This window comes from Loxodonta africana, chromosome 18, assembly GCF_030014295.1.
Source record: "Loxodonta africana isolate mLoxAfr1 chromosome 18, mLoxAfr1.hap2, whole genome shotgun sequence".
NCBI lineage: Eukaryota > Metazoa > Chordata > Mammalia > Proboscidea > Elephantidae > Loxodonta > Loxodonta africana.
Window position 1 is genome coordinate 65,551,397 of NC_087359.1, and position 70,193 is coordinate 65,621,589.

A 70,193-nucleotide genomic window follows, 5' to 3' on the forward strand; every position below is an offset into this window, starting at 1 on the left:
CTGGCAGAAGGGACCTTGAGGATGGAGGAGATGATTCTTACATAGGATATAATTATGAGTATGAAAGGGATGACGACAACGAATCGCCCTGTGACAAATATCACCAACTCATTAACCTGAGTGTCAGAGCAGGCCAGCTTCAGTAGAGCAGACATATCACAGAAAAAATGGGGGATCAAGTTGTCTGCACAAAAACACAACCTGGCAGTGAGCAGGGTGTGCAGCATGGCATGGAACGTGGTCAGCACCCAGGACAGTGCCACCAGGGAGAGACAGAACTGGGGGCTCATGATGGTGGTGTAGTGCAAGGGGAAGCAGATGGCCACATAGCGGTCATAGGCCATGGCCACAAGGAGGAAGTTCTCCAGGTCACCAAAAAACAGGAAGAAGTATATCTGGGCCAGGCAGCTTGTGTAGGGGATGGATGAGACTTGGCTCTGCATGTTCTGCAGCAATTTGGGCATTGTGACTGAGGAGAAGCAGAGGTCAGAGAAGGACAACTTGCTGAGAAACAAATACATGGGTGTGTGGAAATGGGAGTCCAGCCGAATGAGGACTATGATGACGAGGTTGCCCAGGACGGTGGTAACGTACATGGCCAGGAACAGGCCATAGAACAGGATTCGCTGCTCTGGATCAATGGGCAGGCCCAGGAGGATGAACTCAGAGATGATGGTTTGATTTTTTCCTGACATGCTCCTTTGCTAATATCTTCAGGAACAAATAATAGTGTTCATTAAAACACTGACTAGAGAAATAAACACATTTCTGTGATATATGGTCTGTTAGATGCTCTGTAATACTTGATTTTTCTCTCATTACAACAAGGACAATTTCTATACTCTGGATCTCTATAATCAAAATCTCAGTAATTAAAAATGACTTTTATTTTTCACTTTTCTTTTACATGTAACACTACTCCCTCCTTCCAAAATCACTCTTAGCTTCTGAGGCACACAATGGTCTAGTTTTCCTGCTACTTGTCTGGTCATTCATTCATTCTCAAAGACATAATGGGCTTCTCCTCTGTCAGTACCTTACATGTTTATGCTCTCAGAGTTATTTATTAAACATAGCTCTCTTATACATATGCCCCAGGAAAATCTCATCTGCTCCTGTGGCATGGGTTTTAATGTAATCCTCAGAACTGTATACCCAATTGCCTACTGATTACCTTCCTTGGTTATATCACAGGCATCTTAAACCCAGCATATGCCAAATTCAACTCATAATCCAACCTGCCCTTCCCCCAAGCTACATCTCTCCCAGTCTCTCATATTTCAGTGAAATGTATTCAGGTGAACAAGTCAAAAATCTATGCACTTTCTTCCATTAATTTCTTTCTCTCATCATCAACATTCCGTCTATTAAACCTACAGATTCTTCCACTTAATTCTCTTTCTAATTCATCGATTCTTTACCCCAACTGCTACTCCCTGAGCCCAGGCTGACGTCAGCACCAGCACCTTGCACAGTGCCTGGCATGTAGACAATGTTTTATAAATGTTTTATTGGCTGTCATTCAGTTGTGACATGCGTTACTCCAGCTTTAAAGGCATCGGACATTCTTTTTAAGTTAGAATAACTGTTCCTACTAAGTTCTCCCAGAACAAGTGCTTACTAGCTTTAACCATTTTGCACTAAATTTTGACACTCTGTTACAAACTTCATGGATACAATTTAATACCCATGAAAAATATCAGGAAACCTCAGAGAAACTGCTATTTCACCAATGCAAATGACTCAGCCTACGCTTAGTCTATGTTTAAATCTACATGATGTCATTTTTATTATTGGGAATAGAAGTCTCATGACGAATTTTAGAAATTATGGGAGAAACAAAAAGAGGGAAAGTAATTTCTTCTCTGAAGCCCTCACTCCAGTTCTTCTCCAGATACCCATACCTCAGTATGCCTCAGAACTGACAGAGAAAACAAAGAAAAGTGTTAAGGGGTATGAGAAACTCCTCACTAAAAAGACAACACTGAGTTCAACTGCTGGGCTTCTCACCCTGCTGATGCTGTTTAATCCAGCAATATTAACAGTTTTCATACTGGCTATTCTGTGCTGACATTATAGTGGGAAGAAACATCTAGGGAAATCACACACCTGGCTTCTCAGAATTTTGCCCCCTGGTAAATGAGTCGCCTCCATCTCTAGTATCAAGAATATGATTAGGGATCACAAACCAGGGAGACATCACTTCCAGATGCGGCCAGCGAGGAGCTATATGAGCTTCTCATCTCCTACACATATTAAATCAGTTAGTTCTCAACCTGGGCTGCACATAAGAATCATCTGGGACAGTGATTCTAAAAATTTAATGTTCATGAAAATACCCTGAGAATTCTGTTAAGGTATTAATGTTCATTCCACAGGCCATACATTTTTAATAAGCACACAGGCGATGCCAATGCTGCTGGTCTACAGGCCACGCTTTGACCCAATGATTAAAAAATATATATATACAGATTTCTGAGCCCCTTCAGATAAATGTAATCAGAATCCCTGGGAGGGAAGGCAGTGGAAGTTTTTTAAGTTCCCTGAATAACGGTGAATACAGACAAGGCTTAAGAACTATATATTAAATGCCTAGCTCTCAGAGCTATCATTATGCTGAGATGATATAATTTTGAGAGAACACATTGCATAGTAAGTAATATTTATGAATTCTAACATTAACAAAGAGATTGTAATTGGTGAACATTTAATTTAAAAAATATTTCTAGAATGTGGGGAAGTCTTGGGAGGCAGAAAAGTGGGAGAGAGAAGGGCTATTCTACCCTGAAGTATATTATAACCGTTTGACCTTGAGTCTATTCCAACTCATGGCAACTCTGTAGCATACAATCTGGGAAATAAAGACCCTCAGGTTGGAAGAACCCCAAGGGATAAGCTTATTCACCCTCCTGCCTAACTTACCTAGTATGTCTGAGGGTGACTCCAGGACCCTGACCCAAAATTCTGCTCCCCTGTATTCACTATAGGTATGTGGAGCAACACCCTCTGTGGTCATCACCTGTGTCTGTCTGCACCATCCCTTCTTGAATCTCCTGTGCTGCATTTCCCTGGGCCCAAAGGGCTCAGGATCCCAGAGGAGTCTAGATCCTGTAGGAACTCATTAAAGGCAAAATAATTACAGGATGTCTCTAGGACAAGTTGTCGAAAAGTCCTGGAGCAGTGACTGATGACATCCACTGATCACAACTGACTATACTTTCAGGAAAAGTAGCATGGATAAAAATTCATGTATAGGTGCTAGATCATTGCCTGTTTAGAGAGTGGACAGTAGTCTTGTGTGCCTAGAGTCTATATTTAGTAAGTGAAGGAAAATGGTTGGAGAATTCATGAAGGTAAACAGAGACCAGACTGTGAATGTCCTAAGTTATCTTAGTAATGTTGGAGTTTAAACTTTATCCTGTGGGCAAAAAAAGTCATCAATGGTCTTTAAGTAGAATATCAACATGAAAAGATACATGTTTTGGAAAGAGTTCCAGGATAGCTGAATCTCTCACTACAACCCAGCTCCACATGTGACAGTATAGAAATTGTAAAAAGAACACTTGTTTACAGCATAACAGCTGAAATAAGAGTCATCTTATTCTGTCTCAGGCTGCACATCAGGTGACTTGAATTTTTCATCACTCTGTGAATGTCTGTAAATGGTTGTGAAAGCACTGCTAGTATAGATTTTGGAGTTACAAATGAATTTTAACAAGTAGCTGAATTCACAAGGATACAGAACCTAAATAATGAAGATCAACTGCACTTTGCAAATGAAATAGAAAAATTATTTTTCAATAACACACTTATCCAAAACTGATATATTAGAAATATCTAATGGTTTTACATCTATTAGAGAAATTAAATATATAATTAAAAACATTTCGTGTCAACTCCACAGGAAAACTACTGGAACTAATAGAAAGATTCAGCTGAGTAGCAGGATAAAAGATAAACACACAAAAATCATTTGGATTCACAAACACCAATAAAGAGAACTATGAAAAGAAAATTAGGAAAGCAATACCATTTATAATAACCCTTAAAAAAAAAAAAAAACTACTTAGGAATAAATCTAACCAGGGACAAAAAAGACCTATACAAAGAAAACTACAAAATACTACTGCAAGAAAAAAAGAGAGACCTAAATAAATGGAAAAACATACCATGTTCAGGGGTAGACTCAACATTGTGAAAATGTCAATTCTGCCCAAAACAATCTACAAATACAATGCAATCCTGATCCAAATACCAAGAGCATTCTTAAATGAGATGGAAAAACTAATCATTAACTTTATATGGAAAGGAAAGAGGCCCTGTATAAATAAAGCATTATTGAAAAAAAAGAACAAAGTTGGAGGCCTCGCACTACCTGACCCTAGAACTTACTATCCAGCTACGTACGATACTCGAAACAGCCTGGTCGTGGTACAACACCAGGCATATTGATCAATAGAACAGAATCAATAACTCAGATGTAAATTCATCTATCTACAGCCACCCAATCTTTGACAAAGGTCCAAAGTCCATTAATTGGGGAAAAGACAGTCTTTTTAACAAATGGCGCTGGCAAAACTGGATGTCCATCTGTAAAAAAAAAATGAAATAGGATCCATACCTCACACCGTACACAAAAACTAATTCAAAGTGCATCAAACACCTAAATATAATACCAATAACTATAAAGATCATGGAAGAAAAATAGAGTCAACACTAGGAGCCATAATACACGGCATAAGCATTATACAAAGCATAAGGAAAATATACAAACACCACAAGGTAAGTTAGATAAATGGGATCTTCTAAAAATTAAGCACTTATGCTCATCAAAGACTTCACCAAAAGAGTAAAAGAAGAACCTACGGACTGGGAAAAAATTTTGACTATTACATATCTGACAAAGGTCTAATCTCTAAATTCTATAGGAAAATCCAACACCTCTACAATTAAAAGACTAATACTCCAGTTAAAAAATGAGCAAAAGATATGAACAGACACTTCACCAAAGAAGACATTCACACGGCTAACAGACACACAAGGAAATGCTCGAGATCACTAGCCATTAGAGAAATGCAAATCAAAACTACATTGAAATACCTCAACATCACTGGTATGAATCAAAAAAACAGAAAATAACGAATGTTGGAGAGACTGTGGGGAGATTAGAACTCTTATGCACTGTGGGTGGGAACGTAAAATGCTACAACCATTTTGAAAAAAAAATTGCACTTCCTTCAAAAGCTAGAAGTACTATACGACCCAGCAATCCCACTCCTAGGAATATATCCTAAAGAAATAAGAGCTGTCACACAGACAGACATATGCACATCCATGTTCACTGCAGCATTATTCAAAATAGCAAAAAGATGGAAACAACCTAAGTGACCATCAACAGATGAATGAATAAACAAACTATGGTACAAACACACAATGGAATACTACGCAAACAAAAAGAACAATGATGAATCTGTGAAACATCACACAACGTGGATGAATCTAGAGGGCATTATGCTGAGTGACATAAGTCAATCACAAAAGGACAAATATTGTATGAGACTACTACTACAAAAACTCATGAAAAGGTTTACACACAAAAAGAAATAATCTTTGAAGGTTACAAGGGAGAGGAGGGGTGGAGAGGAAAAAACACTAAAGAGACAATAGATAAGTGGTAACTTTGGTGAAGGGTAAAACAGTACACAATACTGGCGAAGCCAGTACAACTTGACTAAGGCAAGGTCATGGAAGGTTCATAGATACATCCAAACTCTCTGAGGGACCAAATTACTGGGCCGAGGGCTGGGGATTATGGTCTTGGAGAACATCTAGCTCAATTGAAATAACACAGTTTATAAAGAAAATCTTTTGCATCCTACTTTGGTGAGCAGTATCTGGGGTCTTAAAAGCTTGTGAGTGGCCATCTAAGATACTCCACGGGTCTCACCAAGTCTGGAGCAAGGAAGAATGAAGAACATCAAAGATACAAGGGAAAGATTAGTCCAAAGGACTAATGCACCACAACTACCATTTCAGGAGGTAGCATATGATCAGGAATCAATGGTACTGAAGGAAGAAGTCCAAGCTGCACTGAAGGCATTGGCAAAAAACAAGGCTCCAGGAATTGAAGGAATATCAATTGAGATGTTTCAACAAATGGATGCAGGGCTGGAAGTGCTCACTTGTCTATGCCAAGAAATTCTGAAGACAGCTACCTGGCCAACTGACTGGAAGAGATCCATATTTATGCCAATTCCCAAGAAAGGTGATCCCACCAAATGTGGAAATATCATTAATACCACACGCAAGCAAAATTTTGCTGAAGATCACTCAAAAGCAGCTGCAGCAATATATCAGCAGGGAACTGTCAGAAATTCAGGCTGGATTCAGAAGAGGACGTGGAACCAGGGATATCATTGCTGATGTCAGATGGATCCTGGCTGAAAGCAGAGAATACCAGTAGGATGTTTACCTGTGTTTTATTGACTATGCAAAATCATTCAAATGCGTGGATCATAACAAATTATGGATAACATTGAGAAGAATGGGAATTCCAGAACACTTAATGGTACTCAGGAGGAACCTGTACTTAGATCAAGAGGCAATTGTTTGGAGAGAACAAGGGGATACTGATTGGTTTAAAATCAGGAAAGGTGTGTGTCAGGGTTCTATCTTTCACCATACCTATTCAATCTGTATGCTGAGCAAATAATCCGAGAAGCTGGATTATATGAAGAAGAACAGGCATCAGGATTGGAGGAAGACTCATTAACAACTTGCGTTATGCAGATGACATAACCTTGCTTGCTGAAAGTGAAGAGGACTTCAAGCACTTAATAATGAAGATCAAACACCACAGCCTTCAGTATGGCTTACACCTCAACATAAAGAAAACAAGAATCATCACAACTGGATCAATAAGCAACATCGTGATAAATGGAGAAAAGGTTGAAGTTGTCAAGGATTTCATTTTACTTGAATCCACAATCAACAGCCATGGAAGCAGCAGTCAAGAAATCAAAAGATGCATTGCGTTGGACAAATCTGCTGCAAAAGACCTTATTAAGTGTTGAAAAGCAAAGATGTCACCTTGAACATTAAGGTGAACCTGACCCAACCCATAGTATTTTCAATTGCATCATATGCATGTGAAAGTTGGACAGTGAAGAAGGAAGACCAAAGAAGAATTGGCGCCTTTGAATTGTGGTGTTGGTGAAGAATATTGAATATACCTTACTTGAACTGCCAAAAGAACAAACAAATCCATCTTGGAAGAAGTACAACCAGAATACTCCTTAGAAGCAAGGATGGCAAGACTGTGTCTTACATACTTTGGACATGTTGTCAGGAGGGATCAGTCCCCGGAGAAGGACATTATGCTTGGTAAAGTACAGGGTCAGCGGAAGAGCAGAAGACCCTCAACGAGATGGATTGACACAGTGGCTGCAACAATGGGCTCAAGCATAAAGATTGAAATAATTGTACGTGACCAGGCAATGTTTTGTTCTGTTGTACATAGAGTCGCTATGAGTCAGAACCAACTCAATGGCACCTAACAAAAACAACAACAACATATGCCAACAATACCACAGGTGAGGGACATGCTTCATAGTTGAATCATGTATACCAGACTAGTGGGCACAGCAGCCCAAAAACAAAGACAAGAAGACAGGAAGGAATAGGAAAACTGAATGAATGGAAACAGGGAACCTGGGGTGGAGAATGGGAGAGCGTTGACTCATTGGGGGGCTGGCAACCAATGTCACAAAACAATTTGGGTATTAACTGTTTAATGAGAAATTAATTTGCTCTGTAGGATTTCACTTAAATAGCAATAAAAATTGTTTCTGTCTATGTTCATGAGGGGTATTAATCCATAATGTCTTTGGTCTTCGTATAAGGATAATGCTGGCCTCATAAAATGAGTAGAGAAGTGTTTCCTCCTCTTCCATATTCTAGAAGAGTTTGTAGAGAATTACCATTTTCTTCCATAAGTGTTTGATATAAGTAGCTAGTAAAGTCTGGAGTTTTATTGGTCACAAGGGTTTTAACTACAAATTCAATTTCTTTAATAGATAGGACTATTCAGGTTATCTATTTCTTTGTGAGTGAGCTTTGGCAGGTTGGGTTTTTCAACAAAATTTAGCCATTTCATCTAGTTTGTAAAATTTATGGACATAGAATTTTTCATAATATTCCATTATTATCATTTTAATGTCTGTAGGAATCTGTAGTGGTGTCCTTTCTTTCCTGATATTTTTATTTTGTATATTTTCTTTCGCTTATGAGTCAGAATCGACGACACTGGGTATATTTTCTTTTCTTTTTTTTCCCTTGATCATTCTCACTAAAGGTTTATATATTTTTGTACAGTTTTTCAAAGAACCAGCTTTCCTTTTCAATGATTTTCTGTTTCATTTTTCTGCTCTCAATGTCATTTATGTTTGTTCTTACCTTTGTTGTTTCCTTCCTTCTGCTTGATTCAAGTTTAATTTAGTTTGCACTTCCTTTTCTACGTCCTTAAGTTGTAAGCTTAGATCATTGATTTGAGACATTTATTCTTTTACAATTCAGACCCCCACCCCATAGGAATTATTCTTGGGTGGTTGATCTTGATTCTCCTTTCCCCTTGTGAAGTTAGAGGAGATCAGACAGTGCCTCCACTCCTGTTTCACAGTTGGTGTCAGAAGCAGGATTCTTTGCAATGGATTCATGGTAGCATGGAACTTTGTAAGAGAAAGAATGAAGGGGTTTGGGAAATTAAACTTTTGATTCTTAGATAGTTACTTTGATGGTTGTTACCTGTAATGGCTGAGACGAATGTTACGCTGCATCTGGAGAGGTCTGGAACCAAAGCCAGGGCAGATAAACAGAACGATTGACAGGAAATCAAGATCTACTGGTTCCACCTAGGCAGAGGCCCAAGGCCATATGCATATGAATGGGAAGATAGTCAAGCGGTGAAGAAAAAATATAACTGGAATGTCTTTAAAAAGGTTATATGTTTAGGATTGTATATTTATCTGAATTTACTATGGACAGTGAATATTTCTCCTACCTAGTGTTGTAAACTCCATTGCCATGGAGTCGATTCTGACTGTTGTAGTTTGGGTTCTCTAGAGAGGCAAAACCAGTAAAGTGTATAAATTTATAGAGAGAGAGATTTATATCAAGGAAACGGCTCACATGATTATAGAGCCTGGAACGTCCCAAGTCCGTGGATCAGGCTAAATGCTTCTCTTGATTCATGTAGCCACAGGGGCTGGTGAACCCAAGATAAGCAGATCGCAGAGAGCGGGGCCCTTGCTCACAGGCTGTGAAGATTGACGAATCCCAAGGTCGGCAGATAAGCTGATAGCTCAAGTCCCAAGAGCCACAGGTCAGATGACCAGGAGGTAGCCACAGGATCCAAAGCAAGCCAAAAAGCCAGAATGTCTGCTTTTATTTGAATGCAGGCCACACCCCCAAGGAAACTCCTTTTCAACTGTTTGGCTACTCACAGCAGGTTCCATCATGAGAATGATCACATATAAACACTGAGAATCATAGCCCAGCCAAGTTGGCACACAATCTTAACCATCACACTGACTCATAGTGACCCTATAGGACAGAGTAGCACTGCTCCATAGGGTTTCCAAGGAACAGCTGATGGAATTGAACTGCCAGCCATTTGGTTAGGAGCCAAACACTTAACCACTGTGCCACCAGTGTTGTATAGCAGACCTAAATGTGCAGTAGAAATGAATATTGAATATTACAGATTATAAAAAAATTATAGACAGCATGTAAACCTAGCTTTAGCCAATACTTGATTGGATATGCTAAAAGGGGAACTAGGATTTGCCTGACGGAAACATAGGTTATTGGCTTGACTGCAGTAACCCTGTGTATACAGTGAGGGCTTAGGTTGAAAGCCTGAGCCCCCAACCAGATTTGCATTTGAAAAGATGTGCAGAACCAGCCGGAACTGCTGAAAGAACAGAAGATTTGCATTTGAAGGAAGGACCAAAGGCAAAAAAGTAACTTTTGTTTTCGGAATTTCAAGCAACCAGTTTGCTGTTGGATGCATCAAGGCAGGAAAAGTCACTGTTCATAGATGGAGCTCCATTCCAGGACTGGAAGTTAAAGGGAGCCCACGAGTGAACAGCTTGACCTGCTCACTTGCAGTGACCATCTGGGTCCCCTCCATGAGTAAAAGTGGGGGAAGTGCAGCAATAAAGAGACAGTTTAGTTTGGACCTGTTCCATTGGCACTCATTGACCCAGTCCACAGGGGCTAGGGATGAGAGAGTGAGAGGAAGGACTGGCTGGTTGGAAGTAAAAGGAGTTGTGTGAACTTCTAAGTTTACAGGTGGAACCCATTGACTTAGCCCAAGGGGGGGCTAGGGATGAGAGAGTGTGAAGAACCTGTCTGAAGTGCCGGGAGGTGTGTGTGAACTAGAAAGCCTGAGGCTGCTACCCATTGTGTCCTAGCTTTGATGGCTAGAGATGAGCTGACCAGAACCCGACCAAATGAAGAGAAAGATGTTTGACACCATGAGGTGTCTACACCATGAGGTGTCTACACCGTGAGGTGTCTACACCATGAGGTGGCATAGATTGTTGTAATTTGACACTTCCTCTGGACTACACTTTGCTTATGGATGCAGATGTTACAAGTTCCAACCAAAACAGAAAACTCCACCACCACCAAGGAAGGAGAGACCAGCAAGAGAGACCTGCAGGTGACAGTGCAGTGGGCTTCCTGTACCATGGAGTGAGAAAGCTGAGTGCCTTTGGGCAGAAACTGAGGGCCAAGGAGAGGCGTGCCTGTGAGCACAGCTGTAAGAGGCTGTCCTGATGGAAGAACTACATCCTTGAGTGTTCCTGAGCATGAATTGTAACCTGTTACTTCCCTACTAAACTCAATATTTGTGAGTATCATCTGTGAGTTCTGTGTGGCCATTGCAATGAATTATCAAATCCAGCAGAGAAGTACAGAGTGCTGTGAGAGAGATGGCTGGTGTCAGAATTGGTAAAGGTGGTGAAGAGAGGAGGTATATCTGACCCCTGCCTCATAGGAATCAGCCTTAGGCTGCTGATCTTGATTCTCCTTCCACATTGTGATGTTAGAGGAGGTCAGAAACTGCCTCTACTTTTTACAGCAATATAAGATTTTAATGCTATAAATTTACCTTTAAGCACTGCTTTAGCTGCATACCACTAATCTTGATATATTGTCTTTCCATTTTCATGTAATTCAAAATGTTTTCTATTTTTTCTAGTGATTTCCAATTTGACCCATGAGTTATTTAAGAGTTTTTGTTTATTTTCCAAATATTTGGGTTATGCTTTCTTCATGCCAAATACAAAAAACATTCCCAGGAACATTACAGATCTATATAGGAAATAATTTCACAGCAGAAAAGAAAAATAAATTTTGTAGAAAATGCCCCATGTGTGTCAAAGCAGAACTGTGCTTCATAGGGTTTTTAATGACTGATTTCTCAAAGTAGATGACTAGGCCTTTCTTTTAAGGCACCTCTGCGTGGGCTCCAGCCTCTTGGTTAGCGGCCAAGCATGTTAACTATTTGCACCATTCAGGACTCTTCCAGAAGACAACATAGAACGATATTGTCAGAACCTTGGGGTAAAGAATGATGTCATTAAAAAATAATACGAAGCACTAACTGTAAAAAGGACTACTTTAAAATATAAAACATCTGTCATAAAAGACCCCATTAAGAGTGAAAAGGCAAGTCACAAAGTGCAAGAAGATATTGCACCACATAACATAAAGACTAGCCCAAAATAAGCATCTATTGTATCCAGAATATCTAAAGAACTCCTATAAATCAATAAGAAAAAGGTGAAAAATTTAACAGAAAATGAACAAGAGGAATGAGCAGACATTTTGCTAAAAAGAGTAATATCTAAATGGCCAGTAAACATATGATAAGATACTCAAACTCATTAGTCACCACAGAAGTTCAGAGAATGGCTAAAATCAAAAGACTACCACTATTAAGCCTTGGTAGAAATGGGAAGAAACTAAAACTCTCACAGTGCCTATGGGTATATAAATTATGTGTTTTCAAAATCTTTTTGGTAATATCTACTATATTAGAATATAGGCATTCCCTGCGAGTCAACGAATTTACTCCTAGGTATTATACTTAACAGAAGTGTATATACATATGCAACAAAGGACAGATACAAAAATAAATAAATTAAAAAGTTCATAGTGGCATTATTTGTAATGTTGTTTTTGTTAGGTACCATTGAGTTGGTTCTGACACATAATGACAACAGAATGAAACACTGCCCGATGCTGCGCCATCTTCACGCTTGTTATGCTTAAGCCCATTGTTGCAGCCACTGTGTCAGTCCGCCTCATTGAGGGTCTTCCTCTTCTTCACTGACTCTTGGCTTTACCAAGCATTGATGTCCTTCTCCAGGGACTGATCTCTCCTGATAATATGTCCAAAGTATGTGAGACATCGTCTCGCCATTCTTGCTTCCAAGGAGCACTCTGGTTGTACTTCTTCCAAGACAGATTTGTTCATTATTTTGGCAATCCATGGCATATTCAGTATTCTTCACCAACACCAAATTCAAAGGTGTCAGCTCCTCTTCAGTCTTCCTTATTCAGTGTCCAGCTTTCACATACACATGAGGCTATTGAAAACACCCTGGCTTGGGTCAGGCGCACTTTAGTCTTCAAGGTGACATCTTTGCTTTTCAACACTTTAAAGAGCTCTTTTGCAGCAGATTTGCCCAATGCAAAGTGTCTTTTGATTCTTACTGCCACTTCTGTGGTTGTTCATTGTGGATCCAAGTAAAATGAAATCTTCAACAACTTCAATCTTTCCTCTGTTTGTCATGATGTTGTCTATCGGTCCAGTTGTAAGGATTTTTGTTTTCTTTATGTTGAGGTGTAACCCATACTGAAGGCTGTGATCTTTGATCTTCATCAGTAAGTGCTTCAAGTCCTCTTCACTTTCAGCAAGCAAAGTTGTGTCATCTGCATATCTTAGGTTATTAGTCTTCCTCCAATCCTGATGCCTCATTCTTCTTCATACAGTCCAGTTTCTCAGATTATTTTCTCAGCATACAGATTGAATAGGTATAGTGAAAGAATACAACCCTGATGCACACTTTTCCTGACTTTAAACCACGCAGTATCCCTTTGTTCTGTCTGAACAGCTGCCTCTTGATCTAGGTACGGGTTCCTTAGGAACACAGTTAAGTGTTCTAGAACTCCCATTTACTTGTAATAGCCACTCAGAAATAAAAAGGAACAAACTACCAATACACACAACTACATGGATGAATTTCAAAAACATTATGCTGAGCAAAAGACACAATAGATTAAATGCCATAAATTCCCATTTATATGAAATTCAGAAATAGGCAACTTAATCTGTAGTGATATTAATCAGATCAGAGGCTGCCTGGGGAAATGATGAAGGTTTGATTGCAAAGGGTCACAGGGAACTGTAATATGGTGGAAACATTCTACACTTAGATTGTGGATGAGGTTACATGGGTGTTTACATTTTTCAAAACACATTGAATTACACACTTAAAAGGGATTCATTTTATTGTATATAAATTATATTTAAATAAAAATTCTTTTAAAAATATATAAGGATAGGTCGAGCAAGATGGCAGTAAAACAGCTGCATGCTCCATCCCCCCCACCCCCCCAAAAAATCAATTAAAACCAAGCAGAAAACGGTGGAATCAACTCTGGAAATCAAAGCGTTACAGCATCCAAGCAAATGCCAGATTGAGAAGAGGCTATAAAAGATAGTTTAGATTAACTAGTAAAGAATGTCTGCCTTGAGCTCTGTGCATTTTTAAGATCTATCTACTATAAATGGGATCAAATTGACTACAGCGACTCAAAAGATTAGAAAGGAAACTTAGGGGGCAGTGGGGATAAACAGAAGCCCTGGTGGTGTAGAGGTTAAGAGCCCAGCTGCTAACCAAAAGGCTGGCAGTCCAAATCCACCAGCTGCTCCTTGGAAACCATATGGGGCAGTTCTATTCCATCCTACAGGATCGCTATGAGTTGGAATCAACATGACGGCAACAGGTTTTTGGGGGATAAACAGCTCAGAAAAAGAGGGTGAGAATGGTTGCACAACTGGAAGAATGTAATCAATGTCACTGAATTGTGCATACAGAAATTGTTGAATTGGTGTATGTCCTGCTGTGTACACTCTCAACATCAACAACAATAAAATATTTGTAGAAAGATACCAACTATGTGATAAACAAAAAGGCTACATATAAATGGTAGGAAAGTATTGATTCTATATCTGCAGGTGGACACTTTGTTTAGAGCACTGTACTGCCTCATCATAATGGTTTTTATCGCCACTTCAAGGATAGGTGTTGCATCACTACGACAGCCACCCCAGTCACAGGAATAAAGTGGTGAATGAGTCAAACATACATTTGTTATGTCAGCTTTAACAGACTCTAGCCTCAATATAGACAAGGGAACACTTTGTACAATGCCACAACTTCTCATAGGCTGAGCATGTCCCCATTCCCTCCCCTCTTATGTCTTAACAAGCTTTCCCAACTCTCATCCCACTTACATTAGAAACCTACTGCCCACTCTTATTAACAGTTTATTTAACCTACATATACAAAGTCTTTTTATACCCTGTGGGAAGAAGTGTGTGAAGGGGAAGGAGAACACTGGGAGAGCAAAAGACTGGGCCCATGTCTTGAAGCAACCAGCCAGGCTATAATAGACTGGAGTTATAGACTAGCCGTGGTTTAGGCTTAGAAGTCAGCATACTAGGTAAAAACTTCATATATTCAAAATTACCTTCTCTTCCTTTATGATATTCGGGAAGTTTTCTATCAGCAAATCTTCAAAGATCTTCTCTGTGTTTTCCATTTTCTCTTCTGTTCTGGAATTCCGATCACACGCAAATTTTTGTTCTGGATTGTATCCCACAACATAGTTCTTAGGTTTTCTTCATTCTTTTTCTGATTTTTCCTCAAACAAAGTGGCATCCATAGATTTGTCTTCAATTTTGCTGGTTTTGTCTTCCATTGTTTCAAATTTGGTCCTAAGACCTTCTTTTGTGTTGTCCATTTCTGAAATTTTGTTGTTTATCTTTTGGATTCTAATTACTGTTTTTGTATGATTTCTTATTATTTATTTTGACATTTTGCTCCTGTATTATTTTCCTGAATTCTTCTATTGCTTTTTCTGTGTTTTCCTTGATTTTGTCTTTTTTTTTGGGGGGGGGGGTTGTCTGTCTTTTTCATGAGCTTGTCTGCATTTTCCTTGATCTCTTTCAGAATGTCTTGGAGAGCCCTGAGTATTAGACTTTTGAATTCCCTATCAGGTAGTTCCAATGCTTTTTCTTCTGCTGGAAGGTCAACTGGTGCTTTATTCTCTTTGATTTCTAGAACTGTCTTGTTCTGTTTTTTCATGTTTTGATATTGTCTGCCGTTTCCGAGACATTCAGGTATTATTTCTTTACTGATTGTGGGTTTGTTTGTTTCATCCTGCTTTTTTGTTTTGTTTGGTTATGTCTGGGTAGGTAAGCTGGGCATGCTTTGTTGCTTGCTCATCTGTGGGCATGACAGTTCTCACCACCTGTCCTGGTGTGTAGAGCTGGTCTCTCAGCTACGATGCAGCAGGGCAGGTCCAGCGGAAAGGGAATAGGTAGAGATGGGATATTTGTCTGCGGCATGGACTATGCTGGGGGCTGGATTGGGGATGCTGCGGTCTGCGGGGGGGAGGGTCTTGAGCCAGTGGGAAGAGGCCTGAGGTCTGGGCCAGGTTCCCTAAGGGCTGCAGTGGGCACAGGTGTGGTCCAGAGCTGGCAAGAAGGGCCTGGTGCCCAAGCTGGGTCCCCTCAGGGCTGCAGACAGTGGCAGGAGGGGTCTGGAGCTGGTGGGAAGGGACCTACAGTGTGGGCCGGGTCCCCTACTTGCCTCAGTGGGCAGTGGGAGGCATCCAGAGCCAGTAGGAAAGGGCCTGAGATCTCAGCCCGGTACATGGATGCCACAGTGGGTGGTGGGGGATATGGAGCCAATGGGAAGGGGACCAGGGTCTGGCTGGATCCCCTCAGGGGCACGGGTGGTGGAGCAGAGAAAGAGATGGGGGAGGGGGCAAAAGCAGGGGCAAGGGGCCTAGATGGAGGGGGCAATAGGGTTAGTTGGTACTCTTGCTCCCAGCAATCAGGGTGGCTGTGATGGGATGGTTATAACCACTGTTCACCAGAAGGGTAGAGGTTGTAGGAGCATGCTTCTGTGGTTACCAGGTGAGTCTGGGCTTCTCCTTGAGTTGCAGCCAGTAAACATGGTCTTACTTAACACCAGGCCTTCATCTACTATTGGAAATTCCATGGGAGTACCTTTCTGTGTGCAATGATGAGTCATTGTGTTTTGTCAGGAACCTCCAGTCTGTATCTCTATTCCTTCCCCATTTTCCATCAGTTTCTTTTTCTCCCCAGTGACTTGCAATCTAATACTTTATCTCTCCATTTAAGGATCAGGGTTCTAGGACTGACATTTGTATCTGTTTTACTTGGTTTCTGGGGTCTTTGATGCAGTGGGATGGTTTAGTGCATCTGACTAGTCTGCCGTCTTGGTTCCACCTCTTATTGGTTTTCGAGCATGTACAATTACATTTATGTAAGGTAAATTCAAGATGACCATATATACCAGTTTGCCCAGGACAGTTCTAGTGTATTGCTGTTCTGTGCCCCTTTCACTCTCAAAACATATTCTAGTTTGGACTACAAAGGGGTAAAACTAGAGAGTCCCTTTGCGGTGATGGAACAATTCTGTATCTTGATTGTGGTGGTGGTTATACAAATCTATACATGTGATGTCATAAACCGTACACAAAGACATATAAAAAAGAATTGGTGCATGCAAAAACTGGTAGAATCCAAGTAAATTTGTAGTCTAATTAATTGTATTGTGCCAATATCAATTTCCTAGTTTTGATAAAGTATTATAGTTATATAAAATGTTACATTGGGGGAAGCTGTGTGATAGATACAAAAAACCTGTCTGTACTGCTATTTTTGAAACTTCTAGTGAGTCTATAATTCTTTCAAAATAAAAATTTTAATTATATAAAATTGAATGGAACCATATAATTTATAATATGTCTGAACAATGAATTAATAAATTTTATGGTCCCTCCTTTCTGGACTTTGCAGTTGCTTTATGAATAATGTGGCCAATACAGCTAAGTGCACATCAGAAGTTCATGGTCCTGACTCCCTGAGACTATCTCCCTGACATGCTCTTTAAACTTGAACCAAAACTATCCCCTGAGGTCACCTTTTAGTGAAAACAACAGATTGGCACACACAAAAAAAGGGTATTATCCATGAGTACGATGCCCCAGTGAAAACCTTCTATTATGGATTGAATTGTGTCCCCCAATAAACATGTCAATTGGCCAGTTCATGATTCCCAGTATTGTGTGATGTCCACCATTTTGTCATCTGATCTAATTTTCCTATGTGTTGCAAATCCTACCTCTGTGATACTAATGAGGGGGAATTAGAAGCAGTAATGCTAGGGAGGCAGTACTCAACCTACAAGATTAGGTTGTGTCTTTGGTCAATCTCTTTTGAGATATAAAAGAGAGAAGTGAGGAGAGACAGAGGGACTTCATACCACCAAGAAACAAGAGCCAGGAAAATAGCACTTCTTTTGGACCCAGGTTCCCTGCACTGAGAAGCTCTTTGACCAGAGAATATTGATGACAAGGACTTCCCCCAGAGCCGACGGAAAGAGAAAGCTTTCCCCTGCAGCCGGCACTCTGAATTCAGACTTCTAGCCTCTTAGACTGTGAGAGACTAAATTTCTGTTTGTTGAAGCCATCCACTTGTGCTATTTCTGTTTTAGCAGCACTAGAAAATTAAGACACCATGTATATGAGAACAAAAAGTCAACAATTATTCTAAAGTAAAGATGAGAAGATAAGGGGCCAGAGAAACTAGAGCACTGAAAACAGAACAACCGAAACACAATTAAAGAGAATGCTGACACATTGTAAAAAATGTAACTAATGTCACTGAACAATTTGTATAGAAATTATCAATTAGGGACCTTATTTGCTGTGTAAAATTTCTCCAAAAACATAAGAAAACACTGTATAAAAAACTCATGATTCTATTCTGTAGCATAGATTTGAATATAACAATTTATTAACAAATACTTTCGCAGCCCCTTCCCCTTGCAACTACATTGAGTCATGTGATCCTGCTCTGGAGAATGAAGTGAAGGTCAAGGTGATATATATCAGTTCAAGGCCTGGTCCATAAAAACTTTCCATGTGATCCTCTACTCTCTGTGTTCTTACACCTGAATGTCAACACCTGAGGCAACCTTGGCAACCACATTTTGAAGAACTCAGAGCCTCCTTTAGCCTGACAGCATGAAACATAGTGCCTCTCACACCCAATGCCAAATGGATTTTACATAAGAAAAAATTTTTGTTGTATTACATTTGAGTTTATTCATCATACTAACTAATGTACCTTACATAACACGTGGAGAATATTAAAATAAATCAGAAAACAATGTTAAATAAAAAAAGAAAAACTATATGAAAAATAATCTGGTTTTGTAATTACAGAGAGAGAGAGTTACTTGGGTAACCAAGTGGAAAGTAACATCATGAATCAAGATATGGAATATAGAAAAAAGAGAAGGCTTGAGAGGAAATGTAAAATGTTCAATTTTGTGCATGTTAAGATAGAAGGGCTTATAGATCAGCAAGTAGAGGTGTCCACTGGACAGATGAGAATAAAAATTGGGATCTGGAGAAAGGTCTGGGCTGCAGATGGAGGTTTGGATGCAACAAAATATACAAAAGAATTGAAATGATGGATTTGGAGGCATCAAATAAGGAAAAAAATGAGGACACAGATGGAGCAAGACTGGAAACCTAGACCACGTCATAAGCGGAACTAAGATTTTTAAATGAATTACCCTTCTCCTTATTTGCAAGGTGGGGGGAAATGAGCAGAAGAGACTCCTGAGTCAGATAGTCTGGGATCTTAAGTAGGCACAATACTGGCCCACTCTAGGGCCTTGACAAGTCATCAAATTCCAATTTTTCAATCTGTAAAGTAGTGATTTTTGTTTGTTTGTTTTGGTTTGGTTTAAAAAAGTGATAAGATTTCCTTTTATGCAATCTTCACAAGGGTAGAATACGTTATGGATGTAAACTTTGTTGATAAATCACAAAATATCGACAGAGAGACATCCTTAAAGACTGAGGTTGTTTACCAACTTCTGGCTTCCTTCCTCATACCTGGGGAAGTAATTTTTAGGATCCCTAGGTATTAGTAATTTTTAGGACCCCTAGGTATTAGCTCCCAGATAAAGACAAAATAAACTCTTCTAACAAAGGAGATAGAAACTTTCTTCCAGGTTCATATCACAGCAGAAAGATGATGTAGACATAAAAATAAATCAGGGGCAAAAAGGTTAAGAGACAGAATGAAGTGAAAACTTGTACAGGAAAGGACATTAACAGAATTTGGAAGAGCGGTGCTGAGAGGCTGAGATGTTTGGGTTTTAGTCAGTATTGATTCGGAGGGACAGCGTATTATTTTGAGTAGAGTTTTGGTTAAAAAAAATAACAACATATAACACCACCAAGAAACAAGAGCCAGGAAAATAGCGTGTCTTTTCTGGGGGCAATAAGATCATTTAAAACTATGCTTCTCCAGGATCATCTCGGAATGACAAAAAAGGAAGACTTTGCCAGTATGTCACCGAGAACTACTTCTTAGTTCAACAAGACAGCTCCACTTCATCTCTCCTACTTACTAGATGATTCTGCAATATTTCATTTTAAACAAACATTCCATTCTTCTAAAATAAGAAGTCCGAAATAACATTGCAATATCAGAGTCTCTACTGGGTAAGATTACATAAAAATTTCATAGAGAAAAGGGAAATGTCCTTTTATGAAAGACCCTTCCCAGGGCTCCCTTTATGTCTCTGTTTCTCAGGCTGTAGATGAAGGGGTTCAGCATTGGGGTCACCACAGTGTACATCATAGCCATGACAGTCTCCTTAAGAGTAGAATTTTTATCTGATGGGCATAAGTAGAGACCAATAACAGTCCCATAGAACAGTGACACCATGAAGAGGTGGGAGCCACACGTGGAAAAAGCCTTACCGATGCCCCTGACAGAAGGGACCTTGAGGATGGAGGAGATGATTCTTACTTAGGACATAACGATGAGTAAGAATGGGACGACAAGAATGAGTCCTCCCATGATAAATATCACCAATTCATTAACTTGAGTGTCAGAGCAGGCCAGCTTCAGCAGAGCAGACATATCACAGAAAAAGTGGGGAATAAGTTGTCTGCACAAAAACACAACCTGGCCATGAGCAGGGTGTGCAGCATGGCATGGAATGTGGTCAGCACCCAGGACAGTGCCACCAGGGAAAGACAGAGCTGGGGGCTCATGATGGTGGTGTAGTGCAAGGGGAAGCAGATGGCTACATAGCGGTCATAGGCCATGGCCACAAGCAGGAAGCTCTCCAGGTCTGCAAAAAACAGGAAGAAGTATATCTGGGCCAGGCAGCCTGTGTAGGGGATGGATGGGACGTGGCTCTGCATGTTCTGCAGCAATATGGGCATTGTGACAGAGGAGAAGCAAATATCGGAGAAGGACAAGTTACTGAGAAACAAATACATGGGTGTATGGAGGTGGAGGTCCAGGCGAATGAGGACAATGATGAGCATGTTCCCCAAGACGGTGGTAAGATACATGGCCAGGAACAGGGCATAGAACAGGTTTTGCTTCTCTGGCTCAATAGGCAGGCCCAGCAGGAGGAAGTCTGAGACTCCAGTTTGATTCCTTCCTGTCATGACCTGTCTCTTGTAGCTTTAGGAAGAAATAAGAGCATCCATTAAGAACCTGAGTATAAAGAAACATGTTAGCTGTTCTGCAACAACACTTACTTCACCCTCATCACCCACAACAATAACAATTTCTGTAATCAGAAATGTGCCATATCATTCAATCTGATGCACTATTCAGACTTATTTTCTTCATTTCTCCTTAGCATGAACAATATTAATTCTTCCCTCTCTTCTAAAACACTCTCATTTCTTAGCTTCTGTGTGATCACACTGGTTTTCCTGCTACCTTCCTGGCCATTTATTCTCAATAACCATAATTGGCTTCTCCCCTAACAGTACCTTATATGTTGGTGTATCATGGAGCTTTTTCCTAAAATCTGTTTTCTTATAATTCTACATCTATTCCTATGGCATGGATTACAGTCTAACTCTCTTGGGTAGATCTCTCTATCGCCTTCAGAACTGCATTACCAGTTTCTCAGTCATTATGTCTTCATGGATATATCACAAGCATCTTAAGCTCAACTATCCCAAACTAAACTCACGATCTCACTCTGCCTCTCTCTAATCTGCGTGTCCTCCAGTATTGCGTATCTCAGTAAAAGGTATCCGGGTGATCAAGTAGAAACTTGAGGGTTGTCTTTCATTCTTTCCTTTCTCTTACTATCAACATCCAATGTATCATCAAGCCCTGCAGATTCTGCCACTTAATTCTCTTTCTAATTTATCCACTCCTTACCCTAATTCCCACTACCCTAGACCAGGCTGACATCATACCTTGTCTGGATATTGAGACAGTATCTGCAAGAACATGTCCCAGTGCCCAAGCTCACTCCCCCTCAATCCCTTCATTCATGCTGTGGCATTCTAAGATGAAAAACTAATCATCTCTCTCACCTGCTCAAACTCTTTAGTAGCTTCCATGGCCCTTAAGATTAAGGCAAAATTCCTCTGAGGGCACAAAAGGTGCTTCACGACCTGACCCTTGCCTACTTGCACAGACTCATCTGGCTGCAAAATCACACTTACACACCACTGTTCAGAAATACCGGACTTAAAAGTCATCATTTCTTGCCTCTAGCCTTTTACACTTGCTGTTCCTCCTGCCTAGCATCCTCTTCCCTCTCTCCCTCTTCCCTTGGCTGAATCCTACTTGTCCTTCAGATATGAAATTACATGCCCTTACTCAGCTAAACCTTCCCTGTCTCCCAGGCTAGGTCAGAACCCACTGCTATGTTTCCACAGCATCTTGTACTTGTGCCCATAGCACTCCATGCACTTGGGGTTACTATAGCTTTTTCCTTTTCAGATTGTAAACTCTATGCAGGAAAGGCCATGTCTGCCTTCTTGACTGTTGCAGCACCAGCACCTGGCATGGTGCCTGACATGTAGCCAATGTTTCATAAATGTTTATTCGCTGTCGTGAGACATGCATTCCTCCAACTTTGAAGATATCAAAAACTTCTGTTGTTATAATAACCACTACTAAATCCTCCCAGAATAAGAACTCACTAACCTTAACCACTTAGCACTTGTTTTTGACACTTTTATTATCTAATTCCTGGATGCAGCTTAAAACCCTGTTGATGTCGAGTTGATCCTGACTCACAGCAACCCTACAGGACAGAGTAGAACTGCCCCATAGGGTTTCCAAGGAGCAGCTGATGGACTTGAAATGCCGACCTTTTGGTTAGCAGCCACGCTTTTAACCACTGAGTCACCAGAGCTCCGTGTTGCCTGAGACCCATGGGAAATATTATCCTACTTCACCACACCATTCTCTATCCTAAAACAGACAATCTAGTACACACATCCGTGCTGTCATGTCACTCCTGTGTTGATATCCACATGATTCAGTGGTATCGATGTGAAAAAATAAACCTGACAGAGAGAAGGAATAAAGACATTTTCTACCCATGGGACCTATTTCCAGTTCTTCCCCAGATATCCATACCCCAGTATGCCTCCAAACTAAGAGAACTGAAGAGGATCATTAAGGGATATGGAAAGTTCCTTCCCTAAAGAGACATAAATGAATCCAACTTCTGGAATTTTCACTCACCAATGCTATTTAATCCAGCAACACTAACAGATTTTTTACACTTGGACATATGTGCGGGTATTGCAGTGGTGGGGAGGGGGAGCATCTGATTTCTCAGAATTTTGCTTCCTTGGGAAACAAGTGAATCCACCTCTGGTTTCCAGACAGTTATTAAGAATCACAAACCAGAAAGATGCTGCCACTGATACAGCATATTAGCCTCAGCTACTCCATTAATGATACCTCTCATCTTCTTCTTTTCAAGACCCTCAGTTAGGAAGGACCCTAAGGGGCCAGTTTATTCACCCTCCTGCCCAACTTACCTAGTGTGTCTGAGGGTGACTCTCGGACCCGGACCCAAGATTTCGTTCCCCTTTATTCACTATAGGCATGTGAAGCAACACCCTCTGTAATCATCACCTATGTCTGCCTGCACCATCCTTTCTTGCGTCTCCTGTTCTACATTTCCCTAGGCCTATGGGACCCTAGACCCAGAGGAGTCTAGATCCTGGAGGAATTCATTAAAGACAAAGCACTTACCCAGGACTTCGCTAGGACAAATTGTCTCAGAGAACTACAGCAGCAACTGATTATACATTTAGTATACTTCGAAGCAGCGTGGGGTTAGGAAAAGCTCATCTATGCATGCTATATCATTGCCCGTTTAGGGAATAGACAGTAGTTCTGTATGGTAGAGTGCACATTTTGGAAGGTGAAGGAGAATAGTTAGAGAGCCATAAAGGTAAGCAGGGACCAGAATATTAATGTCCTAAAATATCTTAGTAGTGTTGAAGCTTAAGCTTTATCCTGTGGGCAACAAGAAGCTATCAGTCGTCTTTGAGCAGAGTACCACCATGAAAAGATAGATGTTTTGTAAAGATTCTCACTATAGAAGGATCTCTCATTGCAATCTAATCCCCAGGAAACAAACCCCAGAAGAGATAACTCTGAAGCTAACAAAGATCAGACTTCTATGACCCAACCAAATGCAGATATGTAGAAGGCTGGTGTCAGAGAAATAATGAATCCTCCCATATCATGTTCGATTCCTCTTCAGACCAGGATAGAAATGGTAACCCAAATTCCCATTTCACTGAGTTACTTCTAGCTCTTTACCTCTCTAGGAAAACCTTAATGGCACCCCACCAGCTCCATCATCCCTACCACTCTGCATATATGCCTCCTAATGCTTAGTGAGCTGCTGTAGTTCTCTGTTGAGTTTTATTTTGGACATTGAAGTACTAAGTGGCATCCCCCAAAGAATCTCTCGGATATCAGACATAGTCCTTCTTTTCCTCATTGTGTAGAGAAACCCAATATCTCCTTGTTGATTTGGATCGAATTACCCCAGGCAGTACGGTAACCCCCCCTCTTTTGCCTTTTGTTTTGGTGACATGAAGAACCAGGAAGTCTACAGTCCATGAGTCACACCTTTTGTGACATTTGTATGTACTCTTAAATATGAGGGTAAGTCAAAAAGTACTGATACAAAATCAAAGAAACCTTTATTAAACAAAAATATCAAAATTTGAAGCTATTGTTCCTCGACATATCCTGCATCTAGGTCTATACACTTCTGAAGGTGGTGTTTCCATGTCTCTAACCCTCCCCTGAAGAATTCTATGCTCTTCGGTTTATACTGCATCAAAACAGCAGTTTTGACATCTTCAAGGGACTCAAGTCATGTTCCTTTTAAATGTTCTTTGAGTTTTGGGAACAAAAGGAAGTCTGAAGGGGCAAAATCAGGGCTGTAGGATGGATGAGATAAGGTTTCTCAATGAAATTCTAGTAGGACAGCCATTGCAACCCTCGAAGAATGAGCAGGTGCATTGTCATGATGGAAAAAAATTCCTCGGCATAGCTTTCCTTGCCTTTTTCTCAAATGCAGTTTTCAATTTCCTTAAAATGTCTTCAGAATAAGCCGCCACTAGACATTACAACAGACCCAACTGAAACAAAAAGAATCATAACAGAATACTGTGAAAAACTAAACTTCCACAAATTTGAAATCCTAGAAGAAATGGACAAATTTCTAGAAACACACTACCTACCCAAACTAACACAAACTGATGTTGAAAATCTGAACAGACCCATAACAAGAGATTGAAAAGGTAGTTAAAAAAAAAACTCCCAACAAAAAAGAGCCCTGGCCCAGGCGGCTTCACCAGAGAATTCTACCAAACATTCAGAGAAGAGCTTACACCAGTGCTATTCAAACTATTTCAGAACATAGAAAACGAAGGGATATTTCCAAATTCATTCTATGAAGCCAGCAAAACCCTGATACCAAAACCAGGCAAAGACACCACAAAAAAAGAAAATTACAGACCAATATCTCTCATGAATATAGATGCAAATTTTTTCAACAAAATTCTAGCCAATAGAATTCAGCATCATATCAAAAAAATAATACACCATGACCAAGTGGAATTTATGCCAGGTATGCAAGGATGGTTCAACATTAAAAAATCAATCAATGTAATCCAACACATAAATAAAAGAATCACATGATCATCTCAATTGATGCAGAAAAGGCATTCGACAATGTGCAACACCCATTCCTGATAAAAATTCTCAATAAAATAGGTATAAAAGGGAAATTCCTCAACACAATAAAGGGCACCTATACAAAACCAACAGCCAACATCATTCTTAATGGAGAGAGCCTGGAAACATTCCCCTTGAGAACAGGAACAAGACAAGGATGTCCTTTATCACCACTACTATTTAACTTTGTGCTGGAAGTCCTAGCTACAGCAATAAGGCAAGAAAAAAAATAATAAATAAAGAGCATCCAAATTGTAATGAGGAAGTAAAGCTGTTCCTATTTGTGGATGATATGATACTATACATAGAAAACCTAAGAGACTTCACCAGAAAACTCCTGGGACTAATAGAAAGATTCAGCAGAGAAGCAGGATATAAGATAAACATACAAAAACCAGTTGGATCCCTATATACCAATACAGAGAAAGATGGAAAGGAGATCAGGAAAACAATGCCATTTATAATAACCCGTAAAAAAATAAAATACTTAGGCATAATAAGCCCCCACGACCATCCTGTGTCCTTCAAAAAAATCTATCAAGAATACCCCTTTGGAATCCCCAAAAAACAGCTACCAAACCTTATGAGTGGTCTTCCCTCTCTTTGCTCATCTTTGAGGTCTTCCTGACCTGTCTTAAAAATGCCTGCTCCGTCTAAAAACTGCTGTTTTATATGAGTAGCATTCCAATAAACTTGTTGCAAAGCTTCAATGATTTGGGAAGATCTCCACTTGAATTTTGTTACCCCTGACCTCAAAATTGTTTTTTTTTCTCATGGCACAAAAAGTATCCTTTTTTTTTCTTTAAGGCACCGTAACAAAACTAAGATAAGTGTACTACTGAGAGAACTTGTCTGCCACCATCCACTGATTGCAGAGACATATTTAAAGACATTTTGTTTGGAATAAACTCGTGCATGTATGAACTAGAACTCTAGTAGCAATACTTTCTGACTTGCCCTTATATATATATGTGTATATATGTTTATATATATATATCATACGCATCACTGGTGTTGCAGGGGTGTGTCTGACCTCTGTCTCATAGGAATCAGCTGTTGATCTTGATTCTTTTTTCCATTTGTGAAGTTCCAGGAGGTCAGATGAAAGCCCCACGCCATTCTCACACAGGTACTAATGTTTTTACTGGGGAGGGTGGCTAAGCAGACAAATATGGTGTAATCTCTTCAGATGGAAGTGAAAGGGCTGTTCCTGTTGGGAGGAGTTATTCAACAGAATTTAGGGGCTCTGTGTCCCCAAGCTTCCTGATTATCTGCCCATAACTTCCCCATCCCAAGTTTCAGGATCCCATTTCTTCCCAATCAATGGCCTCTCTTTAACTTCAGACACTATTCAAGGTTGGAAGTTCAATTGGCATTGTAATTCAGCCACTTTTATAAGACTCTGGGTTTTGTTTTTGGTAATATCAGCTCTGTTACTATAAGAAATAAGGCTTTCTTTCAGGGCACAAGTGGCAACTTTGATGTAGTTTATGTGGCGCTTGAACTCAGGAGGAGTTATGCTATTCCAAAAGAACTGCTTGACTTTTCTAATATGTACAAACAGAAACCTAGGAAATATGTGTGGGGATGGCTGTTGAAGACATGATATAATGGTGCAAGGAACATGAAGTTCAATCAGTCTGAGTTTACTCATATAGGCCCACTAAGCACAGATTCTACAATCAATGTTTCAGCTTGAGAGGTTAGGAAAGGATCTGATAGTTTATTTTTTTGGTTCAATGAACTATGGATTACACGGTGGCCTACACTAAAGCAAGATGAAGTGCCAGACCTGCCTTGGTATACTGTAGAAGATGCCCAAAGGCTTAGGGAAATTGAGATGTTAGAGTGCATTGATCAGATTAGGCCCACACACCCAAACATGGACTGCCCAGAGGACACGCCTTTTACCACACAGTGAGGAATAAATTTGTGAAGGGAGCCCCAGCATCCTTAAAGACTGCTATGATTGCCATTTTATGTAAGTCAGATTTGATGTGGGAACTGCCCTAACTGAATTGACACACCTTATAGGGTTGCTATGAGTCAGAATCGACTCGACTGCACTGGGTTAACTACAATGGGTCTGATTGGACCCCTGGGTGGTAGGAGCCAAGTGGCTGCACTCAATCAACAAAGACAAGATGGGTGTGGTTACATTAATGGACAGTGAAGTCAAAGCTATAATCAGAATTGTCTGACTAGTATGGACTTATGGCATTGGCTACTCAGTCACTATGTCCCTAGAACTAAAATAGATAGGAAATCTACTAAATATTTACTTGGCCTGTACACACAAAAGAATTCTAGGTCAAGTGAATGGCAGTCTAAGTTGAATTGGCACAAGAGAGTCACAGCCCCTCTATCAATTTCCAGACTTGAGCCAGTTTAAATACTCACAACCTCTTGAATGAAGGTGAGGTCGGGTTCCCTTGAGGAAGGACCCTACTGCACTTCCAAAAATTTATACCGTTAATCTTTCTCCAAGACTTTCCCAAAGGCATCTACAGCCTTTTGCGAGACTGACTATTCATTGAAACAAAAGAAATAATCAGACTTCTCAGGAATTATTAAACACTGGCTCTGAACAGACACTAATTCTGGGAGACCCAAAACATCACCTTGGCCCACAAGTCAGAGTGGGGGCATATGGAGGTCAGGTTATTAATGGAGTCTTAACTCAGTTTCTTCTCACAGTGAATCCAGTGGGTCCCCAAACCCATCCGGTAGTGATTTTCCAAGTTCCAGAATGCATGATTGGAATAGACATACTCAACAACTGGCAGAATTCCCATGTCTTAGGTGTCTAGTGCTCCTATAACAGAAATACCAAGAGTGGATGGCTTTAACAAAATAAAGTTTATTTTTTCACAGTGTAGGAGGCTAGTAGTCTGAATTCAGGGCGCCAACTCCTGGGGAGAGCTTTCTGTCTCTGTTGGCTCTGGAGAAGATCCTTGTCATCAATCTTCCCCTGGCCTAAGGCTGACTTGACTACAGCCACTGCTGAGTGCCCATCTGCCAGCAGCCAAGACCAATGCTGAGTCTCCAATAACATAGCATTCCTAGAGGTGATCGGCCAGCAACCTGGTGGCAGGCTGATTACATTGGACTGCTTCCATCATGGAAAGGGCAGTGTTTTGTTCTTACTGGAATAGACGCTTATTCTGGATATGGATTTGTCTTCCCTGTCTGCAAAGCGTCTTCCAAAACTACCATCCATGGACTTACAGAATACTTTATTCACTGTCATGGTATCCCACAACAAGTTGCCTCGAATCAAGGAACTCATTTCACAGCTAATTAAGTTTTACAATGGGCCTATGCTCATGGAATTCACTGGCCTTACCATGTTCCCCATCATCCTGAAGCAGCTGGTTTGACGGAGCAATGGAATGGCCTTCTAAAGACACAATTACACATCAGCTAGGTGACAATACCTTGCTGAGTTGGGGCAATGTTCTCCAGGAAGCTGTATATGCTCTAAACCAGCATCCATAAGCATATGGTGCTGTTTCTCCCATAGCCAAGATTCACAGGTCCAGGAATCAAGGGGTGGAAATGAGAGTGGCACCACTCACTACCTTTAGTGATCCACTCATAAATGTTTTGCTTTCTGTGTCCTTGACCCTATGCTCTGTGGGTCTTGAGGTCTTAGTTCCAAAGACAGGAATGCTTCCACCTGGAGATACATCACTCATTCCATTGAACTGAAGGAGCCGCTTTGGGCTTCTCATGCCTCTGTATCAACAGGGAAAGAAGGGAGTTACTCTATCGGCTGGTGTGATTGATCCTGCCTACCAAGGGGAAATAAGATTGGTGTTGCATAATGGAGGTAAAGCAGAGTATGTCTGGGAGATAGGAGATCCCTTAGGGTGTCTCTTAGTACTACCATGCCCTGTGATTAAAGTCAACAGAAAACTACAGCAACCCAATTCCAACATGACTACTAATGGCCTAGACCACTCAGTAATGAAAGTTTGGGTCACCCCACCTGGCAAAGAAGCATGACCAGCTGCTTGCTGAGGTAAAAATACAGAATGGGTGGTGGAAGAACGTAATTCTAAATACCAGCTACAACCACGTGATCAGTTGCAGAACGAGGACTGTAATTGTTATATTTCTTCCTTTTATGTATGCATCAAATATTTTATTTTCTTCACTCATAAAATGTAAGATGTAAATGGAGCTTGTGCATTTTCAGTTGTATTCATGTTAGTTGTATCGTGTTATGTGCAAGTATGACTTTATAATTGTTTCTATTTAGAGATTAAGTATGGTTTAAGAAGATGTGTACAGGTGTAAGTTGACATGGGGTAGACGGTGATGGTTGCGTGTCAACTTGGCTGGGCCATGATTCTCAGTACTCTGGCAGTTATGTAATGATGTAATCAAGTCCATGATAAGATCTGTAATGTTCAGCCAATCAGTTGAAAGGGAGTTTCCTTGGGGATATGACCTGCCTCCAGTATATAAATGTATGTTCCAACAGGACTCTACCTCTGGATCCTGCATCTGGCTCATCATAATCTGACCTTCAGTTCCTGGGACTTGAGCTAGTGGCTTACCTGCCCATCCTGGGAGTCATCATCCTCCGTAGCCTATGAGCCAGCGGTCTGATCGGCAGATCTTGGTTTTGTCAGCCCCTACAGCTACCTGAGACAGGAGAAGCCTCCAGCCTGATGCCTAGCCCATGGACTTAGGGCTTGCCAGCCTCTACAATCACATGAGTCATTCTTCAAGATAAATCTCTTTCTGTCTCTCTCTCTCTACACACACACATATATATGTATATATATATATATGTATGTATATGTATATATATACACACACACACACATATAGGAAACCCTGGTGGTGTAGTGATTAAGAGCTATGACTATTAACCACAAGGTCAGCAATTTGAATTCACCAGGCGTTCCTTGGAAACTCTATGAGGCAGTTCTACTCTGTCCTATAGGGTCGCTATGAGTTGGAATAGACTCCACAGCAACGGGGTTTTTGGTTTATGTATGTATATGTATATATATATATATACACACACACACACACATATACGGTTCACTGGTTTTGCTTCTCTAGAGAACCCAACCTAAGACAAACCCCTAATGTGCAATAAGATTGAATCTGATTTTTGCTATTATGGATAATGCCACAAAGAATATCTTCAAGCATATTATCTTTTCTTTACTTTGGAATTTATTACACCAAGGATTTCATGTTACTAGGATCTGCAATCAACACCAAAGGAAGCAGCAGTCAAGAAATCAAATGATGCATTGCATTGGGAAAATGTGCTGCAAAAGACGTTCTTAAAGCATTAAAATGCAAAGATGTCACTTTAAGGACTAAGGTATGCCTGACCCAAGCCACAGTGTTTTCAGTCACCTCATATGCATGCGAAAGCTGGGCAATAAATAAGACCAAAGAAGAACTGACACCTTTGAACTACAGTGTTGGTGAAGAATAGTGGATATACTATGGACTGCCAGAAGAACAAACAAATCTGTCTTGGAAGTACAGCCAGAATACCCCTTAGAAGCAAGGGTGGCAAGACTTCATCTCACATACTTTGGACATGTTATCAGGAGGGATCAGTCCCCGGAGAAGGACATTAAAGGACATTATGCTCGGTAAAGTAGAGGGTTAGCAAAAAAGGGGAAGACCCTCAAGGAGATGGATTGACATAGTGGCTGCAACAATGGACTCAAGCGTAACAATGATTGTGAGGATGGCACTAGACTGGGCAGTGTTTCATTCTGTTGTACAGAAGATCACTAGGATTCTGAAACCACTCAACTGCCCCTAACAACAAAGTAATGTCCTAAAAATGGGGTGGGGTGAAATGATCACTAGTGTGGCTTTTCTTAAATATTACCTATATCATGTCTTCCAAAAGCACTGTACAGATGATATACCATAAATGAATATGCCAGTTTTAATATATTATCTTCAGCAGTGGCTTAAAAAAGTAATCTGAAAGAGCTTTATAAATACATTTACAAAACTTCACTGAAAGATACTTCTTAAATACCTAAATAAACAGGCATGCCATATTTCTTAATGGGAAGGTTTACTACTATAAATATGTCCAAACCAAAAAAACCAAACCTGTTGCTGTTGACTCAATTTCAATTCATAGTGACCTTATACAACAGAGTAGAACTGCCCCATTGGGTTTCCAAGGAGCAGCTGGTGGATTCAAACTGCCAACCTTTTGGTTAGCAGCCTGAGCTCTCAACCAGTGCGCCACCAAGGCTCCATAAATACATCGCCTCCCTCAAATTAATTTATAAATTTGGTACAATCCCAATCAAAATTCCAACAGGATGTTTTTGAAAAAAACCTTGACAGGTTATCTATAATAGCTAAAAATCAGTGAAGAGTTCAAAAACTGGCCCATGTTTGTATCACATTTTATGATTAAAATAGTATTTCAAAGCATTCTATTCAAGAGATGATGTTAGAATAATGAGCCACCTACTTGGGGAACAAAAATAATGTTAAACCTCTATACCTCATATCCTACACAAAAATAACTTCCAAATAGATAAAAAGCTAAATATATAAAACAAAATTACAAAAGAATAAGAAAAAATACGTAAAAAGCTTAAAGTTTAACTCCAACTTTTTTCCCAGACGTTTGTCAGTGGTCCCAACACCATTTATTAAAGAAATCAATCTCTTCCCCACTAATTCAAGATGCTACCTTTATCACATACCAAATTCTCTATATACTTGAGTCTATTTTTGTACTTTAAATTCTGTTCTATTGGTCTTTCTATTCATAAGCCAGTACCATATTTTGCATGAATAAATGTCTTTATGTGTTAGTTTTAAAACACGTCCACAAATTCTTTGACACTTTTTCCTGCAAATGATGGAGCTTAATTCCCCTTCCCCTAAATATGGGCCAGACTTAGTGGCTCACTTCTAGCAAACAGAATGTGGTGGAAGTGATGTTATGTGACTTCCAAAGGTAGATCACAGAAAGGTAGCTTCTACCTAATTCACTATTAGATTACTCACTCTGGGGGAAGCCAGCTGCCATGTTGTGAGGATACTCAAGCACTACTGTGGAGAGGCCCACATGGAGAGAAACTGGGGCCTCCTACCAACAGCCAGCAACAACTTGCCAGCCATCTGAGCGAAACACTCTAGAAGTGGATCTTCCTAACAGACTCCAAGCCAGAGCTGCCTTTCCTGAAATCTTGACCCACTGAAATTATGAAAGGCAATGTTTGTTGTCATTTTAAACCACAAAGATTTCGAGTAAGTGATTATACAGCAAGAGATAACTAGTATGTTTAAAGCTTTATAATCTCTGGTAAGACTATCTTCTTTTCCTCATGTTTTTCTTTTTCAGAGTTTCCTATTCTTTCTTTTTTTATATATAACCTTTAGTATCAGTTACATACAGAGAGAGAGGGAATTACATAACTAGAAATTTACTGAATTACAAATTAATCTGAGGAAAATCAGTATCTTTGTATTGAGTCTTCCTCTCCAAGAAAATGATTTATCTTTCCATTTGTCCAAGTTTCCTTCTGTACCCTTCAGTAGCATTTTAAAGTTCATTCATATACTTTCCACATTCATTATTTAGTCTTGCTTAAGTCTTGGATTTTTTTTTTCTATTTTAAATGGTATTTTTTTCCATTTTACACAAAAATGATTGTGGCTCATATATAAATAATACTCACTGGTGATTTTGGCTTACTAAGTTTTCTATTCCACTGACTTACCAAATTGTCTCATTTTTGTAGTAGTTTCTCAGTTGAGTCTCTTAGGTTTTCCATATATGCAGTTATATCTTCTGCAAATAGTAATTATTATACTCAAGTTTTTCTCTTTTGTCTAGTGAATTTTCCCAGAATATAAATTCCATAAATTCAGAGATTTTTGTTACTTTAACTGCTTTGTCTGTCTTCAGCACTTAAAACAGTGGCTTGGCACAGAGTAGATACTCATTAAATATTTGAAGTAATTAAATTAATTGCATAGACTAAAAGCTCCAGTACAATGTTTAATAACAGTACTTGATAGTGGGCACTCTTGTTTTGTTCCTGAGTTGAGCAGAGATACCTCCAGTATTCTTCCATTAAGCCTGAAGCTGGCTTTTCAGATGACTCAGATGTACTATCATGTATCCCTACTATATTGAGTGTTTTTAACTGAAATGGTTGGATTTTAGTAAATGTTATACAAACAGTAAAATTACTTTTAAAAATCTTCACACATTTAAAGGGATTTAAATATTTTAATTCAACAAGTAAAATACAGAAAATGGTAGCTATAAAACCATGAAAACCATAATTCAAACAATAACAGAGGAAAATGCTTTAACTTTTGCTATTTAAACTCCTTCACTATTGTTTAAATTTCACTCATTACATTAGTATAATACTGCATCTCAGCATCTGCAATTTTAACAAACTCTTGGAAAGTCTTTTGTTCAGAAACAGTTGCTGGTCTGACAGAAACACATTTGAAAATGTTCTTTTTCTTGTCATAGTTTCCCACAAACCTATGAACTCGGCCTCTAATCAGTCTTGGAAGTTCACGATCCTGTTTATTGAAAAAACAAAAACTTCATTACTTCATCTGCATTTCAATTTTTTTAATTAATATGATCAATAAGATCTGAATCATCCCCAAAGCTGTAACTCCCGCGTCTGATTCAGGGTCCCACTGCTAACACGACCAGGATAGCTAGGCATATATGGGCATCCTGTCAGGGTAAAAACCCTCATTTCATTAGGGCTTCTTACATACTAGTTAGCTGCTACTAAGCTGTGCAGCTAGCTGTATCTCCCTGAGAAAACCACATCTGGAACACTATTGCAAGCCCTGCCACGGTTGGGCCAGGGAATGGCGCCTAAGAGTTTCTGGTGACTCAGGTCCGGTTCTGAACCATCTCTTCCTCCCCCTGCTGCTTAATCTGTTTTCTAACTTTGCCTTTGATGTTCAGGGCTCCTAGCTTGTCATATATATAATTGTTTCACTTGTTTTTTCAGGTCTTTGTTGTAAGAGGGATCACCTGAAGGATCTAACTACTCTGCCATCTTGGTCCCCCTCTCAAATTTTTAATGTAATGGGCTTTACAGGGGATTGGTTCTACATAACTTTGACATTTATAACCTGGTGACTGTCTGTATGTAGTATGGTGTTTGAACAACATCCAAATCACATGAAGTTCTATTTCACAGTACATAGAGTGGACATTAACCAATGCATGACTGTACTTTGCATTGCTAAACAACAGGAACACATCAAATAGGGCCACATATTACCACATGGAGGCCTGGTAGCACAGGGGTTAAGAGTTCGGCTGCTAACCAAAAGTTTGGCAGTTTGAATCCACCAGCCACTCCTTGGAAACCCTATGGGGCAGTTCTACTCTGTCCTACAGGGTCGCTATGAGTCAGGGTCAACTCAACCGCAACAGTTTTGGGTCTTTTTGTTTTTCTTTTTCGTTTTAACCACATACTGTAACAACAATGATATTCTTAGGATATTATCCAGTATTCTCAACTCTACTTGAAACAGCTACTAGCAACTTGAAGATAATGTCTCTTTACAGTTGACCAAAGGTCATTTCATGCTTTCCTGGAGAATGGAGAGATTAAAAATAGCTTCTTCTTTTAAAAAGTTTTTTTTTTTTAAATCCATGTCAGGAGAGTGAATGCGTTGCCATCGAGTCAATTCCGACTTATAGTGACCCTAGAGCAAAACCTAAAACTCAGCACACAGTAGGCACTGCTGAGAGACAATAATGGTAATAGCCAACCTGTAACTAGTACTTGCTGTATGCCAGGCAGTATTCTAAGGGCTTTACATTCATTAACGCATCTGGTCTTCATATCATCTCTATGAAGCAGATTCTACTATTCTCCCATTTTACAGGTGAGACACCAAAGTGTAGAAAATTTGAGTAACTTCCTCAAGATTAGCTAGTAGGGGCACAGAGGTGTCAGAGTCTCAGGAAGCTGACTCTTAGATGTTTTCCTCTACTAAAAACTCACACAGGCAGCTTTTTCCTTCTTTTGTATTTCCCTAAGTCCCCTCTGCATCAAGTGTGGTTACTGATACCTTGTCTTCACCCACACTACCCTCCCACACACCCAAATCCACCTTATTCTTCAGTTTAAACTCCATCTCCTTCCAGAAGTATCCCCTGACATCCGAGCCACAGGCACTGTTTCTTATTCTAAGTCCCCAGGGCCCTTACTGCCCAGCATTGTAACTCTCTGTGCCAGAGTTTCCTTTCTCCAACCTGAATATAAACTATTAAGGGCACATCCACAGAATTTTATGCCTGTGGACATGAAACAGGTCCTCAAAGTCCATCAGTTTCACCCCCTCTCAATTTATCGATGAGGAAGCTGAGACCCAGGGAGAGGGAGTGACTTGCCTGGAGTTCTGTAGGTGGTTGGTAGCCAAACTAGGACTCGAATATATTGTTTTTCTCAATACTTCTCTGACACTTGTCAGAGCCCAACAAAGCTGGGCACCCCAAAGAGGCTGAATAAATGTTTTCAAATGAATGAATAGTTGAGCTGGAGAAGTACATACTCTGGGGTGTGACTATCAGTTCTGCACCCCAGGTGGAGGAAGGGCAGATGAGAGACAGGCTTCCCTCAGGAGAAATCAGTTCAGCCTGGAAAATTAGGTCAACCCCTCAGATCGAGAAGGGCGGCTTTGCTGAAGTCCATGAGGCAGAAAGGACAGTCAAGAGGCTTTGAAACAAGAAGCAGAAATCATCTTGCTCTGGCACCAGCTTTCCCGTAAGCTGGGCAGGGCTGAGGTCCCACTATCTCCAGCCTGGCTGTGGAGTGATAGAGAGCAGCTACCCTCAAGTCCATCAACAGCAGCTCTGTGCAGGGTGTGAGACTCAGCTGCCCTGAAGCCAGAGGCTGCTAACAACTCCAGCACTCCCCTTTGCCCCTCTCAGTCCTGGGTTAGGTGGGACTCTTGGGGCTGAAGTGGGCCTGGAGTTCTGAGAAGTGCTTCCGGGGCCTGTGCTGGGAGTCTGGGCATCTAGGTCCCCAGATCCACTTCACTGCTCTTCTCACAGTGGGCCAGAAGGCAGAGCTATCCCAGAGCAGAGGAATCACATAGTGAGGTCACAGCTTTAAGGGTGGTGGTCACAGCTCAGCATGGGGACAGCCAGGGAAAAGAGGCCAGGGTCCCCTGGCTGTGTGATCTTTGACAACCCTGTCCCTCTCAGCCTATGGTGTCCCTTGGTAGGGGGCAGAGGAGTGACAGCATTTTCACAGCACATTTGGCCAGTGGGGGTGGTCACCACACTGAGACGCTTCCATCCCAATTCTTGGGTGCCAGACTCCTTCGTTCCATTTCTTCCATTGTCTCTCCAGCAGAGTAGGAAAGGGAAGCAGTGCTGGCTGAGGGCTGAGGGGTTCTCATGGGGCCAGCGGTTGCAGCAGGCCATCACAGCTCTCCATGGAGTTTCCTGGTTAATTAATTAGTATGTGACCCCCTTTGCTCCCAGCCTGAGTGCCACTCCTCCTGCCTTGGCCTATTGAGGTAAATCTTCTCTCCTGGGCCCACACACCTTCCTTCTACCTCTGCTGGACGTGGATCCGCCTCTGAGTGTAGAGCGCAGAGGCAGAGGCTATTTGTGCTCACAGGTGAGTCGTCAGACAGGGAGGCAGGGAGAGGAATAATCAATGGAAAAAAAGGCCAGGTGGGTAAAACAAGCTTCTGAGAGAGAGGAATAAATGAGAAGTAACCACCAAAATGTGGCAGACAACGTGTGGAAGTGGAAGAGGCCATAGGCGGGATTCAGAAGACTGAATAAGAATCCTGACTCTGTCCCCAGATTGCTGAATGACTTCAGGCACAGTGTTCTCTGGGCCTTGCTTCCCCTGTTTGTGACATGGGTGCTGGGTGAGGTGATATCTAAGAATCATTGCCAGATATCAAGATAGGAAAGTGAGCTTTTTGTCTTATCCATCTCTAAATGCTCTCCCTGCCTCATCCTCAAGTCAGTACCTGCCTGGCATAGAGTAGATACAGCAGTTAAGATTGTTAAATAAATTACTGAAGAGAGATGCATGACACATTGGAAGAATAGAGGAGGGGGACTGTGTCTTTGGAATAGCAAATGGAGATAAGAGGGCTCATATTGAGTTAAAAACTGTGGTTAAAGTGGAAGCTATTTGGGGCACCATTGAGAAAAGAATCTGGGGTGACCAGGAAGAAACTGGAATGAAGAAATTGGATAGAGACCCAGGACCAAAGTTTTCCCCTGCCTGGCACTGCCCACTCCCCACTCTGTGTAGGCAGCCAGAGACCAGAGGCAAGAGGGAGCCAGAGCGAGGAAGGAGTTGGCATTCAGTGGCGTTGGTGTGTAGACTCGTGCCTGGGTCTGTGTGCCTGCAAGAATCTGTGAATGTCTCTTTATGTCTCTGCACCTGTTTGCATTTGTGGGTCTGTGTTTGGGTTTTCATGTGTATGTGACTTCTGGGCACGAGTGTGTACATTTTCTCTAAGTGCATGGATCTGCATACATGTGTATGCCTGTGTACAAATGACTGCAAGTGGGAGTCCGTGAGTGCCCACATGCGTATGTTCCTGTCCAAGTGGGTGTGAGTGTATGTCTGGGCATGTCTGTGTGTCTGGATGCACCAGGATATGTCTGTGTCTATGAGAAAGCACGCATCCCTGTGTATTTTTGTGTCTTGGTGCATCTGAGTGTTTGCTACCAAAGGTGACCCTTTCCTCATAGAGTTTAGGGTCACAAGCTGCCTGGGAGATAGGGTTTCTGGTTCTAGATCTTAAGTGTCCCTGACCCATTTTGTAAACTTAAATAAGTCCTTCCTATCTGTTTCAAGGAAACCCTGGTTGCACAGTGGTTAAGAGCTATGGCTGCTAACCAAAAGGTCGGCAGTTTGAATCTATCAGGTGCTCCGTGGAAACCCTGTGGGAATCAACTCGATGGCAGCGGGTTTGGTTTTTTTGGTTTCACCTGTTTCGAAGCAAACACCTTCCATACCTGGGCCTATGGAAAGGACTCTGAGTCAACAAGAGCAGCTCAGCAAACAGGGAAACTGGCCCTGTGCCAGGTGTCTCTGCAAGAACCAGCATAAATCACTCACCATATCTCCCCATCACCAAAAGTACTTAGGGCCTGGGGTAGGTGAGGAAATCGACTTTTACTAGGTGCCTACTATTTGCCAAGTGCTTTTGTATATATATTACCTTGTTTAATCTTCACAGCCAACTACAAGGATGCTATTATTATCCAACTTTTAGAAGGGGAAAAGAAAAATGAAGCTCAAAGAGGTTAAGTAACTTCCCTGAAGTTTCCCTTGTAACTTCCTTTGCACATGGTTTTCCCTTTGTCTGCTCAGTGAATGCCTTGTCCTTTAAGCTGGCCCTGTTCAAATGCCACCTCCTTTGTGGAGCCTTTCCTGGCTTTGCCAGGTCTGTTCCAGGCCTAAGGTCAGATGGGAAAAGACAACTAAATATTTGCCCTCAGAAGGTTCACCATCTAGTAAGGAAGGTGAGCATCCCAGAAGAAAAAGTCACTTTGATAATGGGCAAATGAGGGCTAAGTTTCACGGAAGGGTTATGTTTGGGCTGGAGAAGTCAGGAAAGGAGATGGCGCCCCTTGGAAGAGGAGGAGCCAAAGCTGGATATTGAAATAAGGCAGGGAGAGCATTTCAGGCAGGGATGGGATGGCATGTGAGAAAGATGAAACCAAGAGACAGAAACAAGGCCAAACTGGCTGGGGTTGGGGGGGAGGGCAACGTACGGAAGTAGTTGGAGGTAAGGTTGGACAAGAGCACTGGGAGCCATGTTGGAAGGCTTTGAATACTTATGCACTGTACTTAATGGGCAGTGAAGAGAGGCAGTAAAGTTAAGTGAGCGCAGCATGGATAAGGAATTCCCTGGGTCCACACAGCTCTGGCTTTCTCTCTCTCTAGGGCTGCTGCCCTAGCCAGCAAGAAACAGGCTAAGGTCTCCAGGCTGAGATGGCTGACAATGGATCTGCCTTCAGGACTGGTAATCTCTGGCCAAGAGGAAGAACAGCCCAGAGGCTCTGCAGACAGTGCTGAGGTCTGGCACGCAGCCCTTCAGGTGAGAGGACCCAACGCTGCTCAGCTATCTTCCTGCCTTGTGTCCTACCTTCTTCCCCACCCCCCTTCATTCTGCCTTACAGCATTAGCGAGGAAGAGGTCATATTTTAGCTCCACTCTACCAGCAAAATATTGTCCTGTGCCTTCACATTCTCTTCCAACTGCATGAAAGGTGTTTCCCACTCCCATGCCTCTGTCAACCTGATAATTTCCCACTCATTCTTCCAGACCTAGTTCAAACTTCAACTCTTCTTTGGAACCTTCCCTGAATCAGGCATGGAGTCTCTGATGGGTGCAAATGGTTAAGTGCCTGACTACTAACCGAAAGGTTGGTGATTCAAACCCACTCAGATGTGCCTTGGAACAAAGGCCTAGTGATCTGCTTCTGAACGGTCACAGCTTTGAAAACCCTATGGAGTGCAGTTCTACTCTGCAACACATGGGGTTGCCATGAGTCAGAATTGACTCGATAGTAACCAGTTGGTCTGAAACAGGCAGGCAGAGAAAGTCACTCCCACTTTGTTCATACAGATAGCGTGGTGCTTGTTACATTGTGCATGGCTGAAGATCAAGGATGTGGTTGATGTACCTCTATAGCCCCAGAGCCCAAAACGATACCTTGCGCAAACCTGGCACTCAATAAACAGACATGAAGTGTACGGTGAGCTGTTATACTGCCCCAGGGAATTCTGCCCACTCCAACTCCAGCTGGAGCACTGCATCCCATTTCCATTAAGAAAAATATTGGCAAAGCAGTGGGTGTCTAGAATGGCAAAGGATCTGAAAATTAAGTCTATAAGGAAGAGTCTAAGGTACCAGGGTGTTTGGCTGGGGCAAAGAAGACTCACTACACACAAAATAGATTTCTTCAACCACCATGTGAAAAGCTGCAGAGAAAGCAGACTTGGATGTGTAACCTCAGAGGCCAAAACTGGGCTTGTGAGTAGAAGCTACAGAGAAGGTTTCAGCTGAGATTAAAGAAAAGCATACTTAAATAACTACAGCCCTCCAGAAGTGGACTGGAATGCCTCAAGGAGCCATCAAGGAGCAGGGTGAACCATCAGAGTTTTGGCGGAAGGAAACTAGTATCTATTGAGCACCACTTCTGTGCTAAGTGCTTATACATACATAACCTCATTAAATCCTGTCATCAACCATGTGAGATAGGAATCAATTTCCCCATTTCATAGGTGAGAAGGATGGGGATGACATGAAGGTGGGTCTATGTTTACATGGCCAATCAGAATTAAAACCAAAGCAGCTCTGACTCCAAAGCCAGTGCTCTCTCCATGACATCCCGTACCCTCCCACATGCAGGTTGGGAGGGAAGGTCAGTGGCTTTGCGGAGGAGAATCCTATACTCAAAAGAGGATGGATTGGAGAGGGCTAAGGTCCTAGCTCTGAGACTGAGTGGGGGACTTTGATTCTATATTGGGGGAAGTGAAGGGGGTTGGCATGAACACAAGCAGATTATTTCCCTGGTACAACCAAACCCAGTAAGCCCAGTGCTGTCAACCAATAGGTGACAATAACAGAGAAGCAGAAAAATGAAAAAAGATGATATATCTGGAGCCTCTCGCAGGAAGTGACAGAAGTGATCACTGTAGTTTGCCCATCATCTCCTCTTCTTCACTCTCCCTTTGTCTTTGTTTTCCTTCATTCCTCTTAAAAAAGCTTTATTCAACAAGTATTTATTAGACAAATTATGTGTACAGATCACTGGACAAGGCTGTAAGATGGCGGCCCCTGCCCACAATGAGTCTCCCTGCTAAGAGATGACTTTCCTGGCAAAAGGTGAATGGGCTAGATTAGTAACAGAACATTTCTAGAAACCTAGGAGCAAAGGGAGAAAAGAATATGTTTAAGGAAGAGATTGAGTGGCGATGACACCAGTGCATTGTTGCTCAGATAAGTGAAATCACTTGGTTAACTTATCAACTCTGCAAAGTTTTCTGCCCAACTGATTTTGTGCACTCTTTGGTCAGAGCAAGGAAAAACTTTGTGTCTGGGTTATATGCCGATGTCTCACTCTCTTCGCTCCATGCCTTCTCTGCCAACAACCCCAATCTCTTCCACCTGCCTGGAATGCCCCCCGCCTTTCCCCACCATATCATGTCTTTTTCCTGAACCCGTATTCATTCTCCAAGACCTGGCTCAAATCCCACGCCTTCTTTGGATTCTTCCCAAACTCCTCCAGAAAGAATAATTTATACTCACTTAGTTCATAAAATTAATAAAGTACATAACACTCTGCAAGCTGCTACAGGTCAAACTGTTTGAGGGCAGGAGCTAAGACTTGTTCATCACTCTGTCCGTCGTGGTATTCAGTACAGGTGTCAGCAAAGTACAGTCTGCAGGCCAAATCTAGCTCCCACCTATTTTTGTAAATAAAGTTTAACTGGAGCACAGCCATGGTCATTTGTTTATGTATTGTCATCTATGGCTGCTTTCATGCTACTAGGGCAGAGTTAAGTCATTGCAACAGAGACTGTCTGGCCCCGGAGCTTAAAATATTTACTATCTGGCCCTTTATAGAAAAAGTTGGCCAACTCCTGAGCTAGCATACAGTATGTGCTGAATAATTGAATGGTAAATTCACAAGGTATTTTGTGAAGAAAATTTGACTGATATTCAGAAGGCCTGGGTCCCAGTCCCAGCTCTGCCCCTAACTAATTGTTTGGCTATTAAACAAGCAAATAACGATGATAGATAAATAATAGTTTTGAGTGCTTATTAGGTGTGAGGTTTTAGCGGCTGAGTGTTTAAACTTTTTATCCACTTTATCCTCACAACCAACATCAGGAGTAACTACTAAGGAAACTGAGGCTCAGAGAGTTCACACCATCTGAGTGGCAGCATCAGGACTCAAAGCTAGGTCTGACCTACTCCAAAGCCTGAGCCCTTGCCTGCTAACTTAGAACACTCTTCTGAGACTCAGTTTCTTCAGCAATAAAATTAGGATTGTTGCATGAGCACTGTAGTTTTCAAATCATTTTAGCAAGGAGAAAAAAAAATTTTTAAACATTGTTTACATAGAGCCCCAATATCTCAGGAAGTCTACCTAGAGCTCCCAGCATTTAGGCCTGCTGCCTCATTTCCGCCCTCTGCACTCCCACCCGTCTGGGCATTCCAAGGCTCTGGCCAACCTCACATCCGCCCCAGGGTTCCTCCTCCTCGGCCTGATGAATGGGCCAGACGCCCAACCGCTGCTATTCCTGCTCTTCCTTGGCGTCTACCTGCTCAATGCCCTGGGCAACCTGAGCATGGTGGTGGTGAGCTCCGATGCGGCTCTCCACTATCCCATGTACTACTTCTTGGGTCACCTGAGCCTCGTGGCCGTCTGCTTTACCACCGTCACGGTCCCCAGACTGCTGATCAGCCTGCTCCACCCGGGCCAGGCCATCTCCTTCCAGGAATGCTTTGCCCAGATGTACTTCTTCGTGGCCCTGGGCATCACTGAGAGCTACCTGCTGGCAGCCATGTCCTACGACCGCGCGGTGGCGGTGTGCCGCCCGCTGCACTATGGCGCCCTCATGACGCCCGGGCGCTGCGCGGCGCTGGTGGGGGCGTCCTGGGCGGTGGCCCACCTCCACTCACTGCTCCACACGCTGGTCATCTCCGCGCTCTCCTTCCCGGCCTGCGCCCCTGTGCGCCACTTCTTCTGCGATATGACGGTGATGCTGAGCTTGGCAACCTCGGATATATCCGCCGCGGAGACTGCCATCTTCTCTGAGGGCCTGACCGTGGTGCTGACCCCGCTGCTCCTCGTGTCCCTCTCCTATGTCTGCATCCTTGTCGCGGTGCTCGGAGTGCGGTCCGCTGGGGGGCGGCGCCGTGCCTTCTCCACCTGCGGGGCCCACCTGGTGGTGGTGTCGCTCTTCTTCGGGTCTGTCCTCTCCGTCTATTTCCGACCGTTGTCGGCCTACTCAGCCCACTACGACCGCCTGGCCAGCATAGTCTACGCCGTGGTCACGCCGACCTTAAACCCTTTCATCTACAGCCTTCGCAACAAAGAGGTCAAGGCCGCCCTAAAAAAGGGGTTCAGATGCCGGGCTGCACCCCAAGAGTTGTGAGGGCAGGTCTGAATTCACTAGCATTTCATTGATAAAGAACCTTTTTTCTTTCTTTTCAACGTACTATCAGTTTTGTCCAACAGTGTCTTATTTCCTGTTAAATAAAAACTAGATCAGAAACAACAAAGTGTCTGTCCTTGGTGATGTGTACATCCAAACCAAAACCAAACCCTTTGCCTTCCAGTTGATTCCGATTCATAGTCACCCTACAGGACAGAGTAGAAGTGCCCTATAGAGTTTCCAAGGAGCTCCCGATAGATTCGAACTGCCGAGCTTATGGTCAGCACCCATAGCACTTACCCACTACGCCATTACGGTTTCTGGTGTGTACAGACCAGTCGGTTAAATTAGTTTTATATTGCCTGAATGTTTGCAGTAGATTATACTTTTAAATTTTGGAAACTATAAAAGTGAACAAGGGGGCATAGAGAGGAGTCTTGTAGTTTGGCGAGAAGAAAAAAGTACAACCAACAGCAACCAAGTGGAGAGAAACCAGTAGAATCCTAAAGGGAGTTTTTCAGAGGTTTGCTAGGTGTGCTGTAGTGTAACAAACCTTCTTGTAGGTTCCTCCTCAGGTGGAATCCCTGTATTTCTAAGGTCCGTCCATCTATTTCTTCCACAAAAATATCACCAAACTTCATTAATCTTGCTTTATCCAATCCTGGAACACCTGGACAAATATCATTAATATCACCCACAAGTAAAATTTTGCTGAAGATCATTCAAAAACAGTTGCAGCAGTACATCAACAGGGAACTGACAGAAATTCAAGCCTGATTCAGAAGAGAATGTGGAACAAAGGATATCATTGTTGATGTTGGAAGGGTCTTGACTGAAGGCCGAGAATGTCAGAAAGATGTCTACCTGTGTTTTATTGACTATGCAAAGGCATTCAACTATGTGGATCATAACAAATAACGGATAACATTGTGAAGAATGGGAATACCAGAACACTTAATTGTGCTCACGAGGAACCTATACATAGACCAAGAGGCAATCATTCGAGCACAACAAGGAGATGCTGGGTGGTTGAAAAATCGGAAAAGTTGTACCTTATAGTTGTATTGTTTCACCATACTTATTCGTTCTGTATGCTGAGCAAATAATCAGAGAAACTGAACTATATGAAAAAAATGTGGCATCAGGATTGAGGAAGACTCATTAACAACCTGCACTACGCAGATGACACAACCTTGCTTGCTGAAAGTGAAGAGGACTTCAGGCACTTACTGATGAAGATCAAAGACCACAGCCTTCAGAATGGATTGCACCTCAATATAAAACAAAAATCCTCAAAACTGGACAAATAAGTAACATTATGATAAACAGAGAAAAGATTGAAGTTGTCAAGGATTTCATTTTACTTGGATCCACAATCAATGCCCATGGAAGTAGCAGTCAATAAATCAAATGATGTATTGCATTGGGCAAATTTGCTTCAAAAGGCCAGTTTAAAGTGTTGAAAAGCAAAGATGTCACTTTAGGTGTGCATGACCCAAGCCATGGTATTTTCAATCACCTCCTAGGCGTGGAAAAGCTGAACAATGAATAAGGAAGACCAAAGAATTGACGCCTTTGAATTATGGTGTTGGCGAAGAATATTGAATATACCATGGACTGCCAGAAGAATGAACAAATCTGTCTTGGAAAAAGTACAGCCAAAATGCTCCTTAGAAGCCAGGGTGGTGCGACTTCATCTCACATACTTTGGACATGTTATCAGGAAGGACCAATGCCTAGAGAAGGACATGATGCTTTGTGAAGTAGAAAGAGGGTCAGCAAAAAAAGAGGAAGACCCTCAATGAAATGAATTGACACAGTGGCTGCAACAATGGGCTCAAACACAGCAGTGTTTGTGAGGATGACACAGGACCAAGCAGTGTTTCACTCTGTTGTACATAAGGTCACTGAGTTGGAACTGACTCAGCGCACCTAACAAAACAACAAATAATTCTTTGCCTCAGGGCATCTCTCTTTCCAGGGAAGATGAATGGAGAGATACATCTCTCAGCGCTCTGCTTCCTAGGTGGGTTTCTCTGCTCCACAGACCTCCAGGGCCACTTTTGAGTGGGCCTGTAATACAGAGGTTCACTTCTGGCTGTTGCCAACAAAATGTACAAAATCATCTGTACACTGGGTTTATTTTTTCCTTCTCAAATAATCATGGAGAATCCCCCATGAGACAACATATGTAGGTTTGGGAAGAGACCACTGCAACAGGCATGTTGGTAGGTGAGGCTACGGCTCACACAGCTTCCTGTGCCTTCATGATTTGCTTGGGAGTGTTGCTAGAAGAATCACACAACACCCAATTTCTGATGGGTCACCAGGCATCCCATTGTCAGGCATCCCATCCTTACCAGGACTCAGAACCAAGGGTTGTTTTTCAACAGGAGAATATTCCCTTGCCAAAAAGGACAAGGCTTTTCTCCAAAAGAGCCTCTGGCTATGTTTCTCTTGTCAGCAAGGGCCACAGGCTTCATGTAACATCCTTGTCTGATAGACACTTCGAGAATAATCAGATTCATCTCTTGCTCTGAGCTTTCCTCAAAGGTTTCTGTTCCTTCTTTTATCTCCCATAATAATTTTATACATTTATTCTATAGTTTCTTTTGGATTGTCTCTTATTGCCAGTTCTTGGAGTGATGTTTTTCCTGTTTGCCTACTGGTTTATTGCTTTCTAAATTTTTACAACCAAATTTTAGAGGAAATCTTGTGGAACCTGAGGAGTACTTTTGCTTCTCCCTAAAAGTTTCAAAATTTCTGGATTAAGTGTTGATTTCTCTGCTTGGTCTCTTGTGTGCCAAGCAAGGGAGTGACAGAAACACCACAAATAACCCATAGGGCAGGCTCCAGGCAGATTTAAATTCACAGGCACAGACTAGCAGGATGCTCCAAGCGGAGGGACCCCATATCTCTCCACACTTGGACCATTTACAGAAGTCTTGGAAGAGGGGAAGAATAACCCAACAAGCTGGATGACCTTGAGCTTTGCAATTTGCAAGTAAGATTTCAGTCTTCTTGACAAGAGAAACAGCCTGTTCACAGAAGTCATTTGCATGGGAAGTTTACATAATCAGCACTGGGTTAGCAGAGTTCCTGCTGAGTCATATTGTTGCTAGGCTTCGTGAGGAGAGACCCTGGAATCAGCCAGTGGGAAAATTGATTTATTTTTTTCATATTCCACTACATAGGTAGGTTAATTTGGACCTTTCACCTGTGCATTTGTTGTTGTTGTTGTTTGGTGCCATGCGTAACAGAAATCTTTCCTGGTCCTCTGGCATCCTCACAATCGTTGCTATGTTTGAGCTTATCGTTCCAACCACTGTGCCAGTCTATCTCATTGAAGCTCTCCTTCTTTTTACTGACACTTGACTTTACCAAGCATGATGTATTTCTCCAGCAATTGGTCCCTCCTGATGACATGTCTACAGGAAAAGAAGGAAGTATCTCCATCCTCGTTTTTAAGGAGCACAGGGGTTCGATTTCTTATCAGAAATCGTATATCTAGTCAGAGCCCAGGGTGAACAACAAGTTTTCTTGCTGCTTTTTGCAAAAGGAGCAGAGCCTCTGTGTTCTAGGCTTATTCAAAGACCTCAGTTCCAGCTTCTTGCCTCTCACGAACCAAGGCCACGTCTTCAATTCCTGTATGAATGTTGAAGGCCCAGCATACAACTTATATCAGAATCTGAAGCCCTCTCAGGCCACTATGGCATCAGCTCCTACTAAGTATTCTTTTTTCCATCTCAACTATGACTTCAGAATTTTTTTTAATTTCATTTCAGACAAAACTTTCCATACATTTATAAATGCTAGAGGGCATCCATGTTCACTCAGTCCACCATGCTGCTAGAAGTCAAAGCCTATGTCATTCTTAATGCCTTTTTGGTATCAGATTTGCTTTTCTTTTAAATACACCACTGTTCTGAGTAGATTAGCACAAAGGAGCCCCAGCACATTTGGAATAAAAGTACACGCATTTGTGTGCTTGCATATAAGAAGGTCTAGAAAGATAAAGTGTGGGCCTTTCAGTACCATTTGAGTTTTGTTTAAATAAACACATTAGTTTTATAAATATAATAAACAAAACACAAAGCAAGAGTATCAACATCATCAAAGTAGGGTTCACGGTAATAAAGGCATTAAATTAGAAATACATATGTGTATGTGTGTGTATATACATATATATAGTAATAATAAAAACATAATTCAGTAAGATAAAATAATCAGAAATTTAATTAATGCCTTAAACAATATGGTATTGGCATAAAACAAAATATTAAAAATACATGGCGAATGTGTAGAACCATAATCACAATACCCATTGCTGTGGAGTCGATCCTGACTCATAGCAACCCTATAGGACAGAGTAGAACTGTCCCATAGGGTTTCCAAGGAGCGGCTGGTAGATTCCAACTGTGAACTGTTTGGTTGGCAGCCATAGCTCTTAACCACTGCACCACTGTTGTTGCTGTTGTTAGGTGCCGTCAAGTCATTTCCAACTCACAGCGACCCTATGTACAAAAGAACAAAACACTGCCCCATCCTGCACCATGCCCACAATCATTTTTATGCTTTGAGCCCATTGTTCCAACCACTGTGTCAATCCCTCTTGTTGAGGGTCTTCCTCTTTTTCTTTGACCCTGTACTTCACCAAGCATGATGTCCTTCTCCACAGGCTGATCTCTCCTGAGAACATGTCCAAAGTGTGTAAGACATAGTCTTGCCATCCTTGCTTCTAAGGAGCATTCTGGTTGTACTTCATCTAAGACAGAGTTGTCCATTCTTTTGGCAGCACATGATATATTCAATATTCTTCACCAACACTGCAATTCAAAGGCCCTAACTCTTCATCAGTTTTCCTTACTCATTGTTCAGCTTTCAGATGCATATGATGCAATTGAAAATACCTCGGCTTGGGTCAGGCTCACCTTAGTCTTCAAGGTAACATCTTTGCCTTTCAACACTTTAAAGAGGTCTTTTGCAGCAGATTTGCCCAATGCAATGTGTCTTTTGATTTCTTGACTGCTGCTTCCATGGCTGTTGATTGTGGATCCAAGTAAAATGAAATCCTTGACAACTTCAACCTTTTCTCCATTTATCATGATACTCCTCATTTGTCCAGTTGTGAGGAATTTTGTTTTCTTTATGTTGAAGTGCAATCCATATTTGAGTGTGTGGATCATACCAAATTATGGATAACATTTCGAAGAATGGAATTTCAGAACATTTAATTGTGCTCATGAGAAACTTGCACATAGATCAAGAGGCAGTTGTTTGGATGGAACAAGGGGACACTGAGTGGTTTAAAGTCAGGAAAAGTGTGCATCAGGGTTGTATTCTTTCACCATACCAACTCAATCTGTATGGTGAGCAAATAATCTGAGAAGCTGGAATATATGAAGAAGAATGGGCCATCAGGATTGGCAGAAGACTCATTAACAACCTGCATTATGCAGATGATACAACCTTGCTTGCTGAAAGTAAAGAGGACTTGAAGCACTTACTGATGAAGATCAAAGACCACAGCCTTCAGTATGGATTGCACTGCACCGCTAGGGCTCCATAACCATAATATACCAAAAAGTCAATTCCAACTCATAGTGACCCTACAGGACAGAGTAGAACTACCTCATACGGTTTCTAAGGAGTGCCTGGTGGATTTGAACTGCTGACCTTTCAGTTAGCAGCTGTAGCTGTTAACCAGTATGTCACCAGAGTTTCCAATAATCATAATGTGTAGCTTTAAATGAAAACTTCCAGAAATTAAAAGATCAAGCAGGTAAAAAATTAAGTAATGACATAGAGGACTTGAATGATACAGTTAAATAGCCTGATTCAATATACTTCATTATTTATTATAATATTTATAAAATTCTATATAAGCTTATGTCAAACAAATATAAGATATAAGTTCTTTTCAAACACTCACCCGTCATGTACTAAGCCAAAAAAATTAGTCAAATAGAAAATCAATCAAAAATGTAGAAATAATATAGAAAATATCTTGTAATTAGAAATTAACAACAAAATGATAGCCAAAATCAATCTCTCCTCTTCAAAATTTAAAGAGAAAAATACTTCAAAATATTTCTTGAGGAAAAAGAGAAAACATTCAAATTACACATTATAAAGAAATAATCAGCTATGCATATTCTCAACAAGGTAAATAAAAGTGAAAAAATAATAATAAAAAGAAATAAACAACAATGAAAATTCTCTGTATCAATAATACTTAGAGAAAAATGTAGTTGTTAAAAGTATTTAATAGAGAAAAAGACATTTGAAGAATACATAAAGGATTTAACTCAAAGTCTATGAAAATAAAACAACAAAAACACTAAAGAAAATTAGTAAAGAGAAAATCAATAACTGATGAACTAGAAATACAACATAACAGTAGCTTAGTCAGTGAAACTAAAACCTGATTGGTTAAAGAAAAACAAACAATAATGTAAGTGTCTTAGTCATCTAGTGCTGCTATAACAGAAATGCCACAAGTGGATGACTTCAACAAACAGAAGTTTATTCTCTCACAGTCTGGTAGACTAGAAGTCCAAATTCAGGGTGTCAGCTCCAGGGGAAGCCTTTCTCTGTCCGCTCTGGAGGAAGGTCCTCGTCACCAATAAGCTGACAGCCAACACAAACGAACAGCAAGCACAATGCTTAATGGTAAAACATGGAAATCATTCTCCTAAAGTAAGGAACAACACAAGAGTGTCCTTTACAAACACTATTATTTTACATTATTCCTTTTTTCATTTTATTGTGCTTTAGATGGAAGTTTACAGAGCAAATTAGTTTCTGTTTCAACAATTTATACACAAATCATTTTGTGACATTGGTTGCAATCCCCACAATATGTCAACATTTTCCCCTTCTCCACCCCAGTTTCTTCATTTCCATTAGTACCATTTTCCTGTCCCTTCCTGCCTTCTTGTCTTTGCTTTTAGGTAGGTCTTGCTCAGTTGGTCACATATACAGGATTGAGCTAAGAAACACATTTCTCACATGTGTTATTGTTTGTTTTATAGACCTGTCTAGTCTTTGACTAAAAGGTGAACTTCGGGAGTGATCTCAATTCGGAGTTAAAAGGGTGTCCAGGGGCCATAGTCTTAGGGTTCCTCCAGTCTCTGTCAGACCAGTAAGTCTGGTCTTTTTTTTGTGTGTGTGTGAATTTGAATTTTTCCTACATTTTTCTCCCACTCTGTTCGGGACTGTCTAAATGTAATCGTTGTCAGAGCAATTGATGGTGGTAGCAGGGCACCATCTATTTCTTCTGGGCTCAGGCTGGTGGAGGCTTGGTACTTGTGGTCCATTGGTCCTTTGGACTAACATTTCCTTTGTGTCTTTCATTCTCCTTTGCTCCAAAAGGGATGAAACAAGTAGATGTATCTTAGATGGCCACTTGCAAGCTTTTAAGACCCCAAATACTACTCACTGAAGTAGAATGGAGAACATTTTCCCTATGAACTATGCTACACCAATTGAGCTAGATGTCCCCGAAGACCATGGTCCCCAGCCCTCAGCCCAGTAACTTGGTCCCCCAGGGAATTTGGATGTGTCTATGAAACGTCTGTGACTTTGCCTTGGTCAAGTTGTACTTACTTCCCTATACTTTGTACTGTCCTTCCCTTCACCAAAGCTATCACTTATTTACTGTCTAATGATTTCCCCTCCCCTCTCCTTCCCTCCCTCGTAACCATCAAAGATTTTTTCTTTCTATGTGTAAACCTTTTCTTGAGTTTTTATAATAGTGGTCTCATCCAGTATTTGTCCTTTGTGGCAGACTTATTTCACTCTGCATAATGCCCTCCAGATTCATCCATGTTGTGAGATGTTTTGCAGATTCATCACTGTTCTTTATCGTTTCATAGTATTCCATTGTATGTACCATAATTTGTTTATTCATTCATTTGTTGATGGCCACTTAGGCTGTTTCCATCTTTTTGCTATTGTGAATAATGCTGCAATGAACATACGTGTCCATGTCTATTCGTGTGACGGCTCTTATATCTCTAAAAAAAAAAACGGCTCTTATATCTCTAGGATATATATATTCCTAGGACTAGTATTGCTGGGCCATATGGTATTTCTATTTCTAGCTTTTTGAGGAAGCACCATATTGTTTTCCATAGTGGTTGTACCATTTTACATTCCCACCAGCAGTGTATAAGAGTTCCAATCTCTCCACAACCTCTCCAACATTTGTTATTTCTGCTTTTTTATTTTACTTTATTCTTGAAGTAGTATCCAATGCAATTAGATAAGAGAAAGAAATAATAAAACTAAGCATTGGAAATGAATATGCATACTTACCAATATTTATGTTAGCTCTGACGCAATACTCAATAAATTTAACAGAAAATCTTTATTAGAAACAAGAGAATTTAATAAGGTGAACAGCTGCAAAGTAATATGTAAAACAATAAATTTTCTATGTACAAACAATAACCTGTAAGGAAACATAATAGTGAACCCCTAAACATCTTTTTTAAGTGTAAAATACCTAGGATTAAACATAGAAAGTAATGTACAGATTCAAAGTTAAGAAATCAACAAAATTCAGTTAAGGAAAGAAAGCTGTAATAAATGGAATGGTGTTCTTTATAGTTTCTAAGACAATCATATAAAATAAATCTGAAGTGTATTTGAAAGAATAAATGTGCTGGGAAAATTTTGGAAGAGAAGATTATTGATAACTTGTCGCCCAAGATATTTAAAAATGTTATTATGCAACTATGCCTTATTTAGTACTAATACAAAATAACAGAACTCTTGGAAGTAATTTGGCAATTTTTATCCAATTTAAAAATGTTCATATCTTTTGATCTAATATACCCATTTCTAAGAACATATCTATAGAAATACAAAACAAAACCACAAAACTATATATAGGCCACCCTAACTGAAGCCTTTTTCAAAATGATAAAAAATTGAAAACGACCCAAGTGTCCACCAATAACAGATTATTTAAATAAATTATGGTAAATATATCCAGTCAACAAAATACTATCTAGCTTCTTAAAGTAATAAGGAAGAGTCACATGTCCTCATATAGAATGATGTTCACATTATATTTTTAAGGAAAACATTGAGTAAATAGCACATAGCTCTATTTAGTTATTATACATAATGCTAACTTGTACATGGAAAATATCTGGAATAATATTTCCCAACTTTTAACTGCCTTCACTGGGACCAGAACTATGGCGACCCTCACATTCTACTTTATTCATTTATTTATACTTTGAGTAATTTCCAGTAAGCATGTATCATTTTAGTAATCAGTAAAAAAAAAAAAAAATTTAAGAAGAAATGAAGTCAAAGTCAAAGCTAACCTGACTAGGAACGCTCTGTTTAAAAGGTGGGATTTTTAAGACATAAATCCATTTCAAGAGATAGATGAAAATGCATTCAAATCAAATCAATCAGTGTTTATTCTACATATAACACATGTCAGGCAGTAAACTAGGCATTATAGAGATTAGAGAGCACATGTGTTTAAAATGCTTATATTTTGTAAGAAAATAAAGAAAGAGTTAAATAATTTCTACACAATATTCCAGAAAGAAAGGCACCTACCTGAGAGTCATAAATAGATTCTAGACCTTCTCTCACTATTTGTGTTACCTTAGGCTATCCTCTGGGCCACTATTTTATTGCCTATAAATTTAACAATCTACAGCAGAATTCTATAATACATTCTATACTATACAATTTTAATGCAAAAGGAGAATTCTCATCCAAAATATAGTTATTATCAAAAGAAGTAATTTGTTAATAATTGACAAATGATTAGTAAATTCAGAAAGGGAAAAAAATAATTATAAAATGTGATCATTAAATAAAATTAATTCACACTGTAAAAGAAAATTAAGAACTGAAGAGGTTAGCAAGAGGAGAAATGATGATACCAGAGAGTAAAAAATTACAAGAGCATGCACAAAATTCTAACTTTTTCTAAATAAAATATTAGAAGGTACTCTACTGAAATGGTGAGGAATCTGGATTTTATTTCTTAGGGAATTAGGGACCACTGTATATTCTTTGGTAGGAGCCATGGTGGCACAGTGGTTAAAGCCCTGTGGTTAAAGACCAAAAGATCGGCAGTTCAAACCCACCAGCCGCTCTGTGAGAGAAAGTTGTGGTAGCCCACTTCCGTAAAGATTTACAGCCTTAGAAACCCTATGGAGCAGTTCTTCTCTGTCCTATAGGGTCACTATGAGATGAAATTGATTTGACAGCAGTGGGTCTGGCTTTTGGGGGGATGTATTCTTTGAGTATATTTAATAGTCTTCGCTAACACTGCAATTCAAAGGCACTGATTTTTCTTCAGGTTTCCTTATCCATTTTTCAGCTTTCACATGCATAAGATACAATTGAAAATACTACAGCTTGGGTCAGGTGAACCTTGGTCTTCAAGGTGACATCTTCGCTTTTCAACACTTTAAAGAGGTCTTTTGCAGCAGATTTGCCCAATGCAATGTTTTTCTTGATTTCTTGACTACTGCTTCCATGGGTGTTGATCGTGGATTCAAATAAAATGAAATCCTTGACAACTTCAATCCTTTCTCCATTTATCATGATGTTGCTTATCGGTCCAGTTGTGAGAATTTTTTTTTTTTAAGTTGAGGTGTAATCCATATTGAAGATTGTGGTCTTTGATCTTCATCAGTAAGTGCTTCAAGTCCTTGTCACTTTGGCAAGCAAGATTGTGTCATCTGCATATGGCAAGTTGTTAATGAATCTTCCTCCAATTCTGATGTCCCCTTCTTCTTCATACAGTCCAGCCTCTCGGATTATTTGCTCATCATAAGATTGAGCAGGTGTGGCAAAAGGATACAACCTTGAAGCACATTTTTCCTGACTCTAAACCATGCAGTATCCCCTTTTTCTGTTCAAACAACTGCCTCCTGATCTATGTACAAGACTGCAAAAAGAACAAACAAATCTATTTTGGAAGAAATACAACCAGAATCCTCCTTAGAAGCAAGGATGGCAGGACGGCACCTTACATACTTTGGGCATGTTATCAGGAAGGATCAGTCCCTGGAGAAGGACATCATGCTTGTCAGAGTACAGGGTCACCAAAAAAGAGGAAGACACTCAGCAAGATATATTGACACAGTGGCTGCAACAATGGGTTTAAGCATAATGATTGTGGGCATGGCAAAGGACCAGGCAGTGTTTCACTCTGTAGTACATACAGTTGCTATGAGCTAGAACTGACTCGACAGCACCTAAAAACAACAAAAACAGCATTCTTCTGTGGAGCCCTGGTGGCGCAGTGGTTAAGAGATCAGCTGCTAACCAAAGGTGAGCAGTTGGAATTCACCAGGCACTCTTTGGAAACTGTAGGGGGTGGTTCTACTCTGTCCTATAGGGCCACTATGAATCAGAATAAACTCGACGGCAATTACTTTGGTTTTTGGTTTTGGTGAGTACAGTGAACACCAAAGTTAGAGTGGTGTTTATTCAACACTTAATAAAATTTACTGAGTGTTCACCGCATGTCAAACCTTCTGCTACATCACTCCTGGGATTGAGTGATAAGTCAAAGAAGCGTGTTGATGCATCGCCTAGTAAAATGTGAGGAAACACCCTCTGGAAGTGGTATGGATGCTACATTAGAAGTGCCAAGTCTGGGTGCTACTTAACTATTCAGAATACTACTCATTTTCGATATTAACACCTACTGTTTGAAAACATAATTTAATCCTTAGAGTCACTGGCCCAAAGAAAAGTGAAATATCCTGCTTGAAAACACCCTTCCCAAGGCTCCCTTTATGTCCTGATTCCTTAGGCTATAAATAAAAGGATTCAGCATGGGGGTCACCATGGTGTACATCACAGCCATGACAGTCTCCTTTACAGTAGAATTATTAGCTGATGCGCATAAATAGAGACCAATGATCGTCCCATAGAAGAGAGACAACACGGACAGGTGGGAACCACAGGTGGAGAAAGCCTTTCGGATGCCTCTGGCAGAACGGACCTTGAGGATAGAGAAGACAATTCGTACATAGGACGAAAAGATCAACAGGAATGGAACAATAATGACAAGCGCTCCCAAGATAAATATCATCATTTCATTTATCTGAATGTCAGAGCAGGCCAACTTCAGCAGAGCAGACATGTCACAGAAAAAGTGAGGTATCACGTTGTCTGCACAGAAAGACAACCGAGCCATGAACAAAGTGTGCAGCAAAGACATGAACGTGGTCAGCACCCAGGACAGTGCTACCAGACAGAGACAGAGCTGGGGGCTCATGATGGTGGTGTAGTGCAAGGGGAAGCAAATGGCCACATAGTGGTCATGGGCAATGGCCACAAGCAGGAAGCTCTCCAGATCTGCAAAAGGCAGAAAGAAGTACATCTGGGCCAGGCATCCTGTATAGGGAATGGATGGGACTGGGTTCTGCATGGTCTGCAGCAATTTGGGAATGGTCACAGAGGAGAAGCAGAGGTCAGAGAAGGACAAGTTGCCGAGAAACAAATACATGGGTGCGTGGAGGTGGGAGTCCAGTTGAATGAGAATGATGATGATGAAGTTGCCCACGACCATGGTGAGACACATGACCAGGAACAGGGCATAGAACAGGATTCGCTGCTCTGGCTCAATGGGCAGGCCCAGGAGGAGGAACTCTGAGACAACAGTTTGGTTTCTCCTTCCCATGTTGCTTTTGTTTTACCTTTTAAAAATTAATAATAATTTGTATGAAAGTATGAATAGATTATACACATATACACAATTGCAGAACCTTCGGAAAAACATTTTTAATTAAATGCCGGCAAGTCATAAGTCCTCTCCCAACTACATAAACAAATGCTTACTTAAATAAAAACTACAACAGCATAGGAAGTTATGAGTCAAATTTAACCATATTCCAAACTTCTATAAGAATGTTCCATAACTGTATCATGGGTGGGATCAGATCAACAGGGTCTGAAACAAGGCAGGAAATTGTCTAGGAAAACACCTCTGTATGCCTCTATTTTAAGGATGCAAATACTATAACCTCAGTCGTAAAGCCAGCCACCATTCTTATTTATTTTTATCACTCAGGAATGGTGATGGTGATGATAATGGCGGTGGTGATTGTGATGGCGATGATAGGGATAAGACCACAGCAATGTTTGTCAGTGCTTCCTCTGGGCCATACACTAGGCTAAAACCTTAATATGCATTAATTCATTTAGTCAGGAGTGCTTCCAGGACAGATACATACTGCAGGTTGGTAGGTATTATCAAGATAAAGCCTAATAGAGGGAGCGGAGGCAGGATGAGTTCTGAGAGTAAAGCATTCTGAGGGAGGGAGTGGGAAATGGTTTTTATCCACACATCTAGTAATTAAAAAGGAATACCTACTGTGAGCTTCAGACTATTCAGAAATACAACCACTTCCTCTTGATCATTGAACACAGCAGCAAGGCAAGCAAAAGATCTCCTTTTGGTGGAGGTGCACAAAATGAATGTCTCGTAGGCATTGGAAACCATGAAAAACACAGCGCATAGCAACCAGTTCATGGCACAGAGAATTAAATATGGCCCTTGAACTCTCTCATTTGGTGAATATCTCCAAAAAATGATGTGATGGAATAATTTTTGAGATATTAACCTTTGAGGTTTTTTGTTTCCTTGGTTTCCACTTTCTCTTCCCCCCATTCAGGTGGGTAGTAAATTATGTGCTCATTTCCTCAGGAAAGAGATGTGGTGGGAAAGCAGAAATATGCCACAAGTGTTCCTGGGTTTTATTTCCAGAAGCCCATGCCTCTGTATGAGGACAGAATTTGCTGGTATAGAAAAAAATTCTTGACCAGAATTGGGAGGTGAAATTAAACTTTTTCCCAGAAAACCAAAAACCAAATTCCCTTGAACAAGGGGCAGAGGGAGAGTAGAAGAACTGTCAGTGGATACCAAGAACAGGGAGGACCTGGCAATGCCACCGGAAGGCAGCAAGATAAGATGCAAGTCTTGATTCAGAGCAGAGGAAGAAAATTTTAAAATAACATGTGTAGCTCTAGGCCAATAAACCTGATGATTTTGGTGAAAGCATTGATTTTCAAAGAGGAAAATAAAAACATAAATTATTAATACTTCTTCAAGAAGTCAGAGTGATGATTAGTGCTGGGCTTCTCCCATTATTTCTCTGGATGCCCTTGAGCCAATCACTTGGCATTCAGTGTTTTCCTAGCCTGGCATTGGGATCCCTTGTTCTAAATCAGGAGTCATGAGCTCAAATCTCACTGGGGCTGCTTAATGTAATATACCATCTAGAAGGACCATCCATGAGGGTAAAGACCATGTGTATCTTGTTCATTGTAAGTGTCAAGTTGTATACTTGTATATTTGGTTTACTTTTGACACTATCGTCATCTTTATTTGTTTTTATACCACACGATGGACAATAAAGTACAATAAATTCCTGCAGGAGAACTTACAGTCCAAAAATAGAAGACCACATTCTGAACATAATACAGTAAAATGAAAAACTAATAACAGAAAAGGTTAATAGAAAACTACTTCACTATTACAAAAGACTCTTCTAGATAACTTTAGTGTCAAATAAGCAATCAAGAAACCAACAATTCTCTATTCAAAAAGAAATTAAGACATATAAGATCAACACAGAAGAAAAATTATTGCTTAATTTCCATTGATTAAAAGAGAAAAAATGAAAAGAAATGAGTATAGTATTAAGCTGAAAAAGAGAAACAAAGAAAGGTAAAAACTCAAAGAGGATTAAGTGAGTCCTGAAGCTAAAAGAAGATATCAATAAATTAGAAAAGCAGCAAAATTAATAAAATAATTTCAGAGCTGTTTCTTTCAAAAGACCGACAAATGGACAAAACTGGAAAATCAAATTTTTTTAAAGAGATCAATTTAGCATGTTAGGAATAAGAATAAGGATATAATCATAAAGGTGAATTCTTTTTTATTTTTCTAGACCCTCTCAAGTAAATTTAAAAATCTGGATGGGATGCTTTCCTAAGAAAATATAAATTGCAAAGGTTGGCTGAAGAATGTATATTATATGAATGCCAAACATCAGATAACAAGATAGTCTATAAGTGAGGAAAAGGTGTAATCGGAGTTGGTCAGTTTGAACTAACTTTAGAAGAAAAACAATCATTTAATAGGATGTCTCAGGCCCTACACAGGCAATTTTTTCTGAGGATTTCCCAAAATACATAATAAAAATATCTATATATGTTGCCTTAAATCCAGAGGTAACATCACATGTAGGGGTGAAATTTTGAAAGTATCAAAACGTTGGGAGGGATCAAAATGGAGGATGTTAATGAATCTAAGGCAGCACCGTCCACTAGAAGTAAAATGCAGCCACAAACGTGAACCACACAGGTAATTTGAAATTTTCTAGTAGCCACACTTAAAAAAGCAAAAAAAAAGGGGAAGGGGGAATTAACTTTAATAGCATTTTATTTAAACTAATATACCCAAAATATTATTTCAACATTTAATAAATGTTAAAAATTATTAATGACATATTATACATCCATTTTTCTTACTAAATCAATGTAAACTGGTGTGTGCTTTGCACTTACAGTGTATCTCAGTTCAGCCTACATCCACATTTCAAGTGCTCAAGAGCCACATGTGGCTAGGGACTATTGTATTACCCAGCACAACTCTAAGGTACAGCTTTCCATGGCATATTCTGTAACAAATTAAAATAGCAGGTAAATTTTTAAATAGTGAGTAGCTATGCTGGAAATCAGAATGGTGCTATTGGAATGCCTGAAGTTTTGAGGATTTCTGGATCATATAAACCCACTGGGAATCAGACTGAGGAAAAGTTAATCAGGGTAACTGGCTCTCACTTAAAACAAGCAAAGGAGAGGCCAACCTAGAAAATAAATGGACCATTTTCTCCAGAAGCACTAGAAAACTCTTAAATTCAGAAAAGAAAAATTGGGCCCCAGGGCTGTTGGAGGGTGAAAGGAAGAACAACCAACCAACTCTGAGGACTGCAACAGACTCCCAGATATGAAGCACTTGACCACAACCCAAACCGAAACATCATCCAAGCTACATTTGGCCCATTGAGTAAACTGGAGCAGGCCCCTAATGAGGCCAGTGCTGCCAGATACAAAGGGAAAGAACACTCTGGCAAAGATCAGGTCACCACGACAAACCCAGCAGTGAAGTCCCCTAAACCAACCTCCACCTAACTCTTCACTTTCATAGGGCCTGCAGACCCTGAGACTCCTCCAGTGAAGGCTGAAAGAGAAGGTGGGCCAGGGAGCAGTCAGGAGCAAGAGAATTGAAGGGCCACCAGAACCATGAGCACTTGGGAGTTCTCCTGAGCTGCCCCTCCACCCACTTTACCTGGAATAGGTAGTGTGCAAAACCAGATGGAGGCTCTGCCAGCCACATATCCATCAGCCACCTGCCTCCTTCTTTCTGTCTGGTCTACTCCCAATACTCCTACCCCAAAGGAAAGCCCACTTATTTATCGACCCACCCTCACCCCATGTGTCTCTCAGTTTGTCATACTGCGGGGCTTGTGTGTTGCTGTGATGCTGGAAGCTATGCCACCAGTATTCAAATACCAGCAGGGTCACCCATGGTGGACAGGTTTCAGCTGAGCTTCCAGACTAAACCAGACTAGGAAGAAGGACCCAGCAGTCTACTTCTGAAAAGAATTAGCCAGTGAAAACCTTATGAATAGCAGTGGGACATTGTCTGATATAGTGCCGGAAGATGAGCCCCTCAGGTTGGGAGGCACTTAAAATACCTACGACAGAGTGGCTGCGACAATAGGCTCAAGCATAGCAACAATTGTGAGAATAGCACAGGACCCAGCAGTGTTTCATTCTGTTGTACATAGGATCGCTACGAGTCAGAACCAACTCAACAGCACCTTACAATAACACCCTCACCAGTTTATCACACTCCCTCAGTTACCCACCTCAGTGGACATGGGGAGGGAGATGATCAGCCTAAACAGATCCAAGCCCATGCTCCCTGCCTGCCTCAGCCTGAAGGCCATCTAAATCCACAGTGGATGCTCACACTGCAGAATGTCATGAAGGTCTGAGTTGCTCAAGATTAGAAGGCAGTAGAGGAGAGTGCTCAACTCTCCCAAAGCTTCTGGATCCAATTCCTGGCATTGCAACTACTGGAAAAATGACATGTCTATTTTGATCCCGTTGTTACCTGGATTAATACTGCCCCAACTCACACAAGCATCTTGTCACCTTTCCCTTTATGACCTCATGACCCAGGGGACATTGGTCAGGGAGGTAAGAGTTAGAAGGGAATAGAATTGAGATGGACATTGAGAGAAACAGCCAGTATTGGGAGGACTCCAGTGTGGCATACACAGTATTTAAATTCTAGGTCTCTGGAGCTGGTCTGGCTGGGATCACATTACTCTACTCCTCACCAGCTTCGTGATCTTGCCCCAGAAACCTAACTTCTCTAAGCCTGTATTCTCTGATTAGTCTAATGGTGATACGACAGCATGTAACTCGTCATGCCATAGGAAAGAAAAAAATTAAACAATCCATGTTAAAAAAATGTGACATATGGTGAGACAAAATGTGGCATAAATAAGACTTACTACTGTTGTTCTGGTTTTTTACTGGGTTACTGTTAAGTACTATTACCCAGGTGCAGTATTTCACCAAGTACCCTTACCCTGATTGTCCCTTCAATGAGCCCAATGCCTTAGTGCTAGTAGGGAATGTGTGGAGGAGCACTGTGGGATGGAAGAATCTAGTGGCCCAGAAGGGACAGATCGGAGCCCAAATAACAGGGATTTCCTCTCAAGCTATCAGATGACTGTATCCCTAGTTAAGATTTTAATACTAGGACAGCACAGTAGAAGGTGACGAAAACTGGCTCCACGGAAGAGAGCCCCAGGATGGTGTCTTGGAAAGTCCCTCCCTGGCAAAATATTCAGGAGTCCAGACAGGTGAGACTGTGTCATTTACTGGCCCGTGACTTTGGTAAATTTCTGAAGTTTTCCAGCCTTCCATTCCACCATCAGTAAATTTTTCCCACCTTGCAGAATTGTAGGTTTGGAATAACTGGTACTTGTAACATACAATGTTCTCTAAAAACATTTGGAGGTGGGTGTCACTACTGGGAGTGAAAAATAATGAGGTTGATGACTTCTAACTCATGCTGCAGAAATCACCCTGTAGAATTGAAATCCTAGTATATTGGTGTTAAGAAGGTCTATAGGGTAACTACTTTATTTGAACTCCTTCCCATCTTACCCAGCTTGTCCAGTGTGGCTCTGGAGCCTGCTTCCTGTTTCCTACTTCCACATCACGTATTTCCAGCCCAAGCCGCTGCCATTGTCTTCTGACTCCTCTCTTCTACAATGCCCTGACCCCTGGGATCTCAGGGTCCCAAAGAAACTCATTAGTAACAAACTGAGTACACACCACCCTTCCTCCCCCGCTCCACTCCCTTACCCATGCACCTTTCTGAGCCACATTTCTGATGAAGTCACATCCGGAGACAGAATTCTGGGTTCACCTCAAGACTGACCTTTTCAGGATAGCTTTCCCTGAGCAGGAGAGCCCACACTAATAATTCCCTTTTCTATCTTTTATAGTATCTGGCCTTCTACAACAGTTATCAAAATCGAATATCAAGAACTTGATCATCCCTGTCTCATGTTGTCCAGTGATTACCTCCATATATACTGACTCTCTTTCCTTGGCTGGGAGTCCCTGGGTGTACAGTTAATGCACTCAGCTGCTAATCAAAGGTTGGAGGTTTGAGTCCTCTCAGAGATACCTTGGAAGAAACCCTATGACACACATGGGGTTGCCATGAGTCGGAATCAACTCAATGGCAACTGGTAATTACCATGTGCAAGGCATTTAAGCATGTTCTGTGGGAAAAATCAGTGACCGAAGTAGACGAGGTCCTTGCCCTCAAGGAGCTTACAGTCTAGCTAATGCCAGTTATCATAGGGCAATACAGGATGCAAAGAGGACACATATCAAGGACACCTGTGGTGAAATAAGTTCCTTTATGCAGGCTTTTGGAAAAACAGCTTGAGAGATTTTTCCCTTAGGCCCTGAGGAGTTACATTTGCCCTACTTTTTACCACAGAGGGTTTGTTACTTTCGTCCAGGTTGATTCTCATTCCCTCGGTAAGCTGAAAACAACTTGGTTTTGATACTTTTTTGTCTGGTTCTGGGCTGTAGCCTGCCCTGTGATTGGTATATACCTTGCTGGGATTGATCAATGTTGTTGTTGTTAGGTACCATCGAGTCAGTTCCAACTCATAGAGACACTATGCACAACAGAACGAAACACTGTCCGTTCCTGCGCCATCCTCAAAATCGTTGTTATGCTTGAGCTCATTGTTGCAGCCACTGTGCCAATCCACCTCATTGAGGGTCTTCCTCTTTTCCACTGACCCTATACTCTGCCAAGCATGATGTCCTTCTCCAGGGATTCATCCTTCCTGACAACACGTCCAAAGTATGTAAGACGCAGTCTCGCCATCCTTGCCTCTAAGGAGCATTCTGGCCGCATTTCTTCCAAGACACATTTGTTCGTTCTTTTGGCAGTCCATGGTATATTCAATGTTCTTCGCCAACACCACAATTCAAAGGCGTCAACTCCTCTTCGGTCTTCCTTATTCATTGTCCAGCTATCACATGCGTATGGTGTGATTGAAAATACCATGGCTTGGGTCAGGCGCATCTTAGTCTTCAGGGTGACATCTTTTCTCTTCAACACTTTAAAGAGGTCCTTTGCAGCAGATTTACCCAATGCGATGTGTCTTTTGATTTCTTGACTGCTGCTTCCATGGCTGTTGATTGTGGATCAACTAAAACGAAATCCTTGACAACTTCAATCGTTTCTCCGTTTATCATGATAATGCTCATTGGTCCAGTTGTGCGGATTTTTGTTTTCTTTATTTTGAGGTGCAGTCCATACTGAAGGCTGTGGTCTTTGATCTTCATTAGTAAGTGCTTGAAGTCCTCTTCACTTTCAGCAAGCAAGGTTGTGTCATCTGCATAACACAGGCTGTTAATGAGTCTTCCTCCAATCCTGATGCCCCATTCTTCTTCCTATAGTCCAGCTTCTCATATTATTTGTTCAGCATACAGATTAAATAGGTATGGTGAGAGAATATGACGCACACCTTTCCTGACTTTAAACCAATCAGTATCCCCTTGTTCTGTCCGAGCAACTGCCTCTTGATCTACGTAAATCAACAGGCTACGCAAATGAGATGACTATAGCCTACTATGCAAATGAAATGTCTGTGGCCTACCAAGAGTTTGTGGTACCCCACCGGGAGGGGCCAAGCCTTAAAATTGACTACAAGTTATGTGTACAAGCAACCAACCCCACAGAGATTTTTGAGGCAGGAAGAGAAGAAGCAGGAAAAAGCAGAAGGAAAAAAGAAGACAGAAGATAGAAGAAGCAGAGAGAGGAGGCAAGAAACCTCCTGAAAGAGCTCTAACACAGGTCAAGGGCTGTAACACTGAAAACAGTGAAAGGCCCAGAAAGGGCCTAGTGGCAGAGCTGATGGAGAAAAATGGCAGGGCCAAGAGGTGGCTGCCCTAAGGATGCCGGGAGGGGGCCTGCACAGTCGAGAGGAGCTGAGAGAGCTGTCCTGCACTGAAGAAGGGAGACTTTGCCTACATGCTTCCTGATCCTGATCCTGAATTGTAGCCTGTGGATCCTGATTCTGAGTTGTTCCTTTATAGAAACCCTGTTCCTTAATAAACAACTTAACTGTAAGTATGGTCTGTGAGTTCTGCATGGTCGTTGCAATGGATTATCTAACCCAGAAGAGAAGCAGAGAGTGCCATGGGAGGGACAGCTGGCGTCAGAACTGGTAAAAAGGTTGGAGAGTGGATTAGCCTTGGACTCATCCTGATTTGCATTATCCCACCCTAAAGTTACACACGTTCTGACACTCTTGCTACTGCTACTCCCTAGATTTTACAACACCTAAAAAAAAAAAAATTTTTTTTTTTTTAACCTCATCTAGGGAAACCCCGGTGGTGAAGTGGTTAAGAGCTACGGCTGCTAACCAAAGTTTGGCAGTTCAAATCCACCAGGCGCTCCTTGGAAAGCCTATGGGGCAGTTCTACTCTGTCCTATAGGGTTGCTATGAGTCAGAATCAACTCGACTGCAGTGGGTTAGCCTTATCTAGGGGGCATTGGTGGTGCAGTGGTTAAGAGCTTGGCTTCTAACCAAAGAGTCAGCAACTTGAATCCAGCAGGTGTTCCTTGGAAACCCTATGGGGCAGTTCTACTCTGTCCTATAGGGTCACTATGAGTCGAAATTGACAATGGCAACAGGTTAACCTTATCCAGTATGTCAGGGAAGACATCTTGAGGGAAAAGAAAAGTTTAATTGGAATCTGAAGAGCTTTCCAGGAAAAGGGGCTGCAAAAGTACCCAGAGACAGAAAATGGCATATAGAAAAGCCCAGAGCTGAAAGAAATCCTAGAGCTTTTTCACAAAGCAAAGAATGTTCAGTATGCCTGAGGTGTATGGTGTGATCAGAGGGGGTACGGATAGAAGGCTGTGGGAGGAGGGAAAGGTGAGATAGAAAGCTGGAGAGGCAGGCAGAGTCTGGTCTTGAAGGGCCATGTAAACCAAAGTAAGAAGCTTGTATATTACACAAACAGCAATGAGAAATCATTGAGGTATCTGAAGCAGGGAATAAACAATCAAATTTGAATCTTTAGAAAGATCTCCCTGGCTGTTGTATGCAGAATGGATCAAAGGCAGTTGAGACCAGAGTCAGGGAGACAAGTTAAGAGGGTGTTACAGTCATCCACGGGAAGGATGATGGTGATAGGGCCTAAACTTCCATAGTGGCAGTGGGAATAGAGAAGAGAACAAGTTTGAGAGGAAATTAGGAGTAAAATTTTCAGAATTTTGGGATGGTCTGGATACAGAGTGAAGGAGGGAAAGAAGCAAGCACATCTGAGTTGTTATTGTTCCATCTGGCTGCGTATTGTTCCATCATTCTGCTGTATCCCAAGTCACTTATCCCCTGTTGAACAATTATGTTGTTTCAAACGTTTTTGTATAACAAACTGCAGTGAGTTAAGCACTCTTAGCTAAATCTTTGCACATATCTCTATCCCTTTTCTACTAATTCCCATAAGTGGGATATTCCTGTGTTGAAAAGTACTATGCCCTTTCAAGGATTTTCATACATACTGCCAAATAGTACCCCCAAAACTTACACCATATTCTTTTTCATGATCAAGACGTGGAAACAGAATTCCCTCCAGATGGTGCAAATGAAGACACTTTAAGGAAAGAATTACTGACCAAAGTATGGGCTGAATTAAGGGAATGTTGTTTTTAGCTGCTGCCAAGCCAATTCCAATTGATGTGTGCAGAGTGCAACTGCTCCATAGGGTTTTCAGAAGCAGATCACCAGTCCTGTCTTCTGAGGTGCCTCTGGCTGGGTTCACACCGCCAATCTTTTGGCTAATAGTTGAGTGCTTAACTGATTGTGCCAACCAACTCGAGTTAAGGGAATAAACAAGGGGTATTAAAGCACTCAGAGACCAGCAGGAAGCTGCTACTACACTTGGGCTGAAGGGCAAAAGGAGGAAATAGTGTTACCAGTGCCAAGTGAGAGCTGGAGCTATGAAAGACTGGCCAAAAGGGCAGAATTGTCATAGAAATACACAGCTCCTGCCAGAGACATGGCACTGAGACAGTTCCTGAATGAGCCAAAGCCAACCAAAAGAGAGTCCAGGGATGCTTTCACATGAGTTAGCCTCCAGGGCACAGAGTAGCTCATCCAGGGCAGAGAATGGATATGAGGAGAAGAAGGGTAGGGGGAAGCAGTAAAATGAAGAATTACCAGCACATCTTCTTTGGTAAATCATTCCTGACCCTTAGCCATTTATTTAATTAGAGTATTCCTATGCTTCCTCATTGTTTATATGCGTTCCTTACATTGTAGATAATAGCTATTTTGTATCATACATTTAGGGTCACCCCTAGAGTATGTGGCTAGGCAAATATTTTATACAAAGCCCCTGTCTATATAAACAACCTGAGCCACCCCAAATCAGCATGTCAGTACCACTCTGGCAGCCCAATGTCACATGAGCTCACAAAATAAAATACCGTGCAGGTGTTTTTAGCATATTATTTAACAATATAAATGATAGCACTAAAAATAATCTGTAACTAGAAAAAATTGTTAATAGTATGGGGAGAGTGTAGGTGAGCTATATTCACAATCTTTACTAACACAGAGGCAGTAGATATGTTTTAAAGCATGTGTGTCAAGGAGGTCCCTGGATGGTGCAAATGGTTTGTACTCACCTACTAACTGAGCCCTGGTGGTGCAGTGGTTAAAACTACAGCTACAAACCAAAAGATCAGCAGTTCAAACCCACCAGCTGCTGCTTGGAAACCCTATGGGGCAGTTCTACTCTGTCCTGTAGGGTCACTATGTGTCAGAATCAACTTGATGGCCATGGGTTTGGGATTTTGTGGTTTACTAACTGAAAGGTTGGCAATTCAAACCCACCTAGTGGCACTGTGGAAGAAAGACCTGGTGATCTGATTCCAAAAGATTACAGCCAAAATGGCACAACCACTATGGAAAACAGTACGATGCTTCCTAAAAAAAAACTAAAAATAGAACTACCTTATCATCCAGCAATTCCACTTCTAGGTATTTAGCCTAGAGACCTAATAGAAGTGACACAAATAGACATATGCACACACCTATGTTCTTTGCAGCATTATTCACAGTAGCAAAAAAAGAAAAAAAAAAAAAAGGAAACAGCCTAAATATTCTTCAATGAATGAATCGATAAGCAAAATGTGGTATGTACATACAATGGAATACTATACAACCATAAAGTCCAAGAAGCATACTATAACCTGGAGTGATCTGGAGGGCATAATGCTAAGTTAAGTGAGTCAATCACATAAGGACAAATATTGTATGATCCTACTTTTATAAGAAGACAAGAATGGATATATATACAGAGACCAATGTTCATTGATGGTTACCAGGAACGGGGGACGGGGCAGTCACTCTCTAAATCGTAGATACTTGTTATTTTTGGTGATGAGAAAAGTAGCCCAGAATGTGGATGTCATGAGCACAGCTTGACCAAAGTAAATGATATTACTAAGAAGCACACAAGAACAAAGGACATTTGTGCTAAAAATATGACATATATAATTTGGCTACAACACCAACAATAACCAAAAAACTAGTGTATGGTCACATCTGTAGGTGTATAGGCATATATGTGTACAGATAGGTACAGGTGAATACATATGTGTGCACAGTTAGAAGTACTTATATGTATATCCTTGCCAACCGTGCCCTCCCCCAAGTGGTATTTTCATAAGTCCCATTATGCAAATTTTTTACATGTTGCTGTAAAAAAATTAGCATAGTGCACGTACAAAAATACTTTGTGGGGGGAGGGTGTGGATGGAAAACATACATAGAAGGTGTGTATTATTTGTGTAAAAATATGGTACATACAGATATGTGTGTGCATACATATATAATCAGAGAGGACACAGTTACAGATACTTCTCAGACATTACCAAACACCTTGCAATAAAGGTTTTCAAGGCTTAGGACCTTAGTCTCATGGAACAACTCAAATTGGTACCACAAAGTTCATGTTCTGTGTCCTAGAAAGGTAAGTAACTCCTGGGGTCTTAAAAGCTTGTAAACAGCCATCTAACGTACAACTCTCAGTCTCTTCTTGTTTGGAACAAAAGAGGAAAAAGGAAACCCAAGACTCAGAGAAGAAACTTGTCTATAGGACTGTCTACATGAACCATGGCCTCATATACCCTGAGACAAGTAGACCTAGACGGTGCCCAGCTACCACTAACAACCATTCTGTTCAGGACCACAATAGGTGGACACTGGTAGAATGGGGGGAAAATGCAGACCAGAACTCAAATTCTTAAAAAGTCCTGATATGCTGAACCAGTTGAGACTAGAGAACTCCCTGAGTATATCATCCGGAAATACTATTTAAACCTTGAACCAAAACTATCCCCTGAGGTCACCTTCTAGGGAAATAACAAATTGACACACAAAATAAAGGCTATTACTCATGAGTACAGTGCTCCACTAAAAAAATTAAAAAAAAAAAAAATCTACATGAGACCAAAAGGACAACAATCACTCTAAAGCAGAGATGAGAAGATAAGAGCGTGATCTGTAGAGAAGTAAAACCAGTGAAGAATATATATAGAGAGAGAGATTTATCTCAAGGAAATAGCTCACACGGTTGTAAAGGCTACCAAGGCCCCAGTCCGTGGGTCAGGTCTCAGGCTGGAGGCTTCTTCTGGCTCCTGTAGCTGCAGGAGCTGACAAACCCAAGATCAACAGATAAGACAGCAGGCTGCTGGCCCAAAGGCTGTGGAGGCCAACTAATCCCAAGAGCAGCAGGCAATATGGCAGACCACCAGCTCAAGTCACAAGAACCAGAGGTCAGATGACAAAGAGCCAGATGCAGGATCCAGGGTGAGCAAAAGCCAGTGAGCTTTGCCAGAGCATCCATATGTATTGGATGCAGGTCACACCCTGGAGAAAATGCCCCTTAAAACTGGTTGGCTGATTAACTCAGATCACATCATGGAGGTGATTATATTATATCACAAAATGAGGAATAACTATATCATTACCTAACTGCCAAATTACATCATTACATAACTGACAAACTACATCACTACATAACTGACAAACCACTGAGAATCATGGCCCAGTCAAGTTGACGCACAATCTTAACCATCACAGTCCACTCCTTCTAAGCTTGGCACCTGTACACATCTCCTTAAACCATACACACTCTCTAAATGAAGACAATTACAAAATCTTACCTGTGCCTAACATGATACAACCAACATGCGTACAGCTGAAAATGCACTAGCCCCATTTACATCTTATATTTTACAAATGAAGAGAACTAAAATATTTGATGCACACATACAAGGAAGGACTACTCATAGAAATAAGTCTTCAGGTCTACAACAGGTCACATGGTCGTAACTGGCATTTAGAACTACCTTCTTCTACCATCCATTCCAGACAATCAAGTGGATAGGATAACGTGTTCTGTGGAAACCAGGACACCCTTCAGTGACCATACACATGAGACACAAATATCTTCACTTCCACAGCCCATTTGGAAACCCTGGTGGCGTAGTGGTTAAGAGCTATGGCTGCTAACCAAAAGGTCCGCAGTTTGAATCCACCAGGCACTCCTTGGGAACCCTGTGGGGCAGTTCTACTCTGTCCTACAGGGTTGCTATGAGCTGGAACTGACTCAACGGCAACAGGTTTGGTTTGGTTTTCATGGCCCATTCAGAGAGGTCTATTCACATAATTCCACCTGAAACCTCCTTGTCTCCAATATTCCAATCATGTTCCTTCCAAGTCCCTGACCATCTAGTCAAACCATTGACCAGAGCCTGTAAATCGGTATACAATCACACATCTGACCATAGTAGGGTCTCCAATGAGGGGCTGGTGGATCTGAACTACCAGCGTTTTGGTAGTTAGTATGAATTCCAGC

The 70,193-nt window shown here is 41.1% G+C and overlaps 3 protein-coding genes and 1 pseudogene across 3 annotated transcripts in view; 1 reads left to right on the forward strand and 3 right to left on the reverse strand.

Moving 5' to 3' along the window:
• LOC135228025 (olfactory receptor-like protein DTMT) overlaps window positions 1–695 on the reverse strand; it is a 945-nt gene extending 250 nt beyond the window's left edge. The window contains exon 1 of the mRNA XM_064270346.1: window positions 1–695. This exon is cut by the window's left edge and continues 250 nt beyond it. Within this exon, the coding sequence (XP_064126416.1) occupies window positions 1–695 (695 nt within the window).
• Window positions 696–19,933: 19,238 nt separating this feature from the next.
• LOC135228045 (olfactory receptor 1E5-like) lies at window positions 19,934–20,964 on the reverse strand (annotated as a pseudogene).
• Window positions 20,965–39,466: 18,502 nt separating this feature from the next.
• LOC100659610 (olfactory receptor 1L4-like) lies at window positions 39,467–43,634 on the forward strand. The gene is made up of 2 exons (XM_064270347.1): window positions 39,467–39,562; window positions 42,696–43,634. The coding sequence occupies exons 1-2, from the start codon at window positions 39,467–39,469 to the stop codon at window positions 43,632–43,634; spliced, it is 1,035 nt and encodes a 344-aa protein (XP_064126417.1).
• An 11,728-nt stretch (window positions 43,635–55,362) lies between these two features.
• On the reverse strand, window positions 55,363–56,313 carry LOC100659895 (olfactory receptor-like protein DTMT). Its single transcript, XM_003423646.3, has one exon. The coding sequence runs from the start codon at window positions 56,311–56,313 to the stop codon at window positions 55,363–55,365; it is 951 nt and encodes a 316-aa protein (XP_003423694.2).
• Between the last annotated feature and the right edge of the window lie 13,880 nt (window positions 56,314–70,193).

What these genes read in the sequence shown, in the direction of transcription:
- LOC100659610 (XM_064270347.1), top strand. Translation starts at nt 39,467, where the DNA reads ATGGATCTGCCTTCAGGACTGGTAATCTCTGGCCAAGAGGAAGAACAG. An exon ending in TCTGGCACGCAGCCCTTCAG is followed by an intron (nt 39,563 to 42,695) that starts GTGAGAGGACCC and finishes GGGCATTCCAAG; the next exon opens with GCTCTGGCCAACCTCACATC.
- LOC100659895 (XM_003423646.3), bottom strand. Translation starts at nt 56,313, where the DNA reads ATGGGAAGGAGAAACCAAACTGTTGTCTCAGAGTTCCTCCTCCTGGGC.